The following is a 69,055-nucleotide window of genomic DNA, read 5'->3' as shown; positions in this document are numbered from 1 at the left end:
CTAGCTTTCTATTGACTCATTCTCGTGTCTCATCTATCAGAACAATATCATCCGCAAACATCATGCACCAAGGAATACTCTCTTGTATATGTTTGTTCATCTAAAACTAATGTAAAAAGGTAAGGGCTTATGGTGATCCTTGGTGTAATCCAATTGAGATCGGAAAATCTCTTGTGTCCCCTCTCATGCGCACAATAGTAGTTGCTCCTTCATACATATCTTTCAATACTTGTATATACCTAATAGATACCCTCTTTTGTTCTAACGCATTCCATAAGACCTCTCTTGGAACACTATCATAAGCCTTCTCCAAATCAATAAAAACCATGTGTAGATCTTTCTTCCCATCTCTATATTTCTCCATCAAGCTTCTAATGAGAAAGATCGCTTCCATAGTTGAACGACCAGGCATGAAACCAAATTGATTGAGAGAGATAGAAGTATCATGACGTAGTCGATGCTCCACAACTCTCCCCTACAACTTCATAGCATGGCTCATGAGTTTAATTCCCCTGTAGTTTGAGCAACTCTGTATGTCTCCCTTATTTTTAAAAATAGGTACTAAAATACTCTTCCTCCATTCATCAGGCATTTTCTTTGAGTTTAGAATCTTATTAAATAATTTAGTTAACCATGCCACTCCCATATCTCCCAAATACTTCCACACTTCAATTGGTATTTCATCGGGTCCACAGGCTTTACCTACTTTCATTCTCTTAAGTGCTTCCATTACTTCTAAAGATCTAATCCTTCTAGTATAATTTACATTCTTTTCTATTGTTCTATAATCTATATTCACGCTATTTCCATTTTGACTATTATTAAAGAGATCATTAAAATAATTTCTCCATCTTTCTTTAATGTCCTCATCTTTCACCAACACTTTTCCTTCTTTATCCTTAATGCACCTAACTTGATTGAGATCTTGACATTTCCTTTCTCTACTCCTTGCTAATCTATAAATATCTTTCTCCCCTTCTTTAGTTCCAAGTTTCTTATATAACTTTTCAAAGGCTGTGCTCTTGCTTGGCTAATCGCCTTTTGCCTCTTTCTTTGCTATCTTGTACTGTTCATATGCCTCATTATTATCACATTTAGGTAATTTCTTATACCATTCCCTTTTTCTCTTCAACGCCTTATGTACTTCCTCATTCCACCACCAACACTCTTTAGAGGGTCGTCCATGTCCTTAAGACTCACCCAGTACTTTTCTAGCTACTTCTCTAATCTTTGATGCCATCTGTATCCACATATCATTGGCCTCCATATCTAGCTTCCATACTTCGGACTCAAGGAGCTCATTTTTGAACTTCACTTGCTTTACTCCTTTGAACTCCCACCACTTTGTTCGAGCTACACTATTTCTTCTGACCTTACTTGAATTGTTCCTAAACTTGACATCCAAGACCACCAACCTATGTTGACTTGTTAAAGCTTCTCCTGTAATGACCTTGCAATCCTTGCATAGAGCTCTATTTGTCTTCCTGGTTAAGAGGAAGTCGATTTGGCTTCTATGTTGCCCACTTTTGAAAGTCACTAAATGTGACTCTCTTTTTATAAAGTAGGTATTTGCTAGTATTAGGTCGTATGCCATAGCAAAATCCATGATGCTTTTTCCCTCCTCATTTCGCCTGCCAAAACCAAAACCTCCATGAACATTCTCATAACCTTGCCTATCACTTCCTACATGTCCATTCAAATCTCCACCAATGAAAACATTCTCTTCATTCGGTATGCTTTGCATTAAATCATCCATATCTTCCCAAAACCTTTGTTTACTCTCACTGTCTAGTCCTATTTGTCAAAAACCTATTTAAATTAAAATAGAAAATTATGAATTGATTAGATTAAAAATTTAAAAATTTGACTTATTTAGACATGAACTAAAAATTAAGGAGTAAAATTTGCTTCACTTTTGCCTCTCAAAGTGTGGAGCTCGGCTTTGAAGCTGTGAGCTCCATTTATCTTCAGAGTTTCCAATCTAGCCGTTGAAGAATAGGTAAGGAACATGGATGAGCCTTTCTTCCTCTCCTCGCAATATGCCCGAAGAGTTAAACTAGGTCACGTGAGAATTATATCGGAGTAAGACAATCTTAGGATTTTTTTTTTTTAATGAAAATAACAATAGATTTCTTTAAAATAAAAGATTATTCAAATTTCAATATTTATAAAAAAAAAGTCGTAATAAATGTAAATAAAAGTAATTTTTCACCCAATAGCTAGCATAAGATAGGAATGGTAATAGAGTAGATTAGGGGCAACGATTTTTCCCCTTTTTGTCTCATCGGAGTTTGGGTCGGGACCAGGATTTCCCGTCGGCGAGTGGGCCAGTTTCTAGTAAAAACTTTTCTTTTAATTTTTTATATTTTAATTTATTATTATATAATATAAATTTATTTATTAAAAAATAAATTTTACATATCAAACTCAATAAGAATGTCTGTGTGGTAGATTTGAACGGATAAATTTCAATAACTGTCCCTGAATTTATATAGTTATAACACTACAGTCTTTTAATTTTAAAATGTAACATAAAATCTCCTAAACTTTAAAATTTTACACAGTAAAATCCCTCTAACTTTCAATTACTGATCTTTCAATTAGAAACGGATGTGAATAGTTACTGCATGACACTTAGTTAACATTTCTCTCTTCTCTCTTACGCAAAGTATAAAATTATTCTCTTTACACATGAAAAATTATTCTGTTTATAGAAAGAATAAAGACTCAATTTATATATAGCTTGAGAGAGAAAAGAAAAATACTGACTAAGCTCCATGCTGGAACTGTCCAGGTCAGCGTCTAACTAAAAAACTAGTAATTGGAAGTTAGATGAATTTTACTGCACAAAATTTGAAAGTTGATGGGATTTTATATTACAGTTTAAAAATGAGGGACTGTAATGTTACAATTAGATAAGTTCAGTGACAATTGTCAAAATTTTTCCAGATCTAAACCAATGAACTTGGTCCACACTGTGTAATTGGGAAAGCACTGAATACCAATGGGCCGTTTTGAGATAAGGCTAGTCTTGAAGACTTTGCCATCTGCAGCTTTGAAACATTCTAAATGAGGAATCCATTCTTCTGAGGGTAGGATGACTGGATTCATCATACTTTTGTGTGCTCGAGTATCAAGAAACCCGAAAACTGAGATGAGCCTTGAATACCTTTCTGGAAGGATGGATAATGAGACTAGAGAGACAGGGATGGCTTGTTGTACTTCTTGTTGAATTTGGGCCTATTGGGCTAGGTGGAGAACATGATATGGGTCATCATTAGATTCTGAGTCTAATTCTGAAATGGAGGTTGAGTCTTCCATATTAAGGTTGTGACTATTTCATCATTGGGCTCTCATTGTTCTGAAAACAAACAATGATTCAACATTATGACCATCATCATCAAATGGACAGATGTGTTGAATGTGCTGAATAAGTTTAGCAGCCTTATTTGGGTTTTTTGAGCAATTCTTAGCATAGTGGCCTTTCTTACCACATATACAATAGCGATCAGACTTATGAACGGCTTTCCCTCGCTTTCTTCTTTTAAAATATCAGACCGATCGTTTGCCCTTCTGTATTGAGAAAGACTTGGAAAGATGATACTGCTTCTTGTAATATGAGAAGAAGGAGATTAAAAATCTAAATGAGAAATCACATTGATTTGAAAATGTTATAATAGGAATTTATTAAATTAAATTGTATTTAATTTTAAAATAATAACTATCAATCAAGTTTTAATTTATAAAATATAAAAATTTAAATAATCAAATTTTAATTAATTTTTTATTTTTTTAATTTCAATTTAATATTTAAATTCAAGAATTTATAGCTTTAATAACGATTGAATATTACTAAATTAAAACTCATTAGTAATTTTTATATTTATCTTATGACAATAAACTTTTAATGTTTCAACTTAAAATATAATAAAAAAATTATAATAAGTAAATTATAAACTATTAAAGGATATTAGAAAATACGAGAGTCAGTAAAAAAAAAAAAAAGGAAATTTACTATCCCTCCTCCCTCCATTTCTATATATATATATATATATATATATATATATATATATATATATATATATATATATATATATTTTACAAGTGTTTGGATAACAAGAATCTCCATTGTCTCCATTCATTATTATCAAATTTCTTTCTGAGTTATTCAATTGAGGAGCTTAGTCTTCTTAACTTTTTCTGATATAAATAATATATATATATATTTTAAATTTATCTTACCATAATTTTTTATTTACAGTAAAAAAAAATTCAAATTTATATATTTTAATTAATACATTTTCCAAAACACACTTCATGTTTAGTTTATAAAATACAAAAATTACTTCCGTGAAGTGGAGGATAAGTCATTTATAATAGGAAGGAAAAACAAAACAATTAGAAAAGAAAAATGTAAAAATTGAATATGAAGAGAAAACCTAATTAAGGCAAATTACCAACAAAGTCTTACCCATAAACCTAAACTTTACAAGAAATAAAGAATTTCAAAATAAAAAGCAATCCAACATTGATAGGTACACATCCCACTCTTTATCTTATCAAATTATCAAATCTTCTATCTTTTAGAAAATAATAATAATAATAATAATAATAATAATAATAATAATAATAATAATTTTAGCTAATTACCCACAAGCCTATAACATTTAATTTTTTTTTTTAATCTTGCATCAAATCCTTAACAGTGCATTCTCTCACTAGAAGATATTTAATAGCTAAAATCTACTAGAAAAGTGACTATAAATGTCTTTTTTTATATTTGATTTGCAAGTGAATGCTATATTTCTAGAAAAGTTGAACTCATATATATGATTAATTTCTAAATTTTGATTTTCTCATACTTTTTGTGTTCTTTCATTTATTTTTTGTCAATTTTTTCCATTAATAATAATTTTTTTTCTGAATTATTATTATTATAAATATTTTTGTCCATAAATTTATTATTATAAACACTTTTATCCTTTGTTGATAACCATTTAATTTCTTGACTAAAGGTTAAATTGACAAAAATTGATAGAGAGACTAAATAGTTAATGAAATCAAATGTGAGGAGCTAAGTTGTATAATTTTAAAAATATAAGGATCAAGTCATTAAATTTATCTCAATCATGAGATTAGATAATAATTTATATAAATTTTTATTGAAAAGAAGTTTCTGGTAATAAATAGGCTATAAAAGATTCTAATTTCTTAGTTAATTTTTAATAATTGATTTCATTTTTTAATTTTTATTTTAGTTTTAACTATTATCATATATTAATATGGACATTAATTTTTCATTTATAATAATATTTTAAAAAATAATTATATAAATGTCCCTAAAATTTATTGGCAAGAAATTTCGGATAATGAATAGTCTACAAAAGATTTGAATTTCGTATTTAATTTTAATTTTAGTTTTTCTCGTATATTCTTATATTATAAAGAAAAGTATAATATTTTTTAAAATTTTTGAATAACAATTATATTTATGTCAGTGTAACGATTATGATACATTTTGTTGTGTAATGTATATATATTTGTATATTCATAAGATATTTAAATTAAGAATATTATAATAATTTATTTCATTTTCTCATTATCTAATTAAACATAAAACTTACTTATATATATATATATATATATATATATATATATATATATATATATATATATATATATATATATTATTTTATGATGACACTTAATTTATATATGTGTGAAATAAAATAATTATTTAAATTATAAATAAATGTGTTCGTTAGTAAGTAGATGTGTCTGTTAATAAATAGACATATCCATTACATACAAACAGTCACAACTGTTTGGAAATGTATTACAACAGATGTGTCTGTTAATAAACAGACAAGTCTATTATACATAAGTGTTTGTTAGCAAGTAGATATGTCTGTTAATAAATAGACATATCTATTATATACAAAAAGTTACAACTGTTTGGAAAGGTATTATAACAGATGTGTCTGTTAATAAATAGACAAGTCTATACACATAACAAGTTACATCTATTAGAAAATGTGTCAATTTAAAATAAATAGTTGTATCAGTTGGAAATAGATAGATGTGTCTGTTTAGAAATGTGTCATGACTTTTCATTTTAATAAATATGGATGAGTTGTTTAAATTATATACACTACTTTTATTTCTTCTTCTCATTTTTCTCTTCTAATCTGTCTAAAAATCTGTTAGTACAAAAAATTCTTAAGGAAATCTTTATAGGTTGTTGTCTGTAAATTTCAGATTTTATTATATTCTAAAAATATATTGCTATAACCTTATAATAATCTAGTAAGGGTAATTAATACTTTAAAAATAATAATTTATTATATCTTAAAATCTATTTTACACCTACCGTCATAATGTATTTTTAATAGCACTTTCTTCAAATAAAAATATTAAATTTCAATAACCAAACACTCCCTAAACCACATCTTTACCAGTAGGGTTATGAATGTGATCCATAGTACAGCTTGACTTAGCAATAGGGTTATGATTGTGATCCACAAAATTGAGATGATTTTCCTCCTCATTTGTTGGATATCACACTGTTAAAACGGTTCATTTTGTTTTGTCTTTTTGTTTTTTTTTTTTTCAAATAATTAAATTAATTGAAAATTGAATTTAAATGTTGAAAATGAGCCTAACACTTATGAATTAAGAGGAAATGGGTCATGACTAACCTCATCCTAAGAGTTAGCGAAGAGAATATTTGTTCACTCTTACATGTGGCATAAATATTTTATCTCAAATTAATGTGATACAATATACTTACCTTACGTTTAAGGTGGTTCAATATTGAAGTAAGATAGATTTTGATAAAATGTAGAGAAAATTAATTGTATCTAATTTCACCTTAAAAGTTAGTTCAATAAGAGAAGATTTGTTTAAATCTTATATTAACATAAATACCTTATCCCAAACTAATATTGAATAACAGATTGATTATTTCATATCCTTTTTTTTTAATTAAAATTTTACTAATAAAATCTAAGAAAAACTTAATAAATCAAGTCCATTACTACACCCAATGTCAGTATATTTTTCAAATACACCTAGTTTAGGACTCAAATTATTAAATAAAAAAACTTGAAACAACATCAGAAAAAAGAATAGAAATAATAGGGCTTGAAGACTCGAACCATAACATAGGACTAACATATAATATAGTCACCCTAGATAAAAAGAAATGAGTTGCTACATTAGCTTGCTGCCGAATCAAACCAAAGTCCAATTCAACAACTTGTGAGAGTTGTTTCACGTCCCTTTTAACTACTAACCAATGGAGAAAAAAAATTGCCAACCTAATTGGTCAATAGATTTTGTTATTACCTTGTCAATTAAACAGGTTTTCTTCTTATCTCTATATCCAAATTATGAACGAAAAATTTCTTTGAAAATTTCTTAATTATATTTTACATTAATGATTTATTTGACCAAATCAGTAGATGAATTTCTTATTCTAGTGCTGAAAGTTGCCTTCTAACCACTTAATAATTGAAAAAAATGGCAATTGAAATGATATGAAGGATGCCGCAGTCTATAAATTAACAAATGAGCACAACGCATGCTCATAAAAACCATTATAAATCAAAATCTTCAACGTAGAAGCATTAAGGATGGCAGGTGGATTAGGTGTAATTAGCAGAAAGTAGTTAATTACTAAGCTCAATTTTATTTATTTGAACGACTTGGGCAGACTGAGTCACAGAGCTGTTGAATTTTTCTATTTGCATAATCCGTTTACATACGTAATCCTAATCAAGGATAAAATCATTAATGTCACAATAAATGATGACCTTTAGCATACACTCTAGGATAAAATTAATGCATTTCTCTACCAAATCTTGAACTAGTCTCACCTTGTATTTGTCACACAACTCAATATTTACATTTGAATCTATCAAATTTAATGTCTGTTTGACATTAAATTTAGAGAGTTAAAATTATTTTTTTGAATAAAAGTATCAGTATAAAAAAAATGGTTTAAAAAATATTATTTTATTATTTTACTATTATTATAATTAAAATTTAAATTTAATTTTAAATTATTTTTAATACCCTCTTATCAATATATTTAAAAAATAATAATTTTCTTCATAATCTATACTTAAATCTTTATAATTAAATTTTTAATTGAATTAACATCATAAATTTAAATATTCATTATATATATACTAAAAGAACATTGTCGGCCCAAACTTAATCTAGTAGTCAAGACATCGCTCACCCAAGATAATACTACGGGTTCGACCTCCCCTCAACAAACGGGTTTGACATCCCCCCAACAAAAATATGTACCTCTGACAAAAAAAAAATTTAAAAATAAAAAATAATGTGGAATCCAGAAAATGTATGCCACATCAGGAAATTAAATCAATATTTAATATCATATGAAATTCAATAACAAAAGAATAAATAAGAAATTAAAAAATAATCATATTTATATATCATTAATTGTATCCCTCAATTTTTTTTCTATGTAACAACTGACATGTATCCCACTACTGGTTATGGTCTTAGTCTTTTAAAACAAAAATTGTAAAAAATAAAAAAAAAAGTAAAAAAGATATTCCTCCTCCTTCCTACCACAGGTCAACCCCATAATCACAATCCTTGGACACAATTTTTGCGTTTGCCGTCAACTTATCCACCGTTACATCACAGTTAACTTTAACGGTAATCGTCCACGTCTTAACTGACCCCACCTTGATCTTTACAGGCGCCCTCAATTTCAAACTAAACGGCAGCGTTCCCTTATTTTCTCCGTCAATCAACGCCTTATGTACTGCACTCGTTAACTCAATCCCCGACCCCTTCAACGATGTCACAAACACAGTCACGTTATTGCTCGGCTGGTAAAATACCGGCAGCTTACCATTACAGAGCCTAACGTCATTGTAATATATATTAACTGAGCTTCCTGACCGGTAATCAATCCCGATCTTTTTGTTAGGGTTGTCGGCTCTAACAGTGACGTCAAATTCCGGCGAGAGAGAAGCTGATGAAGACAGATTGAAACCTTTAACGGATATAGAATCAATCGAGTACTTAGGAGCTTTAGGCCGGAATACAAGGTACAAGACACCAGCGGCGATGCCGGCGAGGATAATAAGGGTAAGAATGAGGCCAAGGAACCAGCAAAAACAGCAGCGGCAGGTGCTGCGACTAGGCTTCTTGCGAGAGAGTTTCTCGTAGCGCTTGGCATTTTCTGGAGGAGGGACACGATAGACCTGGTCCTTTGGGATCTTGATGACATAGGTTCCAGGTGGGGGAATAGGTTTCTCAGGCAAAGGAGCTGGAGGTTTCATGGGAGACTGTGGGTGGTGCTCCGAAGAGGATGGTGGCGTCGGCTTATACTCTGTAGATGATGGAGGCGAGTCACGGGGGTGGACTCTATCGGCCATTGTAAAGGAAAGCAGAACCTGCAAGAGGAAATGGAAGTGAGAAACACGGGCTAAGTAGGGAATGGGGATTGAGGGTTTTAAGTAGATAGCGTCCGCGTGAAACCGCGTAAGAGACTTCTCACACGACTCAGGGGCAAATATGGAATTATATATATATTTGTATTTAGTGAAAATTAAAGTACATAACGGGCAGAAGAAAAATTAGAGGCACATATGCTTTGCGTCTAATAAAGTATAAAAATCCAATAAAAAGAACAAAAATCATGGGCGGATCTTTTTAGGAAGAACTTAGTTACAAAAAATACATCATAAATTATGAAAATTTTCATTAAAAGATTACTAATAACCCACTCAAAATTAATCGTAAGAAATAATAATTCAGGTTTTTTTTTAAATGCAAAAATTAAAAAAAAATTAAATCAATTGATATAAAAAAAAACCTCCCAATGATTTATTTTTATTTATTATTTTATAAAATTATTTCCCTTTACTTTTTATTTTATTCTTTTTATTTATATAAAATTTATGTTCATTATTATATTTTGATAATTTATTATTTTATATGTTATATATTTTTTCCATATAATTTGAGTAGAAATTTTTTTTTAATCTCACTAATTTAATTATTAAGTTTGGCAAATTATATATATATTTAAAGTTTGATCGGAAATCATACTCAATGATAAATTTTTTATATTTAATTTATTATGAATTTAAAATATAATATATAATAAAATTTATATATTTATATTTTAAAAAATAAATTATAAATAAAATTCACTTACATCTTTTTCCGTATTTAATAAATTAAACGCGTAAAAAATGCTGACGTTCTAATGACAGCTAAGACTCAGTCAGCAAAGCAAAGTATTTGCAGGGAAAAGGACAAGACAGTGGGGTTAAGATGGTCTTCGTCCTTTCCTGGTTGGAAAAATTAGCTGAAAGCTAATTTAATCAAGAAATTAAGATTTAAAAAAAAAAATTACCATAAACCATAACAAGAAGATCAATGTGTGTGCAGTAAATTTGATGCATGCTTAATTACTAAAACAACAGAAAGTAATATCACAAATTTAAAATGTATTTAATTACAATTCAAAATTCAATTCATTTAATCGAATTTAAAAAATAATTTTTATTCATTGATTATTATGAGAAATATGGAGAAGATTAATTATTAAAATTAAAATTATAATTAAAAATAGCTAATTTGATGAAAGATTTTATAAGAAAACGAAGCTTCAAAGAGAGCATATTCATAAGAGAGAGTGCGAGAGATGATCATACCTGAAAAAGATGAAGAACTTGTAACTTAGGAGAATAGCAATGAAAGAGAGGGAACAAATAGAAAGAAGAGAGAAAGGAGGAGAGTATATTTATAGTTTGCAAAGGGGGGAGGAGTGGAAGAAGTAAAAGAATGGAGTACAGATCATTATTTGATGTCTCAATTAATAATATTTAATGAGATAACACACAAACGCTTGATTGCCTGCCTTGAGAAGTGGAAACAGTCAAACCTAATGAATCAATCAACCAATGTTGTCTTCCTGGTGGCTTCAATAGTTTTATAGAGAGGGACACTCCATTCTATACGAAATTACCATATTAGCCCTTTTCTTTATTTACAGTCATACTGCTTTTCGGCCTGTCAAATATTTTTATACCATCGAATTTATAATCCATCAATGCCAATCTCCACCTTCAAAATGTAGGATAGGAGACGGCAAAATTTTGAATTTGAATATTTTTATTTATTTATTTTAAAATTATTTATTTTTAAAATAAATAAATAAAAATATATCCCTCACTTTATATTCCAATTATATTGGGCTCATTTATACTTGTAATGAATAAAAAAGTTTATAATCCATAAATGAATTATTTAGCAATTTTGATTAATTAAGAAAAATGGCATTTTTGTGAATGTAGAGGTATCATAATGAGAAAAGAATTTCTTAATCATTTGTACCGCGTCCTTATCCTTACTTTACAAAAGCAACCAAACAACTCAACTTTGTAATCATTAGAGGCATGTACACACATTACACACGTTTCTCATCTTAGCAAAAAATTATTATTTAGCCGCTTTATGTTGACAAAATTAATTATTTATTTAAAGATATATTAATTATTTTTTGTTTTTAATTTATTTATTTTTAAATATTATTTAATGTAAATAAATTCTATAAAATTGTATAGAATTTGTTTATAAATTTAAAATTTAAACATTTAATTTAAATAAAAATTAATTTAAAATTTTTAATAATTAATTTTATAAAATTTATTATAATTAAATTAAATTTTATCAAAATTAAATTAAATTTTATCAAAATTGATAAAATTTTTAAATAAATTTAAAATTTAAAATTATATATATATATATATATATATATATATATATATATATATATATATGTGTGTGTGTGTGTGTGTGTATATTATATATATATATGTGTGTGTGTGTGTGTGTATTAAGTGACAAAATCATTGTATCTTATCAAATACCATTTTATTTTATTTTCTCTTCTCATTTATGTTTTCTCATTTTGTCAATATGATAAATATACAAACTTACATAGATACATACATGAATATAGGCATTAATAGAAAACAAACATTGACACATATAAACTCAGGCACAAACATAAACAGACACACGAACACAGACAAATACAAAAACATATGCAGACATACACAGATATACAAATAGATACAAACTTAGATAAAAATGGACATATACAAACGTAAACAAAAGAATACAAATATAAATACAGACACAAATATATAAAGATGTAGATAGATAGATACACACATAAATATAGATAGACACAGACATATATAAATGTAGACATACAAACACAAGCACAAATATAAAAATAGATATGGACACAAATATTTGTAGACATAGATAGATATCAAGATACAAATATATACAGAAATGGACAGACAGACATAAACACATACACATTATAGATGTAGACAAACAGACACAGATATAAATATGATATAGATATAGACATATAAGAATATAAATAGACAGACACAAATATAAATATAGACACAAACATAGATAAACAGATACAAATATAGACACAAGTAGATAGCCAGACACAAACATAAATATAGACATAAATCGCAAATACAAACATAGACATATACATATGTAGATAGACAAATATAGACATATATATGAGTATAGACATTTATAAACATAGACAATCAGACACAACACAAATATAGACACAGATGAACACAAACACATATATAGATAGACAAACACAAACACAAACAAACGACATTATAATGATTTTAAATGTTCATACTTTTAATTAAAAAAAGAAAAATACAAAAAAAAAACCTTGTGTTTTGCACATATGAAGGACTGTAATTTAATTTTTGTCAATTTAATACTTTGTGTTTTTTTTCGGTTAATAAATGTGGTATAAACCATTAAATATCATTAAATGATACTGACCTGGTGAACATGTAATACTAACATAGCAACACATGGTAGACATGGCGCTTACGTGGTGCTAATAAGGTACTTATATAACGCCCTGCACAAACCATTAGAGGAATTGTTTGCTTTGGCTCACCCTATTTGAGCCTCACGGTTTTATCCCATAGGTAAAATGAAAAATTTTCGAGGAGGTCACTCATCCTAAGATTTATCTCAAGAGAGCACCTTTAACCCCGGAGTTCTTCCAACTCTCCGGGCCATTCCACCATAAGGCACCTATAGTTATTTTAGTTTTCCCCATTTTAATGTATGATTCAGTTCATTCCTAGCCCACATTTAGTCAAGGTCTCAAGCGAGGCCCCGCTTCTAGCCATAGATTATTTTTCCTTACCGCACGGGATGTTACAGTTTACGTGGCGAATACATACGCTAACGTATGAATAATATATTATATAATTAATATTTTCATAAATATATTTAAAATAATATAAAACTAAATATATACCATTAATTAATAAATTTTAAATACTATATATATAATTTATTGAACTAATTTATTTAAACTTCTATTAACATTAAATTATTAAATTAATATTTAATTAACTTAAAATTAATTGAACTAAAATTTTTAAATTAAATGAGGCGGTAAAAAAAAACCAATAATGCTATGTGACCTATCAGTTTTTGTCTCAACTATTGTCCACCTGATATGGCAAATGAAACATAAAATTCGTGAATTAAGGGAAAGATGTAGGACATCATCCAAGTGGCATTTTTCATTTAATAAGAGATAATGACACTCATTTGCCACATCAAGTGGGTAATAATTGGAACAAAAACCAATGAGTCACATAGCAATACTGAAAAAAACTACACACATTCTCACACGTATATATAATCTAAGATATTAAATTAATTGGAATGTATATTTGTTTCTTTAAAATAATAACAAAAGCCAACTTTTATATCAACACAATTTTAAATTAATGAAAATTTTTGGTGAAGATGAAATTAAAATTTCAGTTTGGTGAAACAATTCTAGCATGGATGGCCGGTCAAATTACAGCTTCGATGCAGCTAATTATTAGAGGAAGGTGGCCATGGCTTCCTAAAAGGACCAACTGGGCAGCCAAACATGCGTTTTTGGACTGGCTTTGGCAAACTCTATATAGACAGGACCGGTTCCTTCTGGCTCATTAATCATTGCAAAAGCAACAACACCCCAAATGGAAATTACTCATTATTTGAAAATCCACCAAACTAGCCGCCTTTACTTTCCATTCATTCAAAATCCATGTCAGTCTTAGAAAACTTGTGGGTGTCCCTAAAATCTCTTTTCTTTCTTGACCCACATATTCCTACTTAATTTCATAAATTGATTCTATCTTTGACGGTATTATAAATTATCTAAATTAATATGGATAATTTTAATAATTCATTCTGAACTTATATGATTATAATATTATAATCTCTCAACTTAAAAATATAATAGAAGACTTTTTTAACTTTTAAATTTTACACAATAAAACCCTTTTGACTTTCAATTATCAATTTCCCAGTTAAATACTGATATGAATAAATTCAATGTGTCATTTAGTAAGTATTTTTCTCTCATATCTCATACCACGTGTAATGAGACTATCTTTCAACTTTACTAGTTGTATCTGCATTATCTTTTAAATTTATCATTTGTTATATTATTGTCACACAATTACTTCAGTGTAACACCATTATTATTTAAAACTACATTCTCATAATCCCGTTATATATATATATATACACACACACATATACACACACCATAGAGTTTTTAATCTTAATTTATCTATTCAACAATATAATTTTTTTTAATATTTTTTAAAATTTTTGTTAGTATATGTAATTTTTTTTATATTTTATTGTTAAAAAAATAAAAATATAGTTTCTTTAATTTTTTTTAAACAATATGCTATTTATAATTAATAAATATAAAAAAATTAAATCTATTAATAATAGTTTGAAAAATATTTAAAAAATTTATATTCCTGAATAGATAAATTAAGATTAAAAATTGTAGCTATGGTATATCTATATTATGGAATCATGAGAATGCGGTTTTAAATTACAGTGGTGTTACATTGATTATTTTATTATATTCATGTAAAGATGTGGAATAATAATGTTACAAATGATAAAATTGAAGGATAATAGTGTTACAAATGATAAAGTCGAAGGACAAAAGTATTACAACTAGTAAAGTTAAAAGATAATTTTATTATACGTGGAAAGAGAGATAATAGATAAATGCTGACTAAGTATTACGTTGAATTTATCTATATCAGTGTTTCATTGAGAAATTGATAATTTGAAATTAGAGGGATTTTGTTATGTAAAATTTAAAAGTTAAATGAGTTTTACGTTATAATTTTTTTTAAGTTGAAAAACCGTTTTATTACAATCACATAAGTTTAGATCTATTGTTGAAATTTATCCTTAAACCTACTACTACTATTATTATTATTAGAATAATACCCAAATCTATTTAAAACATATATATATATATATATATCAGAGTTGCTTTAAAGGTGGCAGAATGCAAGTGCAATCTGGGGGTGTTCTCCTGCATCTCGCTTAAGCCCTTTTTGCATGGGAGGCTCACAACTGGTTAAAAGTTAATGGATACTCTCGTATTCTACTTGAAATTGATTCTTTAATGCTTATTCAAGCTTATTGTTAGTATCACTGTGGATAGATCGTATTATCATACTGTAAAGTTTCGTTTTCGAGTCTTAGTAAGTGTCATTTATACTAAAAAAAAAAAAAAAAAAAAAACAAATATTCTTGCTCAAAGACAGAAAACACCAAAGGTTTGAATATGCAAATGAATTTGAATGGTGAAATAACATTAATAGAGATTAAATCACATTCACTAGATAGGGTTAAAAAGAATGAATTAACCCACCAACCTGAGGGGACAAATAACCTTGTTTCCTTTCCTGCATATAACAATACCTATCTATCAAATGCCATTATACACATCACAGGAACATCTGCAGCTTCAAAACACTAAAAGGTAAACAGACTAATTACAAGCAGTATCCCCCCAAAAAATAAAAAGAGAAAAAAAAAGGGGGGGGTCAGTGACATAGGCTAGAGTTAAAGCTTCTGCTCAATTTGAGAGACCTTTCATAATACTAACATTGAGAGATCTTCAGAAACTGAATTCATGTCAGGCCTCTCAGATGCTGGTAGGATACATCTTAGTCCCACTTGCAGCATTTCACCAAGAATCCTGGGTCCCTCCACATCTGGCCCATCTACAAGCAGTTTATCAAAGCACTCGCTGTATCGGTTTTCTTCAGCTAATAACCTCACCCAGTCTGTCAGATCAACTACTCCTGGGTCAACGGAAACAATCTCCCCAGAACTTTTTCCAGTTATGAGCTCCAACAAGATAACCCCAAATGCATAGACATCACTCTTTAATGATGGGCAGGGTTTACTTGAGCTAGCAAATTCAGGAGGCCTATAGCCAAGAGCACCAGCATTCAAAACTTGTTCTGCTGTGCCAGCTGATGTCAATATTCGGTGGAGACTGTAATCTGTGAGCAGTGGATTCATGTTTGGAGGCTCTAATAAAATGTTTGTGGATTTGAGGTTGCCATGGGGTATTGCTCTCTCATTGTGTAAGTAGTTCAGACATCGAGCAACATTAACAGCAATCCTGAGCCGATCATTAAGAGATAAAGATGGGAGTTTTCTTGGCTCTTTATCTGCACAAGCAATAACTGAGTTTTAAAAATAAATAAATAAATAAATAAATAAGATAAACTCCTGCACATAGGGGGAAAAAGTAAGACAGGGAAAACAAAATATCCACATTGGAGGTATGTGTTCTATAAATCTATTCCCATTGTCAAATGCGTGGGAATTCTTTTCTAGCCATCAGGATGTAGGATTACAGTTCAATCACAAAATAAAAGCCATTAGTTGTAAATAATTAGTGCAAACACAAGACTACGCCTATGCTATAGATATATCTTGGGTACACCAATGAGCTATATAAAATATGTTCATCATTCATCAAGGCAAATATACAAGCACAAAGAACTGCTAAAATCACTTACACAAACCCACCCCCACATTTATGAACTATCAATGATCATCAGGTATTGGCTTCAGGGAAGTGTTCAAATAGACTGAGGAAATATTCATCTTGCTGAGGAGAAGCAAAGAATATACACAGTTGAGATAAGGAGATCACATGAAGACAGACAAAGTAAAATTTCCACTTATCAAATGTAAATCAACTGAAGACAAACCATGGATGCAATCTGCAAATTCATGTGTGTTGCAAATCTAATCTCCCTGCTACTTCTTTCATGAGTTTATTGGGCTCTCCTACCTTTGTCTTAACTAATACAAAACCTTCCCACAAAATACTCTCTCCTCTTCTTCTCCCAAACCATAAATCCCAGTGGAAACTCACTCCAAACCAACCTGCAGTATTCATCTAGAGTTCCCAACATCCCTGCTCTATTCATACTAATAAAATACCACTATAACTCTTCAGATGCATGAAATTTATTTCTGGTTTATATTTCTACCACTCAAATATTAAATATATCTACGGATCAATTATTTGGAGAAGCAACCCAAACATGCAGCTTGGACTGCTGAACATACGGATCAAGCTGTGCAGGAAATTAATTCTAAAATTAGTGCCAGGAATTTAGGACTAATTTCATATTAATGAGAAAATTGGAGAGTTTTGGCTAGGCGGTCTCTAAGTGGAGCTCAATAATTTCTTCATGGACCTAGATGTCAATCATGTTTTCTTTTGGACACATCATTTTCCTGCTTGCTGTCAACCAAAAAAATTTTTGGATTTCATCTTATTAGATCATATCATCATATAGTCCTTTCCCTTATCACAATAAATACCCTTCTCATACACTTGGGGATTTTTGGTTCTCACTCTTCCCAATTGAGCCACTTCCCCTCTCACTCATTTCTTCTCTTTGTACTCTCTCTATGCACTACATTATCTTAACCTCCACTTCTTGTTGATGATACTTTGACAAACATTTAGGTACATACTAAAGTTGTTTCATTTACATTCCTTGCTATGGATTCTATTCTAAGCCCAGTAGCCCACTCACTCAATCCTCAGTCCTCACACACTTCAAATTCTTTGTTGAGCATTACCTGCGTGCAACACTGCCTCTGTATAATTACTCAAAGAACCACATCCTCAACAAGAAACAACGAAGGATCTGCTGCTAATAGGTCTAACTATAAGACATGAAGGTGCAGAAATTTATGTCCCCTTCACCAAATTTGGCTTCCTTTACTGATACACATATTTCAACACTGACCAATTAGTTTTGTCATTTAATCCCTTGATATTATGAGATAAAACTGTAAACTTCAGAACCACATCATCTGCAAATAAGGATCTCTCCATACTCTTCCCCCCAACCTAAGATTCATGGACCACAAAGCTTAAACCTTAAAACATATGGGCAGAAAACATATTGATGAAAAAGAACTCTCTTTCCAACTCTGTTTTTCTTCCTACTTGGTGCACCAATATTTTATGGATCCCAAATAAACAATCCAAATCACACTATTAGTCAGTTCAAGAGTTGCAATTAAAACTCTGCCACTATCAAGCATCTATCTCATTCTCCAAACTAAGGTTTCAAATTAAAGCTTCCCCTCCCCTTTAACCAAAAGATTACATCAGAAATTATCAAATAGAATAAATGTTTTGAGACATCTCAAAATGAAAAAGTGGACAAGGAAACAGTTTTTCTTTGTTACGAATCACAATCAACTTAGACATGTAAGTAATACAGTTTTTTACATGGTTCTGTTGCTATTTTGTGTTCATCACATTTTCATAAATTGATCATTGAATTTATTACTCCATTAATGCAGATCATGCATGCCAATTTTCAACTCAACCTGATATTTTCACAAATTGAACATGAATTTACTGTATTGTGAGCAAAATTCGTATATTACAAATGAAATGCTCAATCATATCCAATTGATTGTAAAAGGCTTATTGATTTTTCATACATGAAACTTGGATTCCTACCCTTTTTTTTTACAGATTCAATTAGTTGGGGGTAAACTGGATATGTGAGTGTGTATGGAATCCCTTCCCATTTTTTATAATTAAGAGCGAAATGATCAATAAGTGCATGAAACAAATAGATCTAACTGGTTGGGGATAAACTGATATCAGTCTAAACCATCTAAGAAATTGAACATTTCAGGATACTCACGTACAAAAGCACATTCCATCCATACATACACATCCCAAAAATGGTTTCTTACCTAAAAAAGTAAAAGAGAAAAAAATGGTATCTTACCTTGCAGATAGAAGGCCAAACATTGGGCATTAACATAGTTAGATAATATCATCTTCTCATGGTCCTTTGGGCCCCAGTAGTAACCCTGAACAGAAACTAAATTTGGATGTCTGATGTTCCCGAGTTTCTTTACTTCCCTTGCAAATTCCTTCCGCCCTTTTGCTATTCCCTCTTTTAACCATTTTACGGCCAGTACAACACCAGAGTCAAGTGTGGCTTTATATAGAGTACCATGGCAACTCCTCCCAATAACTTCTGCTGGAGCATGTGAAAGTTCTTCTGCTGTGAACACTAGGGAGCCATCAAACAGATGTAAATCTCCTGCCAATTTTTCTGGAGAATATACTTGGACACCTGGATGCTCTGAGGAAAGTTGGCTTTTAGAAGGTGAAGGATTTGAAGATGACAAATGAGACAAGGAAGGATATAATCCTTCATTTTTTCTTATTGATTCAGGATGATCAGTAGACTTCTGTAGAGCTGATGATGTGTCCCCAGGATGATATGCAGAGCCTAACTGTGATGATGGATGAAGACTTTGATGAAAACTAAATGATGATAATGACCTGTCCAAACTTTTGTTAATTGCTGAGGAATGAGAAACGGAAGAACGCTCTTGTGGGACACCTTCCTGTCCTTCATCCCCTTTTAAACTTCTCCTACCATGATTCTGCCAATGGGTCCTGTAGTAAATGGCCATGCACAAAATAGCGATTACAGTTGCAGTACCAACCATAGCAGTTATCAAGAAAACTTTCATAGAAGGTTTCATGTGAGATCTATGCTTCCTTAAAGTCAGCTCTGTAGGACCTTCTGGTGACAATGGCGATTTAAGAAAAATCAAGAAGGGATTTCCAGGATGGAAAGCTGAATCAGGAAACTGCCTCAAGTTATCAGGTACCACACCAGAGAGATTGTTATAAGACACATTAAATCCTTTCAACCCATCTGGAAGGTCCCCTGGAATGGTGCCTTTGAGTTTGTTGTTGGATAGGTTAAGAAAAACCAAGTTATGGAACTGACCGACTTCAGGGGGCAAAAAGCCATCTAAGGAATTATATGATAAATCAAGAGACATCAAGCTCAAATTTTGGGAGGAGCCTTGTATTTCCTGAACAGGGATTGAGCCAGTGAAATTGTTGGCTGACAGGTTGAGATCAGTCAATGTTGTTGAGTTGAAGAGGTTTGGAAGGAGGAACCCACTGAGAAAATTAAGGCTAAGATCAATCACTTTTAGTTGTGAGTACGTACCCAAAACTGTTGGAAGTTCACCATTTAATGAGTTTTTTGATATCTTGAGTGAAGTCAACCTCAAGAATTGAGAAGTTTGGTTTGGCAAACTCCCTGTCAATGAATTATTACTCAACTGAATATGTTCCGCATAATTTCCCCAGTTCTGAATTCTTGATATATCTCCTGAGAGCATATTATTACTTAGATCTATAATGGCACAGTGTCCTACAGTGGCAGGTAAGAAGCCTGTCAATTTATTTGAAGACAAATTTAGCTTCTTGAGAGTTGCAGAGGTGATACTTCTAACTGGACCTGCCAAAGATGTTAATCTTTAAAATTACAGGTAAAGAGATTATGGGAATGAGAATCTAAAATTCAAAGAAGATGCAACTTTTAGGAGCTAATAACTAAATCAATCAAAATAGAAAATCTGCACAGCAGCAAGGACAAAGAGAATTCATTATATCTTGAATAGGTTTGAAATTTCTGACAGCATAAAGACCTATTTTATACGATAATGCTTTTCATAATACTGTGGAAATTGCATTAAGCGTTATTTGTAGATCTATTGTAATGTTGAAGAGAAGAAAATATGGCCTGCTTTTTGTTCATTTCACATGTTCAAACACAAAAAGCAGGCCATATGTTCTTCTCTTCAACATTACCAGAGCTTCTAAAAATTATAATTAATGGTAATACAATTGAATAATAATTGAAGTATTGCAGCAATATATCACGCAAAGAAGTTTGACATTCACTCACCTATATATCTATATCTATGTAATTATCATTAAGCGGTGCTATGAAAAAGGTTTAATAAAAGTTGCCAAGTGGCATTTTCTTTCAAATAATGTGATTTTTTTTTTCTTCTTCCATGTGGCACCTCAAAACTTTCATATGCATTAAAGTAATTTAATAGTTTCTTTTATTTTTTACTCTATCTATACCAAGTTTCATTATTTCCATCACCTTTAGTAATGTTAATATAAATATAAATTATTGAAAACTCTTGAATTGCATGTCTACTCATTTTTCCTATTTCCATTAATAAACAGAGCAATTCAATTAAGCATCAATAGACTAATTTAATTTTATTGTTACTGATATAGCTCGCCCAAGACCGAGTCAAATGATCAAAAGGCTTGGTCAAAGAGTCAATTGGTCGGAGGGCTCGGTCAAAGAGTCAGCACAACGGCCAAAGAATTGAGAGGTTAAAAGAGACTCAGGTCGAGCATCAAATGGCTTGGACATTAAGATTAGGAGTCTCGAGCATTTGATGGCTTGAAAGATCAGTCAAAAGATCCGAGCAATGGCGAACTGAGCATTAGCTAAAGTTGGCTCAAGGAATAGGTTTAAAAGGAACGTGCACCTGATAATTGTTATGTCTGCCGAGAATTTCGAGAGCACAATTGAACAATTCGAGATTCCAAGAACTGCCTCTAATGGCTCTCAAACCTCCAGTCTATAAATATCAGAATGATAAACAAATCAAGTATGCTTACTCTACTAAAATTATTACTGCTCACTGCTTTCATTGCTCTCTAAACACCCTAGAAAGTTTTCTAACTTAAGCATTGGAGTGGCTGGCTAATAGGCCATTGACCTCACCTGTTTTCTTGTGTTACAGGTTTGCATCACTATCAAATTGGTCAAAGGAGACTCACAGCAGCATCAGTTATTTACAAAATGATTTTTGAAATTCAAGGATTAATTTTATAGACCATATAAAAAGGAGGCCTTCGCATATTTATTTCCATGCAAGGCACTTATAGATGTTGAATTAGTTTGGCCATTGTTATTTAAATATGATGCTCTTCAAAGAAAGATGGGATTCAATCACACAACCAAAATAAAAAAAAAAAAAGAGAAAGAAATGTAGTGTTATCTCTATTTACTATACTTTTGAACTTCTGATACATATATGTAGTTCAAATATTTGATGAATATTAAAAGCAGTGGTCTCTAAGTTAAATCATTTTTCTTTGTATACTTCTTTGTTACTAGGAATATTGCACTAGTTCTACTTCTGTTCCCCACAGCTATGAGATATAATAGAGGAGTCAGGGGGAAAAGTTAAAAAAGAAAAGGGAAACATAATGCAATTAAAAAAAAAAGTATTGGAATTAAAATACCTGTCAGTTGATTAAGGCTAAGATCCAGTTCAGTCAATAGCATTGATTTGTCTTCCAAAAGAGCCTCTGGTAGAGACCCTGACATCTGGTTACTTCTGAGCCTAAGAATCTGAAGAGAGACAACAAATTGAAATGGAGGTATATTACCATCTAACTGATTATTACTAGCATCAAAGACCTCTAAACTGTCAAAATATGGCACTCCATCATGAGCAAAGAGCTGTCCAACCAAGGCATTATGGCTTATATTCAAATATTGAATTGATGAAACAAAACTGGCATTCCCAAGTCCCAAATCCAATGAGCCAGATAACTGATTGCTGCTTAGGTCAACATGAACCACACTGCCCAACTGGGAAAGAAGTTTCATTATATCTCCAGAAAAGCTATTAGCCCTTAAATCTAAATATTTCAACCTCTCAAGACTGCCAAAACCAGAGGGAATCATGCCTTGAAAATTGTTTGAAGAAAGATTCAAAAGCACTAAATTCCTTAAATTGACTATGCCAGAGGGTAGAAACCCATGAAACAAATTGCACGAAATATCCAAGTACTCAAGGGACTCGATGGAACCAACATTTGAGATAGTTCCCATTAAATGGTTATTGGAAATTGACAGGTTTCGAAGCATTTTAAGGCCAGTAAGGACTGGGAAACTAAAGTTCCCAACAAGGCCCGCGTCATTTAGAGTAATGGAATCTACATTGCCATCAATGCAGACAACTCCATACCAGTTCTGGGGGCATCCATCAGAGGCCAAGGAATTAGAATCCCATGAAACAAGAACTTTCCCAGATGGGTCTTTCTCAATGCCTTTCTTGAGCTCCAAGAGTGCTTCAAAATCTGATTGTCCAAAAGCATTTACTAGCAGCAACAATAACACCAAATAGATTATAGGCATTGCTTCAGTACTTGTCCCAAGTCACAAACTTCAAAGAGAGGGGCAAAGGGAGTAGAAATTGGATAAAATGAACCAATTTGAATGAGAGATGAAGAGAAATTAAACCACTTTCTCAAAAGCAACTATTATAAATGGAAAGAAATCAACAATGTAATCGTAATCTATGCTAATTTACATGAAAATACAAATGCATTGGTCAAAAAATCAGGATAATTGGAAGACTACATCGAACCAAAGACCACAATAAAAGAAACATATAAAAATTAAGCTTCACAGCTCAAGACTTGACAAAATTATGAACCCATTTTCTCAGAAATGGAAAAAATAAATTCACCAAAACTTTTTGCACCACAAAACGAAGAAAGAGCAGAAACCCAATTGCGAATATCAAGAACAAAAGCGAATAACCAAATCAACAAAAAATAAAGCAGTAAAACATGACAAAAATCTACATCTTTTTATCAGTTAAAAGCAGCTCAACAAGGATGGGAGTTTCTGTAAGCAATGTGCACAATAACAAGTAAAAGAAACAACAATGCTTAAACAGAGAAACAAATGTTCACAGAAATACAATAAAGTTGTTGAAATAAAACGAGGAGAAGCTAAAGAACCTGACCAGAGATTCGCAACTAAGAAAAGACAATGTGGAGATATAAATGGAGGTCAGGTGGGTAGTGGGTACTGAAAAAAATAAAGAACAGTGAATTGACGAATAAGAGACCCAACAAACGTGCCAAAAATAGAAAACACATCAAGCGACCGAGACTCAGAGACTGAGAGTGAGAGTACAGCAAAAACCAGAGAGAGAGAGAGATGGAGAGGGTAGCAGTAGGTGGGTGCTAGCACCATTTTACATTATTATTTGCCAAATTGCAATAAGCAATAACTCCTAAGAAAGGGACAGATTCACTACTGGGTAAGTGTTGCATGCAAATGATAAAAATAATGATTTTGAGTTAGCTAAGCTTTAGCTGGTGAATTTGACTCGTAATTTTTTTCCCCTCTTGTCTCTTGTAGAGTTACAACATCGTACTGAACCCAATGCGTTGGTGATTGGTTTCTGTTATTAATTTCAATTGTTCCATAGCCAAACCGGATCTTATCAAGATTTTAAAGGATTTGGGTACTAGTGGTTAAATTTTACAGGTTGTCTCTGAAATTTAAGTGTCACAATAAACCTAATTTTGTATATAAACCTCATTTCGTAAAATAAAATTTTCAATATTAATTTTTGTGCACTTACTTTTAATTTTTTTTTTATTTTTAATTTTTTTTACTTAAAATATATTTTTAACTTGTAGATTAATTCAAAAATAATAAAGTATTTGATACGAAATTAATAAGATAATTACTCTTATAACTTTTAATTTTTTAATAACATTAACTATGGAAGACTAAGTTAACAAATCTTAACAAATGAAATAACACATATTTTCTTTTTAAATTTTTATATTAACCTCCTACCAAGCACACCGATAATTATTACATCATTAATTATTTTTTAATCCCTTAATGATTATTCATTTAAAATTTACATGAGTCAACCTTTGAATTTACCATGTGCTTCTTAAATAGTTAACTATTTGATAAAATTATTTAAAAGTAACGATTTAAATATTTCGTCATAAATTGTTTAAAAGTAACTTTATTCGATAAAATGATAAAAAAGATATGTAAATGAATATTGTGATTGTTAACGTATGACAAAGTTAATATTTTTTAAAATTATTAGGATAATATAATTTTTTTACTTTGTCAAAGAATAATTTTTAAATAAATAGACATACTTATGGCATATTTTAAGTAGTTATTTAACTTATAAATTAAATCAAATACTAATCTATTTATAATATTTTTTACTTATAAATAATTTGACTAACTTATAAGAAAAACTAAACACACTCTAATTTTTTACATATTAAATTCTTTCTTATTTATAATAGTTAATTTATTGCTTGTAAATTGATGTGGCTTGTCTGATTAGATAATTTGGTTTGATTTGGTTTTAATTTTTTAAAAAATCAAGTTAATCAGTTCAATTTTTAAAGGAAAGAAAAAAACTTAGAACTGAATCGAAGTAAACATAAATTAAAATAAAAGTAAATATGTTTGACACTTAAGAGGCTCTCTTAATTGTTGGAGGTCATGTGCTCGATCTAGAGTGCCACCATTGTTCTTTTTTCCCTTTTATCTTTAACTCCTCATTAAATCTCAATAATTTATTTTAAGATAATCTAGCCGTTGAAATCATCAGCCTTCCTGAAAAAACAGAAAAGAAGAAAAAAAAAAAAAAAAAAAATTAGCCTTCCTTCCTTTACTCTGCGTCTTTGCCCATTACTTCAGCTAGTTCCCCTATTTTTTTCTTCCTAAGTTGAATAAGAAGTTCAAATTGAACCAAACCCCACTTAATGGCAGCTGCTGCTGGTTCTTCACTCTCTGTTTCCCTTCGCTCTACCTCTCAAGTCGAATGACACTCTATATTTGACTATTTCCCTTCACTTTGCCTCATCATACCTCTCATAGCAGCCATTGCTGGTTATTCGATTTATCTTGTCTTGATTCTGGATTCTTCGTTGAGTTCTGGATACTCATTCTTTTTTTTTTTTTAATTTGTATTCATAGTTTTTCCTTTTGGGTTTGTATGGTGATTTTCTTTATAGGTATTGATTTTTATGGCTATTTTATTGACTTATTGATTTATTCGAGTTTCAATTCAATTTGTAATTTTTTTAATAATGTAATAATATGGGTGCAGATTTCCTTTTTCATGAGTTTTGGATTAAAACATATGAGTATTGATTTTATTGAATGTATATATTTCATTTTTTTTCCAATGAGAATTTGATTCAAACATGAAAGAGCTTGAAACCAAATTATTGAACAAAACTGAATTGAATATTTTGGTTTGCTTCGGTTTAGCTCTTTTAATAAGATCAAATTGGTTTGATTTTGAAAATTCATGAAATTCGATTTTCGATCAAGGTCAATTTGAAACTGATTTGATTGATTGCTCATCCCTCTCCAATATGACTATCACATTCTTTCTCCTCTCCTCTCTCCTTTATATTTATAATCATTTTCTTCCTTCTCATCTAGACTCAGCCATGGGCTGGTTAAAATTGTGAATTAGAACAAGATCGACCTGAGTCAACTTGGGGATTAGATCGAGTCAACAGTTCTAGTTCATGAATTAGCCTGAAACTGTTATATAGGAGGTTAATTACGGGCCCTCCCCCCTTGAACTAGGATTGGAATTATCCTAAAACTAGACCGATTCAATTGATGATTTTCTTTTCTTTCTTTCTTTTTTTTTATTTTTATTTTTCTAAATATTAGGTTTATATTTAGGTCCTTTTAATTTTTCAATTAGAAACTTAATAAATGATGACTATAAATTTATTTTAAGTTGATAATATCTAAGACCGAAACATAACCGTCTCATAATTGCTTCGAATTGTGAGATTGGCCAAACTGGTGGTTTTGGCTAGGAACAAAACCTAATGCAACTCGTGGCCAGGTCTATTTTATCCTTTCCAAATTATATATTTATATTCTCTCTCTTTCTCTCTCTCTCTCTCTCTTTCTCTCTCTTTGGGGCATAAACGAATCAAGTTGGTCACGAGCTGTTTGAGGTTCGACTTGATAAAAGTTCAGTTTAGTTCGGTTCAGCAGCATTCAATTCGAGTTTGGCTTGTTAAACATGTTCATGAGCTGATTCGTTGAATACGCTTGCGATTTGGCTTACTGAATAAGTTCATGAGCAAGCTCGTTGAAAAGACTTGTGAGCAGGCTCTTTAATCATGCTTGTGAATAAACTCATGAATAATTTCATTTTTAGGCTCGTTTATAAAAATATTTATATTAATTATTTTATTTCATAATTTTGTACATACAATTATTTATTTATAATTGTTCTAAAACTAATATATTAATTAAAAACATGATATAATCAATGTATAAAATAGATCTAAAAAATATAGTTATTTATCTTTAAATTTTAAATTAAATTAATTTTTATAATCAAAATAAAATTAGAACACTAAATAATAAATATCTGCTCTCAATATAAAATAATATATTATTATTTTATATTATGATATAATCAAAATAAAAATTGCATTTATAAAATATAGTTATTTATTATTGGAGCTATTTTATACATATTAAATTAATAAATAAACCAAAATTACGTAGTTTTGGTGTTTTTGTGATATGAAACATGAACAATCTCTCTCATTCTCTTTTGCTTCTCTCTAAGTTTTCAACTTTTAAAAGTTTATGTTTCAAATCAAATCAACTCTAATATAACTAACTATTATCATTACTTTCTCTCTATTTGTAGTCTCTCTCCCTCTCCCTCCCTATCTCTTTGACTAATTCTCTCTCAAATGAAATTTAAACCTTTTTAAAAGACTAATATTCAATTTCAACATTAAGCTACCCATCTATTATTACTCTCTCTCTCTCTCTTCCAGTCTCTACCTCTCTAAAAACTGCATCGATATGTGCTTTCATGATTATTTTCTACTTAATATTGTCTATTTATTCCATAAAAATTAAATTGTTCATATATTAAATTTGAATCATAATAATGATGAGTGTAGTTAAGAGTAATAAAATTAGATAAAGTGTGTGTGTGTGTGTATGTATATATAATAAAATTTTCTTTCATTATAGTTTATATAATAATTTTATATAATAATTAAATGTTCTAATTAGCATTTGATTGAAAGTTATAGTTAATTACTAAAAGAAAATAAAAAATAAAGAAAACAAATACAAAAGGGAGGAGAATTAAAAAAAAAATATAAAATGCAAAAGAAAAAAAAAATGCTTCTTCACGAAACTAGGAATCAAACCCATGCCAAGTTAAAAAATACTTGGTGCACTTCTACCATTGGACAATAGCAGTATAATGGTTCAATGTTAAACATAGTTATTTATATATGCACTTGTTGACTGAATGAGAATTATATCATCTTTGTTCCACATTAAAAACTTTGGTGAGTGGAGAGTGTAAGATTTTATTCGGTAATTAATATTACTATATGGGCCAAAATCAATTCCTTTAATGTGGCTTAATATTAATTGATATTTACTTTAATTAATACAAATCCTAATTATACAAGGATTACTTTAATTGAAGTAAATCATAATTCTAATTGTATAAGGATACTTGATAGACGTATCAGATTAGGTCTTGGATATATATATATATATATATATATATATATATATATATATATATATATGAGCTGGTCCTCTCTCTATATATAAGGTTACACACATTCTCTTTCATAAAGTCAGAGATATTAGGGTCATCTCAAGAAAGTCTTCAATCGCTAAAGTCTTGTGTATAAATAAAAAAAGGTCAAGAGGGAGAAATCAGTTTATTGAATCAAAGGGTCTCTCTAAACTACTGCCATGACTCAAGTAAAACTCCGCATCAGGTACGCTTTCTAGATTTGTAAGAATTTATTTGTTTAAGATCCATTATTAGGGTGAAAGTTGAATCTTACGTTTATGATTCACATTATGTTTATGATTATTATGATCTATTAAGATTTATTTTACATGTGGTATCAGAGCTCTAGGTTTTGAATAATTAAATTTCTTCATCAAATTTATGATGATGAACATAATGTTAAAGTTCTTACTTGTTATTAGATATGGGTAGAATTAAAGTGTAGATCGTGAAAGTTCTATGATTAATGTTAATGATTAAAATAATTATAATAATATTATTATTAAAATTTGACCCAATTAAGTTTTGGGCATGAGGATTTTTAACACGATGACAAATCTTGTTATAAAGATATTTAAGTTTGGGATCATATTTTCTCAAAAGAAAGAAATTAAAAGAAAAAAAAATATATTTTCTACCCAATCTAATTAAGATTTGTAATTAAATCTAATAAATGAACGAATATTCGATTTATTAAGATACATAATTTATATGCATGCCTTATGATATTTGTTTTAATTTGCTAGTCACCAAAGTGGCCAAATTAAAATAAAATAAAAATAATAGTTTGTTAGTTACCAAAGTGGCCGGACTATGAATGATGTTTACATGCATATAAAAATTATCAATTATCCATGCTAATAGATGCTTATGATGAAAAATGGATTAATTGATATCCATTAGTCATTAGAACTTAAGAATTTTACCCAAAGGTAAATCAATTATTCTATGATAATGAGAATTATGAGGACAATAATATTTTATCAAATATATATTGGATGTCCAAAGACAACATGTATATTTGATGTAAGTTAATTATTTTTCAATCAAGTTTAAAGGCATTTAATTTAAGATAGTATATTACAGTATCTACCCAAAGGAGAACTATAATATACTCTAATTATTAAAGTTATCTGAATCTATTTTGAGCATGTAAAAATAATATTGCAACTTTTCTCTTCATTCGCAAGCTTAATATGTTATTGTTTTAATGGGTTGAACTTCTTTGAATAATGTGAGCAAGTCAAGTTCCATTTAGGTGTTTTGGACCTTGACTTCGCATTATTAGAAAGTTAACTCACTACTATTATGGATACAAGTAGTGAGGAATAGAAGTTATACCATAAGCAATAAAAATTGGTAAACAAATTGAGCCTTATGTTTTTGCGAATGACTATTGCCAATGACATTAAGACTACAACTCCACAAATTGAAAATGCAAAAGAATACCTTAAATTTATGAAAGATATGTTCTATTCTGAAGCTAAGTCACTCACTGGTACTCTAATGGCATAACTTATGACAATAAAGTATGATGGATCAAAGAGTATAGAGCACATTATTGAAATGAGTGATATTGCAGTAAGGCTAAAGACTTTAAGGATGACGGTTTATGATTCCCACTTGGTGTAGTTCATTATGAATTCATTACCTCTTGAATATGGGCCATTTCAAATTAACTATAAATGGTAATGAATTGGTCAATAAGCTAGTTTAGGAGGAACTAAGGTTGAAAAATCAAGGGACTCATTCTGTCAATATTCTGGGTCAAGAAGCTAATAAGGGACTTAAGTTAAAGCTTACAAGTTTAAGAAGAAAAAGAAAGGATCTTCAATTGTTACTTAAGCTAAGGAAAGGAATAAATGGTAGTATGACACTATCAAAAAGATTGCCTGAAAAATAAAGCTTGATTTGAAAAGAAAAGTAATCTTTATGCTTATGTATGTTTCAAATCAATCTTATTTGAAGTTCCTAATAATACTTGATGGCTTGATTTTGATGCTACTATTTATGTCTCCAATGTGATGAAAGAATTCCTTATGGTCTAAACAGAAAACCCAACTAAGAGTTCCTATTTATGGGGAACCATATGAAGGCTCTAATTGAAGGCATAGAGACTTACCGTTTGGTCTAAGATAATGGCTATTAACTAGACCTATTAAAAACCTTATATGTGCTTTCAATTTCTAGGAATGTCATTTTTGTTTTAAAACTTGATGAATTTGGGTTCAATGTTAAGTTTGGGCATGGATGTTTTAGTTTATTTAATAATAATGATAATTCCATTATTGTTTTTGGAATTCTTACTGATTATCTATATATACTGAAACTTGGTGATAATTCTGTTGAATCCTTGCTTGTCACTTTTAGCAATATTGGAATTAAGCCTAATAGACTAAATGAGAATTCTGATTCTTGTGGCATAAGCGTTTGGGTCACATATCCAAAGAAAGATTAGAAAGGTCAATAAAGAATGGGATTCTACCGAGTTTAGATATTATTGATCTTGATGTGTGGATTGCATTAAGAGAAAGCAAATCAAACACAATAAGAAAGAAGCCACAAGAAGCAACAAGCTTCTTGAAATTATATACACTGATATATGTAGGCCTTTTAATACTCCATCTTTTGGTGAAAAAAAATATTTTATTACCTTTATTGATGATTTTTATGTTATGAACATATTTATTTGCTTAATAAAAAATCTCAATCAATAAATGCACTTGAAGTGTACATAAATGAGGTTGAGAGGCAATTAGATAGAAAAGTAAAAATAGTAAGGTCAGATAGAGGTAGTGAATACCATGGAAAACACACTGAAATGAGACAATGTCATAGTCTATTTGTAAAGTTCTTATAAAGTTATGGCATATGTGCACAATATACTATGCCAAGTACTCCTTAATAAAATGAGGTGGCAGAATGGCAAAATCAGACTTTAATGAATATGGTTAGGAGTTTGATGAGTAACTCTTTTTTACCTATATCTTTGTGGATATATACACTTAAAACTGCTATATACTTGTTAAATAGGATTCCTAGTAAGGTAGTCTCAAAAACACCTTATAAATTATGGACTGAAAGAAAACCTAGTTTAAGGCACTACATGTTTGGGGTTGTCGAGTGAAAGCAAGAATTTATAATCCACATGAAAAGAAATTAGATTCTCGAACGATAAGTGGATACTCTATTGGTTATCCAGAGAAATCAAAAGGATATAGATTTTATGTTCCAAACCATAGTCCAAGAATTATGGAAACTGGTAATGTAAGATTCCTTGAGAATGGTGAAGTTAGTGGGAGTGTTGAGAGACAGGATGTGGATATACAAGAAAATAAAGTTGATTTTCATGTGCCTATTAAAGTTCCAATATCCACTCCTGCTCCACATGTTGTTCCAGCAGTTGTTGAAGGACCTAATAATGCTACACAACATAATGATGAAACACATCCTGAAGAAGCTAACCCACAAAGAGCTAATGAAGGTGAATCACAAGAAATGCCATTAAGAAGATCTCAAAGAGAAAGGAGATTGGCAATTGCTAATGATTACGTGGTTCACTTGCAAAAGTTAGATTTTGACATAGGAATTAATAAAGATCCAGTTTCCTTTTCACAAGCTATAGAAAGTAATGAGTCTGATAAGTGGTTAGATGCCATGAAAGATGAGTTAAAATCTATGGAAGAAAACAAAGTATGGGATTTCATCGAATTGCCTAAAGGATTTAAATGAGTTGGGTACAAATGGCAAAGTCGAATGGTATAAAATCAAACTTATTACCAAAGTTTATACTCAAAGATATGGTGTTGACTATAAGGAGACTTTCTCACCAGTTTTAAAGAATTAGACTCATTAAGAATTATTATAGCATTTGTGGCTCATTATGATTTAGAGTTACAGCAAATTGATATGAAAATAGCTTTTTTAAATCTAGAACTTAAAAGAGGAAGTTTATATGGACCAATCTAAAGGTTTCTCAGTTGAAGGAAAAGGCCATATGCTGTCTAAATTTAAGAAATCAATATATAGATTTAAGTAATCTTTCCACCAGTGGTATGTTAAGTTTAATAATACCATAAAGTCTTTTGATTTAAAGAAAAAGTCATTAATCGATGTATATATATCTTAAGATCAGTGGGAGTATGTTTATTTTCTTAATTCTATATGTTGATGATATCTTGTTTGCTGTAAATGATTTGGGCATATTACGTGAGACTAATGATTTTCTCTCAATGAATTTTGAAATGAAAGATATGGGAGAGGCATTCTTTGTGATTAAAATAGAAATATTCCGTAATAGATCACAAGGACTGTTGGAATTGTCTCAGAAAGCCTATATTGATAGAATTCTAGAGAGATTTAATATGCATAAATATTCAGTAGGAATTGTTCCCATACAAAAATGGGACAAATTCAGTCTCAATCAATGTCCAAAGAATAATGTGGAACGTAAAGAAATGGAATCAATTCCTTATGCTTCAATTGTAGAAAATTTGATGTATGCTTAAACCTGTACAATTCTTTATACTGGAATTGATAACTAGAAAGTTGCAAAGAAGTTTTATGGTACCTGCAATGAACTAAAGATTCCATGCTCACTTACAGGATATCTAATCATTTAGAAGTGATTGGATATTCAGATTCATATTTAGCTGGATGTGTTGAAAATAAAAGTTTATTTTGGCTACTTGTTCTTATTAGTTGAAGGAACAGTATTATGAAAAAATGCCAAAAAATAGTCTGTCATTATTTCATCCATTATGAAAGCAAAATTTATGGCATGTTTTCAAGTTATATGGATGTGGAATTTATCTCAGGACTTGAGGTAGTCGACACCATTAGCAAGCCGCTGAGAATTCATTCTGATAATTACGTAATAGTATTTTCTCTATAAACGACAACTTTGCCAAAGGTACCAAGCATATGAAATTAAAGTATTTTGTTGTTAAGGAGAAAATTCAGAAATAAAGAGTGTCTATTGAGCATAATAGTATTGATCTCATGATAGCAGATCCGTTGCATAATGGGTTCACAACCTAAGACATTTAAAGAATATTTTCTTATAATGAGTCTTGATTGTATTAATGTATAATGTTTTGGCTTTGACACTCTGAGCTCATTGATGTATTTCTGATATACATTGAAGTGTTTCTTGTTTCTCATGATTGTGTACACATAATATTTTGAGTGAATGATAACAGGAAAAGTCTTTGGAGACATTATTGTGGACCATGATGTGATAAACATATATCAATTATGTACCTACTATGGTAAGTTGCTAGTATTGTGGTATACGGAAGAAAGTATGTGATTAAATAATGTACAACCGCCATAACCCATACTTAATAATTTATTATAGGAAAGTAATTATGAAATACATTATAGAAATGATTTATTTATTTTATGCGCGCCTAATATTTATGTTATTAAAGTTTATATCACCTAATTATTGTGCCAAGTGGGAGAATGTAAGATTTTGTCCGGTAATTAATATTACTATATGGGCTAAAATCAATTCCTTTAATGTGGCCCAATATTAATTGATATTTACTTTAATTAATACAAATTCTAATTATACAAGGATTACTTTAATTGAAGTAAATCCTAATTCTAATTGTATAAGGATACTTGATGGACATATCAGATTAAGTCTTAGATATATATATATATATATATATATATATATATATATATATATATATATATATATATATATATATATGAGCTGGTCCTCTCCTTATCTATAAGGTTACACACATTCTCTTTTATAAAGTCTGAGATATTAGGGTCATCTCAAGAAAGTCTTCCACAGCTAAAGTCTTGTGTGTAAATCAAGAAGGATCAAGAGGGAGAAATCAGTTTATTGAACCAAAGGGTTTCTCTAAATTACTGCCATGACTCAAGTAAAACTCCGCATCGGGTATGCTTTCTAGATTTGTGAGAATTTATTTGTTCAAGATCCATTATTAGGGTGATAGTTGAATCTTACGTTTATGATTCACATTATATTTATGATTGTTATGATCTATTAAGATTTATTTTATAGAGGGGTTGACTTCTTTATAAAAGGAAAACCCTCCTTACTTTTTTATATAGATTAGAATAAAATAATTAATTTTGATGAAATTTTAATTAAAATTTTATTTAAGTCCTTTTAATGACTTATTTAGTATTTTAAAACTTTTTTAAATATTGGCTTAATCTTTATAATTTAAATGAATCAAGCTTTAGCTTGGCTTATAAACAAGTCGAGCTCGAGCTTGGTTTGTTCATATTTTAGACGAGCTTTGCTCGTTTATAATTTGAACCAGCTAATGATGAGCTGAACTCTAGTTGAGCTTGAGTTTAATATATTTTAGATGAGTTGAGCCCGAGTCGTGATATTAAAGCTTCAACTAAGATTGAACATGAAAAAATTATAAACAAGTAGAGCATGAACAATTCAAAGCATGGCTCGGCTCTACTCGTTTACACCTTTACTCTCTCTCTCTTCAATCTTCTTTATCCTCTTTATTCCTTTTCATCTTTAACAATCCATTCCCTTTCTTCTCCTCTCCCTTCCATATTCTTTATCTTCTATTTATGTCTCCTTTATCCTCTTAATCCCTCAACCTTGAGGTTTCATGTAACTTAATCATGTATTTCCATTAATTGCTAATAATGAAAGAGATAACATTTCACACTTGAAGGAGCTAAAGATGTCACAATTTATGAGTAAAAAGCTTTCAATAAATGGGATTTCCACTATGTCAATGTGACAACAAAGTAAAACTAAAACATAATGGATTAATACTCACCTTGAAAGGAGATTCTATGGATGCAATAAATTTTGGGTAAGTTAAAACCATTGGATTCTTTAGGTTATGTGGGTTGATTAGCTTCTTTGGATTTTCTAGGCTCTTTGAGCTACATATTTGTATTAATTTATGTAACAAAATGTTGGCATTTTGCTAAATTGGATAAATAGAATGGAGCATGAAATGGAAGCAGAAAGGAAGAGGATAGAATAAAGGAGGTAGCATTTAGAAATGGTTATTTGTATGTTTGCTTGTCATTTTTGTGGTTTAGAATGTGTTGGCTTGATGTTAGAAATTGGGAGTAGTTTCTCGCCAAAATGTGGTAGATGTTTATGAGAAGGATTTTATATATGTATATGGGAATCTATGGTAGTTTTGGAATTTAGTTTGGATTCAATATTTTGTTTTGTACTAGAAATTGGAGAAGGTTATAGTTTGATATCAATGAACATAAAGTTTATCTTAAATCAATGAACATAAAGTTTATCTTAAGCTAATCTATTTTTCAAACCTTTTTAATATGTAATTAGTTTACACAAAGTGCATATATTCATAAATATAAATAAAAACAAGCAAGCATTTACTATCGTACATCATGTTAACTTATAATGAAATGACAAATTGAACACAAATTTGATATCATAAATCATGTTAACTAGAATGAAATGACAAATTTAATGATTAATATATATGAATGTGTAGACACATATTTTTGCAATAGATGCATTTGCATGTGTAGACCCTTATTTATATGACCTTGTGGGCATGTGCATTGAGGTCTTGGGAAACCCAATGATGAAAAAATTATATAACTGTGAGATATATTTAGAAGCATTAAAAAGGATAATCATATGTATGGCATGATTATTGGAGAAAATAATTTTGAAGAGCAAAAAATAATTAATTAAATTTAAATAAAGTTTATTTTGTTTAAATTTAATTTTAGGAATAACTAAGCCTAATTGAGCTCTGTGGGTCCAATGAAGTCTAGTAAGAAATTTTGATTAAATAAATAAAAGTACACCATTCTTTTTATTTTATTAAAGGAAAATAAAAATTAAATAGAAAGTTTTTTTTTCTTCAAGACTTATTAAACCTTTTTATTTTGGGATTACATAAACTTTTTATATAATTTTTTGACTTAAAAACCTTCCTATTTTGGAATTACATAAAATTTATATATAATTTTTTGACCTAAACCCTATAAATAGCTCACAAAAGGGGAAGAGAAGAACATACTCACCTGGCACATAAAAGAAGAGACTCTCTCTCATCCTGCCCTCTTCACTCCTCTCTTTGCTTTGAAAGTATTTAAGATTTGATTAAATGCGAGTGTCACTAAGTGATAAATATTCAAGAAACATGCCATATATTATATTTTCATGATTATATGCTTCTAATTTATCTCATATATTCATAACATATATGTTTATGTCGTGAATTTGAGGGAAATCAACAACTCTACACATATCTCTTTTCTAGGTTTATGTTTTTATTAATTTTCATGATTTATATTTTGGAAAAAATTATAAAAAAAATTATATTTGTGTTCTTCATGAAATTATAATAATTTTAGGCTTAAGAATCACAAAAAAAGCTTCCAATTTAAGTTAGTTATGACTATTCAAATTTAAGGTGTCTACAAAATCTAATATGCAGAATAGCCATCATTCAAGACCTATATTTCCCCGATTTTTATTTTTATTTTTTTCTGCGTTTCTTGATTCTTAAAATAATTTTAGGATCTTAGTTAAATTTTAGGATATTAGCTAACTTTTTCCATTGGTTTCATATCAATACCTTTTGTGATTTGTGAGATATGTCGATTTTAAAAAAGTAGTACAAATTTATCTTTGATGTGAAATAGTAGAGAAACCCGATTCTTGTAAATTATTGGGTGACTTTTTCATTAGTTATTAATTTTATAATTTTTTATGATATGTTGGCATGCTTCTGAAATATTTGTATAATTTTTGTATATGTTTTGATGATTTTAAAAATTTAAATCTCAAAGTACTATAAATCTGCCCAGATTTGAAAATATCATATTGGTTTATAATTTTTTGTTTTCAAGTTTTAAATTATATTTTGATCTAATTTTAATATTGTATATGATATGATTTGTTGTTATGAAGTGTTAAAATTTGATTAGAAAACCCTGTACTATTAGGTAGTTTTAGCTAAATATAAGTCTAAATTAATTAGGATATAAGCGTTAGATTTTAATACAAATTGTTATTAGTTTATTTCATGTTATAAATAAAATTGGTAAATAATATTAAGATAAGTACCAAAAAGGGCAATAACTGCGTGGAGCTTAATGGGAGCAAGATAGGGATAAAATGTCATACTAGAAGAGAAGACCATTTTTCAAGAGTACCTTGCTCCAATGACAACTTCTATTATTTTGCATACAATATGTCATAATAATAGGATTTTATTGGATAAATAATAAAAATTAATTTTTCTTGCATTGTTAACCCACCTTTGTATAAAATTGAATTAAATAAGTATTTGGTAAATTAAAAATTATTTTTATTTGTAAAAGAACTAATTTTGGCATGTAAATAAATTAAATTAAATTAAATATTTGGTAAATTATAAAATAAATTGGCATGTTAGAAATAAATTATTTTAGTTTGTAATTATTTTGGCCATATGTTTTTTTTAGAATAAAATACACATGTGTATAATATGATTATTTTAATTATCTTTAGGGTAATTTGATAAATTAATAAATTAATTAATTAAATAGAAACTTAGGGTTGTTTATAAATTAAATTGTCAATAATTAATTAGTTTTAGTCACTTAATTAAATTTAGCAATCCCATAAATAGGGAATATTTTGTGCATGAAAAATGTTTGTAAACAATAACCCTTATTTGAATTATTTGCATGTGTAGGTTTAGAAATTGCATATTTAGGTAAGAAGTTTGATAAAAGAATAATAAATAAGATTTTTTGAAACATTAGTAGAGGACTAACACTCAATTTAACTAGGTTAGACCAACCATAAGGGGTGCTTAACACCTTCCTCTTACATACCCACTATCCCAAACCTAGACATTGGGCTATGGTGATAACGGTTGTGAAACCTTTACAAGGAGTAAGTTGCCATCCACGACCTTATTGAAAAATTGAATGTATCAATCAACTCCCTTTGGTTGTCCCTTCGGAAATTGATGCCTCAATAAGATGTCCATCTGAAGAAACAATGAATGTGTCCCAGTTATTACTTGTGTGGCAACTCTTGTCTATCTATGCCTTTGTAACATAAATTCTTAGTGTCGTGGTAGTGTTATGGGAAGATAGTACTTACCAGTAGACTCCATTCTATTAAGATTATATAAATTACATGTCTAGGAAATGTTGTCTAAGGAGGTGGTACTTAAGTGAGACTGATATGACTCCACTATCTTTTCTAAGTATTAACTAGTGCCTTTATGTGATCCCAATAGATAATCTTTTGCTTCACGCCTTTGACTCCACAACATGATTGTTTATGGAAGCCTGGTGTAGAAAATCTATAATTGACATGGATGGTGTGAAGCCTGATTAATAACTAACCTAAAAGAATTCTAGTGGTTTAAAAGGGAAGTTTAAAGTTAGAAAGATTAAAAGAGCAATAAGAAGGATAGGCCCATTAGAATTTTGACCTAGGTTGGCTTAGTCCACACTTATCCTAAAAGGGCCATAAGCTTAGCCAAAGCCCATTAAAGGATATGGATTTCAAAAAAAAAAAAAAGCCTTGAAATATTAGGGTGTTTTATTACTAAACTAAGATTTAAAGATGTTTAGTTACAAGATAAGAGGTGCTCTATTACTAAACCAGGATTAGAGTATTTGGTTACAAGGTTAGGATATGTTATGAACAAACTAAGGTTAAGATATATTTGGTGACTAAATTAAAGGGCAATTTGCTATACGAGTAAAGTACTTAATCCCATAGAGATTAGATATTCAAAAAATTGAGAAATTATGTTTATTCTTATACGTCGCTTGTATAAAACTCATATATTACATGCTACCTACATCAGTAGTCATAATATCAAATGTTGGTTTTCTCAAGTATATTTTATTTTGGCTTTTCTTGAGTAATTGGTTAGGTAAATGGGATCATAATTCTCATTAAAAATGTCCCATAAGTGAGTAGAATTCAGTTCAAACAAAAAAAAATGATTGAACTAATTTAATTTGAAAATTTAGTTCAGTTCAGTTTTTAAGAGAAAAAATTTCATATAATTGAACCTAACCAATATATATACATATACACACACACACACACTAAAATTATTTGTAGCTTAGTGGTATACAACTTAGAATGTAGATTCATGTCAAGTGTTCAATTCTCACTCCCAACACATTTTCTTTTCAATTTTTTACATCTTAAACCATCTTACCCATTCATTTCTAACTAATCATAGCCATCTATCACACCCGATATAAGCTTTTCACAAACCCATAAACCTAAGTCCCTAAGTCTCTAACCCCATGACTTCACTGGAGTCCAATCCTCTCTTTTCATTCTTTCCCCTCTTTGACTTCTGTTCTCTTCCATCCTTGCAGTCCACATCCTTTCTTTGCCTTACCCTACTCCTCCCCCCCGCCCCCCTAGATGAATTGATGATGAAGTGTCCATAGGGAAAGGTTTTTTTTATTTTTTTTATTTTTATAATTTAATTCATTAGTTCATTGAAAAATTAATTTCAATTTGGTTTTACCGAAAAGCCATCAAAGGTCAAGTCTTAATCGACTTCTTGGTCAACCATACTTGCATTGATCTGCCTATAGCTAAAATAGAGATTGGTTATGTGTTTGGTTGATCTTGACATGCATGGTTCAATGATTGACATACAAATTATAGTGCAAGAGATGGAATAATACTTATCTCGTAAGATGGAATTAAAACTTAGCAAGCATACATCCTAGACTTTCCATGTATTGATAATTAAGCGGAGTAAAAGACATTCATAATAGCATTAGAATGTGGATGAACTCAAGGGATAAGACGTGGAAATATGAGGACATTCTTAGTTAGTAATTCATCAAATCATCAATGCTTACAAATGCTAGTCAATGCTTCTTTAGCCATATTGTTATAAAATAGTTAGTTCAAGGCTTCAAGCGCTTGTAAATTGAATTCATGGAAAGACAAACCAACTTTAAAGCTAACCTAATGGTACAATATGCTTTTGGCTTTGCCAAAGTCCTTAACTACATTGGTTATATTTATTAGTTACATTAGCCTAAGTAGTTTAAGCAATTGAGAATGATAACTTTAGAATCTTGGATTTCTTGGTTATTTATCAAGTTACAACCTTGTAGTTAGCCACAGATTGGAGATAAGAATATGTCACTTTCCTTAACAATCTTGGGCAAAAAAAAAAAAAAGGGACACAAATGGTATCCATACTTAAGTTTACGATCATCACAAGTTAATTATATTGCAGGGGGAACAGGTGAACTTTTGAGGTTCTTATCACTTCGAGAGCCACTACTTGTATTGACAAGAGTTTATAAAGGATTTTATGGTTTTCATTAATTGAATGATCACATGAGATGGTTATTTTATTGTTATGACTATTATTAGTTGACCATCTATCAAGATTGTGTCAATTACGCAAAGGAATATAAGGATTGTCAAAAGCACTAACCATTTTAATATGTCTTGATTGTCGAATTTCACCCAATAGTGAAAGCATGGCCATTATATGGATGTGCTATGGATATAATCAGTAAGATATACCCATTTCCCCCCTATGCACTTTCATCTTGGTAGCAACTGATTATTTCACTAGTTAGGTAGAGGCTAAAACTTATAGAATTTGATGTCCCAAATATGTCCAAGAGAGGGTGAATTGGACTAATGCAATTTTTCAGTTCTTACTCAAAACCTTTAAAAATTTGTGGCTTGGTTCAACAAAGAGCTCTAATATGAAGTGTGATTGCAATAGCTCAAACAAATAATTGATTCACATTTAACTTAAAGTATATTTAGTATACTGATGAAATAGAATATATCAGTACTCAGTAAATAGAGCAGTAAACTGATTATATCAATCTTCAGCAAATATAGTAGTAAACTAGTTTAAATCATAGCACAATAAAATTAACTTAACTAGAAAATAAAAAGCATGAATTTAAAGAACAAGGGTTAAGAATATTAAACACTGAATTTTTATAGTGGTTCGACCTAAATAGCCTACATCTACTCTCAAAGATGCCACTTTGAGTCTTCACTCCATTATTCTTCTCTTTTAAAGGCAAGAGACAAAAGCCCTTTAAAAATCTTCAATCTTCTCTTTTAAAGGCAAAAGACAAAAGCCCTTTACAAATCTTCAACCCAAAGCTTTTATAAAGTAGCTTCTAACTTCTACCAAGTAGTATCCCAAACACTTTACACCATCAAGCTTCAATAGGTGCTTGGCAGACCTCTCATAGATGCTAATAAGATGTTTAAAATTCACTCTTACTCATTACAACAGAATCTAGAAAGAAGAGATAAGTAGATATGCCAATGATGAGCAATGAAAAAAAGTGGAGCACTTTGAATGAAAGCCTTAAATGACTTTAAAGAGTTAGGATACTATAGCAACTTTCATTTAGTGCAAAATGGCCAAAAGTAAGTGTTATTTATATTCCCAAACTATTTTTGACCATTTGAGAACTCATTTGAACATTATAATTCCAAATTTCAAGAAAATAGCCATTATTTTATAATTTTCTGTGATGTTGTGTAGAGTTGAGTCAATTGGCAAACCAGTTAGCATACCAAGAAAAGTAGCAAACCAGTTAGTATACCTGGAAAACTTTTCTGTTTAACTTCAAAAAATTAAAACTTCGCACCAAATCACATAAAATACTTTTAGGCCATTCAACAATTAAAAACAAGTTCTGAAAACTTAGGATAAAAAATTTAAGGAAATAAAAATTAATTTCATGGGCTCTACTCCTCAATTCTTTTCACAAATAATCCTAAAATGTTTAAACTATACTCTAACAATGTACCTTTAATTTGATCTTTAATATAACTTCTTGGTTTTTCATTCCTTTTTAGCAGATTTTTTTTTCTCTTTAGTAGCAGGGGCAGTTGGAGCAGGAGTGTGTGGTTCCTTGACAACATCAAAACTACACTCACTCATTGCATTTCCATTTCCTTCTTTATTGCCACATTGAGAACCATCATCATTATTAGAACTAGTTTTTCCTTCATCAGATTTTTCTTCCTCTTTTTTTTGTTTCAATTTCTTCCTCTTCTTCACTTCCAACTCTTTTCTTTTTCTTCCTGTTCTTCTTCTTCCTCTTCTTCTTTTTCTTAAGAATCTACAGCACCTACCTTATTGGTTTCTCCAGTTTCCTTAACTGTAAGGCCCAGATAAACTTTGATTTTGGTTAGTTCATTAACAATGTTATACATCATCATTAACACACCATCAATTTTAAAGTCAACAACATTCATGAGAGCACCTTGGAATGAGCAAAACTGCTTTAGCTCTTTAAACTATAGTTCAAAAAATTACCTTAAATTGTTAATTTCTTCCAAAATCTCTTCCACATCATAGACAACACTTGTACTATCTTTAGAGGTAACTCCTTTTTCAAATCTCATTTTTATGCCATTATCATCCTTCTATAGGCTTGTAATTGGGATCATATTAGTTTTGAGTTTTTCATTTTCTAGAGGTATCTCGAAGTCCCTAAACAAACCATTAAGGAGATGGGCATTGGGAATTTTGTAAGGAGGTTTCCCCATCATGATTTGTTTCAACATGAAATAGGCAAGATTAAATTCAATCTCATTCACAATATGCCAGATTATGCAAAGATCAAGACTGCTTAAATAGTTGGGATTGCCTATTCTGGGGTTAAGTACATAGATGATAAAACTATTTAAGATTTTGATATGTTGGTGAGAATGGGTAATGCTATTTTTGTCCTTAACCTCTCCCTTAAACACTTCATCTTCAAAATCTCTTTTATTAAAACCTCCTACAAAAAATACTTCCTTGTGAGAACTGACTCTGTTGCCACTGTTTGGGATTCCTAAGGCTCTAGCTACCCAATCCACAGACACTTCATAAACTTTTCCCTTTATTTTCACTTTAAAGAAATCATCATTTTTTGCATTTTCAACTCTCAAATTTCTAAAGAATTCTTAAACTAAATCCACATAAATTCCTTTAGTACTAGAGCACAACTTATCTCATTTTTGGTATTCAAACAGAGACTATAAAGGAATTGAAACTTCACTAAAACAAGCCAATGTATGTACCTTGGTTCATGAAAAGCCCTTTCCATAGGCACAATAGGGGCTTTGGAAATTTTTCCCTTTTTAGTACTCTTCTTGTAGATAGGTTCACTAGCCCTTTTCTTAGACTATGCATTTGCTTTTCCAATGACCAGAGGTTTCTCTTTCTATGCAGGAGGAGGAGATGGAGGACCACTATCATTATCAGAATTTGAAGAAAAATAATAATGGGAAATTTTAGCATTCCTTTTTGATTTAGCCATGACCAAACCAGGAATTATTAGGCAATAGGGATGGATACTGCTAGGATAAAAAAATATGCAATGTGAGCACCCAACAAAGATATGAAGAAAATCATATATAATGCAGGTTAAAAATCATATACCCATTTGAAAAATACGCAATGTGAGCACCCAACAAAGATATGAAGATAATCATATATAATACAAGTTAAAAATCATATACCCATTTGAAAATTAGAAAAACAACATGTATTTAACAAAGTTTTTGAAATGTTATCATGGATCATTCAAATTTGCAGGACAAACAATAAAGAAAAATTAGGGTTTTCGAAATTCATCAACAACAGATTCAAAATTTTAACATATAGCGCATATTGTTGTCATGAGAATACTCAAGATAAGGAAACCCATCAACTAATTTCAAGAAGAACAAAAAATATATCATGTAAATCAAGAAAATTTGTAAAAGTCACAACAATTTCATGGAACCAAATACCTGTAACTTCTGAATAGAAGAAAATAGAGAAAGGGTAACGAGAAACTTGAGTAAGAATTTTCACTTGAGAGGTTTCGTTTGGTAAAGAACTTTCCAAAAAAAAATTGTGACACAGGGAAGAAAGATTTGGGAATTTTACTTTTTGTAAGATGCAAAAATGTGGGTTTGTTGCAAAAGAAATGGATTTCGATTATTTTAAGAAAGATAAAGAGTGGTGATGGTTGAAAGAGTTGTGAATGAATCGGGTTAAGAGAGAAAAACAGGCTAAGGTTTTATTTTAATCCTCTTGAGCAATTTTTAAGAGGAGATGTGTCGGTTTAAAAAAAAAATATTGAAATTCAAACTTAAGAAGATTGAAATGGAAGTTTTGTTGAGCGATGGGTTAAGTGAATCAGTGAAGAAGCTGAAAAGAATAATGGTTCTGCAACTTTTTAAGTCCCGTGCTAGAGGTCATATCAAATAATATACAAAATGACTATTTTGCCCTTAAAAAAATGAAGCATTGTTTTAAACAAAAAAGGGGCATTTTTGTAATATGGCTCTTAAAAATACAGTGAAGGTGCTCAAGAGAAATAGAAAATAATTTCTGAATTTTAAGCACAATCAAAGTTGAGTACCAATTTGCCAACATAAAATTAGGAGCAGTGGTAAAGTGCTTAGCAAACAATTAAATTGGCAAATAGATTAGTATGCCATTGTGATTAAATTCTGCAGAACACTGTTTACATTAGATCAGACCCAGAAATTTTTAAATTGCACTAGAAACTTTAGAACACATTATTAGAAACTCAAATCAACATATATAACCCAATTAACATACAAACACATATAAATACATCAAATATCAAGTAAGAATATCAGTCATACCAATTTCTCTTGTTATTCTACAAAAAGTTTCCTCATTGAGTGACTTTGTAAAAATATCAGTAAGCTATTTTTCTGAAGGGACAAATTCAATTTGAATATCACCATTTTGAATATGATCCCTTATAAAATGATGTCTTATCTCAATATGCTTACTTCTAGAGTGTTGGACAAGATTTTTTAACAAATTTATAGCATTTGTGTTATCACATCTTATGGGAATGTGATCAAATTTGATTTCAAAATCCTTAAGATGTTGTTTCATCCATAAAATCTAAGCAACACAACTTCTAGCTGTAATATATTCAGTTTCTGCTATAGAAAGTGCAACAAAAGTATGCTTTTTTATTATGCCATGAGACTAATGCATGTCCAAGAAATTGATAAGTTTTAGAAGTGCTTTTTCCATCCATCCTACTACCAGCAAAATCAGAATCACTATAACTAACAAGGTCAAATGATTCACATTTTGGATACCATAAGCCAATTTTGTGTGTGCCAATGAGGTATTTGAAAATTCTTTTAACAGTTACAAAATGAGATTTTTTTGGACATGATTGAAATCTTACACATAAACATACACTAAAATGAATATCTAGTCTATATGCACTCAAGGAGAGTAGAAAGCCAATCATACCTCTATAAAGCTTTTGATCTACCTCTTTCCCTTTTTCATTTTTTTCCAATTTGATTGTTGAGCTCATGGGAGTTCTAATACTTTTCATATCTTTCATTTTGAATTTCTTTAGCATGTCTTTGATGTACTTGAATTGATTTATAAAAATTCAATCTTTCATTTGCTTAATTTGCAATCCAAGGAAGAAGGTAAGTTCACCCATCATACTAATTTCAAATTCACTTTTCATCATGTTGGAAAATTTATTGCAAAAAGATGCATCACAAATAATATCATCCACATAAATTTGTACAATAAGCATGTGTTTTCCTTGTTTCTTAATAAAAAGAGTAGTATCCACTTTTCCTCTTTTAAAATCATTTTGAAGTAAAAGTTTACTAAGTCTCTTATACTATGCTCTAGGAGCTTGCTTTAAACCATAGAGAGCTTTAGTAAGTTTATAAATATGATTTGGAAAATGTGGATCTTCAAAACTAGGGGGTTAAGCAACATACTTCTTCATCAATAAATCCATTCAAGAAGGAATTTTTAATCCATTTGATAAAGCATGAAATTTTTAAAGCATGCAAATGCATATAACATTCTAATAGCTTCAATTCTAGTAACAGGAGCAAAGGTTTCATCAAAATCAATACCTTCTTCTTGGTTGTACTTTTGAGCTACAAGTTTAGCTTTGTTTCTAATTACATGCCCTTTTCATCCATCTTATTCCTAAATACCCATTTAGTTTCAATGATAGAATGCCTTTTAGGTTTAGAAACAAGTGTCCATACTTTGTTTCTCTCAAATTGATTGAGTTCCTCTTGTATAGCAAGAACCCAACTCTTATCATTTTGAGCATCATCATATGTTTTAGGTTTAAATTGACAGATAAAAGCAACATTACCAAAAATATCTTCTAAGTTGAGCTTTTGTCATCATCTTTTGTGATGGACTATCAAGGATGTCATCTTTAGAATGATTTCTATGGTATCTCTATTATTGTGGAATGTTTTTGTCACACCTTACCCCTCTGTAAGGCATAACATGATCCCGTAGAATACCTAATGACCTACCAAACTCCACCTACCGATAACTCATTAAGTATCCTACAAGGGATTTTAAAACCATTTTCTTACATTTTGGAAGTGGTGAGCATTTTAGTAGGAATTAAAAACATTTAATTGAAGTTTCAAAACTAGTAAAAATTTTTGTCCATTTTTATTTGTCCGCAAATTTTGAAAAAATTTCGACAGAGTGCTATTTGCATTTTGAGAAAACAGTTCTTCAAAAACCTGTAAAAACACTTCTAATAATTGTTTCCACAACTCTCAACCACCAAAATGACTCAAGTCAACACAATTCAATTTAAGTTCACAATTCAACCAAAGTTTGTCATCTTAAAATACTTCATAAATTCATTCACATTGCCTATAGTACTTAATTTATAAATACAGATCTTAATTTACAAAAAGAAAATTCAAAATAACATTATTACAAATTACTATACAATTGCTCAACTTTATATTAATACATATGATATTACAATATTTACATCAAATAACTGCAAGGGTATAAACAAATACCCTTACAAAAAGATCAGTGAAGTCCTTGTCAATTCAGCAGCTCACCCTGCTTCTTTCTCCTTGCCCTTATCTACGACAGCAAAATAAGCTATCGCTAAGTATAAAAATACTCAGTGGTGCACAATAAAAATTTGAAATGCAGTACATATAACATTCATTGATAAATCACAATTTAAATATCAAAACTCATTATAGCACAATTTTGGTCAAACAATTTAATAAATATAGTGTTGCCAATTCATACACAACTTAAGCCATGACACAAAATTTCCAATCAATGCCGCGTTGTACACCACGACAAAGCAATCTACAACCCCACTAATCGAAATCAATGAGGAAGGTGGCTAGCTAGCTAATGAGTACTCATCTGATCTACAACCTCAACTGGTAAACCAGAGAGGGAGGAAAATAATCGATCTCAACCCCATAAATGGAGGAGGAATAATAAGGCACTGTCATGCTAAGTGTGAATCAGAAATCAATTTCAAACATTTTATTCAAATAATTCATTAGAAATCCGATAAATTTCCAAAGTTATAGTTTCATTCACAAAGTGGCAACACAATTCATGATTAACATCAAATTTTCATAAATTATACCCAATCAAATCGGTAATAAGAAAATGATAAAATAAGATTTATTATGCACAAACCTGATGTGAGTCGCCTTTAGGCCCTGACTCAGTCTCCTAGACCTTCCAGGTCTTTTTCAACTGAAACATGAAATTTATAGTGTCTCAGTATCTTTTCCTCATAATAATTCCAGTAATTAATTTATATATGTTCAATTCTAACTCCAATATGCTTAAACTTACATTCTTGAAAAATTTCATGTTGAGGTTACTATTCATAAACTATTCAAGTCAAAATATTGACTTTCTTATGCTTAATAGGTATGGGAAATCCAATTATATTCACATACCACATTTTGGTTACCTAACTTATTGGTTTTGGTCATTTTCTCCAATCTTAAGTCTTTTAGGCACAATTTTCAAATTTTTAATTTTGGTATCCTATTTAACACTGTTCCATTGGTCATGTTGCTATTAGAATTTGGCTAAGTTTTCTTCATAGAAGTTGTTCCTTATTGTCTTAACATTATTTCCCTTTTTGAATCACTCCATTTGGAGTTTTTTAGCTCAAGTTATAGCCATTTGAACATGGCTGACAGTTTTAGGTCACTAAATTTGGGTGGCTAAATGACTTGGTTAAGGGAACAATTTGGGTTTGTGCTCTTCATGAAAGTTGTAGGACCATCTCTCAGATTTCTACTGGTAAAATTTTAGGTCATTTAGACTTTCATAGACCAAGTTATGGTCAAATGAACAAACACTGTTCATTTGGTCATTTTTGTATAGGGCAGAACACCCAATTCTAGATTTGGCCTATTTGTTTACTATGCTATGATCACTTTCTGGGCATGATCCCTAAATGTAAAATGTGCCATTTTGTGTCTAGTTTCATTCTCAATTGGCCTCATACCAATTGGGTTGGTAAATTTTCGGTTTTGGTCCCTGAAAGGGACCTTGGTCATGCTGCCTGCAGAATGACCATATCCAATCTGAATTTCAATTTTTTTCTAACACTTCCTACACATCACAATTGGTCATACATGACCATTTTTCAAATTAGGTAAGGTCAAACACATCATTTGACCAATTCTCAAAATTTTATCTCCCAAACCCTAGGTCCAAAACCCTAACTTCCATGTTTAGCTCATTTGTTGTATTCTAAATGCATATTTAGTATTTATACACTCATCCACACTTAACTACTTCATAATTTGCATCAAAATCATTCATTCTCAAACCTAAACCCTAGCTGGCCGAAATTCACTATTGGTCATCCAAAGATGTTTTCTTTTGATTTTTAAGTTGAGTTCTAGGTTAGTTAAGCTACAACACAACTAATAAACTAAAATTTTCAAGTTAGATTGCTTACCTCCACTTGGATTTGAATTCTCCAATTTCTTCAATTCTCTTCTTTTTTTCCTTTTCTTTGCTTCTTCAATCTTCTTTTCAAAGCTCAAATACAAGGTTTAACTAAGGAGTTTACACTTTCTATGGTTGAATATATGGTTTCTTCAAGCTCAAAATGAGCTTTAATTGAGGTGAAGTGAGGGAGAGAGGAGTGGGGTAGCAACCTAGGAAGAAGAAGACTTCTTTTTTTCTTTTTTTTTTTTTAATTTCTGTTAGATATTTATCCATAAAAGTGATTTAATTAAATAATAATTATATTTGTTTTTATGGTGTCACGCTTACCTCACTAGGATGATGTCATAATTTTCCATCTCTTTTCCTTTTTCTTTTTAATTTATTTTTCTTTAGTTCTTTAATTTAATTCTTGATCCCAAAATTATATTTTCTCCGATTTTATTGGACAGTTAGGTTAGGAGTCAGCTCTAGGGGTAAATTGACCAAATTGCCCCTCACCGGTTCGATCCGATTTGCAAATAATTCAATATTTCTTCCGGATCCCTAACCTAATTATTTAACCTGCTTAATAATTCTTTTTCGTGATATTCTCTTTTCCATTGTGTTCGCAATAGTCCTAAGGACCACGGCGTCACATTTTATGGTTCGAAATTTGAGTTTAAATTGATCTCGCAGTCCTTCCTGAGAAGGTCACCCATCGCTGTGACTCTCGGCTCATTTAACTTCTTGTGTTCTGTTTTTCTTATTTATACTTAACTAATTGACAATTACTAATTATTTGTGTTCAGGTCTTATCTAGTTGTCTTAGGTGTGGTTCTAATCCCCTTAATCATCCGGACCGACACCGGTCACCGAAAGAGTGAAATATACCAGGCTATGCGAATAGAGGTGTTACAGTTTTATTGTTGAGGTTCCTCAATTTGTAGTTCTTCTGCATTTGATAGGGACTCTTCCTGAATTTCAACATTTGTAGAATGAGGAAGTTTTTCTTCTTTGTCATTTTGATCACCCTCTACTAATTGTTTTGGTTCATTCTCATCTTCACTTGAATTAATGGTGTCAAAAATCTGCACAATTTCATCATCACAAGAATCTTTCCTTCGTAAGGACGGGTTAGCATCATAAAAAAGTACATGCTTAGATTCTTCCATGGTCAAGGTTTTCTTATTGAAAATTCTATATGCCTTGCTATTTGTAGAATAACCAAGAAAGATACCTTCACAAGATTTGGCATCAAATTTCTTAAGGTTACATCTTTGTTATTCAAAATGTAACATTTGTAATAAAAAACATGAAAATATGCAATATTAGGTTTTCTTCCTTTAAAATTGCTCTTATGGGAACTCTGTTTAGAATATAACAAGTTGTCTTTATAGCTTCTGCCCAGAAACATTTTGGCAAACTGTTATTATTCAACATTGTTCTTGCCATTTCTTATAAAGATTGGTTTTTCCTCTCTACAACTCTATTTTGTTGTGGAGTTCTAGGAGCTGAACAAGGATGATAAATACCATTTTGAGAACAAAAATTTTCAAACAAATTATTTTCAAATTCCTTTCCATTATCACTTCTCAAAGAGCTAATACAATATACTATTTCATTTTGAATGCATTTGCAAAAAGTTTCAAACACATCAAAAGTTTCATCTTTATGAGTAAGGAAAAAAGTCCATGTAAATCTTGAAAAATCATCAACAATGTCCATGTAAATCTTGAAAAATCATCAACAATCACAAATGTATATGCTTTACCTCCTAGACTACTAAGTGTGATTGGACCAAAAAGATCAAGATGTAACAACTCCAATGGTCTAGATGTAGTAACAATATTTTTAGGTTTAAAAGATGATTTTATATGCTTACCAAGTGCACATGCTTTGCATTGAAATTCTTTTTCAAAATTTAGCTTTGGAAGCCCTCTAATGAGATCTCTTCTAGAAAGTTTAGCAAGTGCTCATGCTAGCATGTCCCAACTTTCTATGTCATAACCATGCACTATCATCAAAATTCATAAAATATATTTCACAATTTTCTTCAAGACTCTTTAAATCAAGTAAATAAATGTTGTTTACTCTAGCACCAACAAACATAATATTTTTTCCATGAATCTCACAATGTGTAGGAGTAAAAATAACTTTAAAACCATTATCACAAAGTTGACTAACGCTCAAAAGATTATATTTCAAACATTGTACTAATGCAACTTTCTCAATGCAAGGATCTTTGCCAATAGTTCCATATCTAATAATTTTAGCTTTACTTTTGTCACCAAAGTTGACCTATCTTTCTTCTTTCAAGGTAAGCGATGAGAATTTGCTTTTATTCCCCGTCACGTGCCTAGAGCAGCCACTATCTATGTACCAATGTTTTGTTTCCAGCATGCTTCCTAGGCAAACCTGAAATCAGCTAACTGTTTTTAGGTACCCAAGCAACTTTGGGTCCTTGGGTATTAGTGATATTAGGTACGGTTCCTTTAGGCACCCAAACGTTCTTTGCCTTAAAGGTTCCTTTCCTAATAGGAGAAGCATTAACCATATGACCTTTAAGATTACAATAAAAACTTGTAATACTTGTTTGAGAAGAAGATGATGTGTCACACCTTACCCCTCCGTAAGGCATAACATGATCCCGTAGTATATCTAATGGATTACCGAACTTCGCCTGCCGTTAACCCATTAAATATACTACAAGGGATTTTAAAACCTTTTTCATTCATTTTAAATTGTAAAGTGATGTGAAAGTATTATTTAAAAATCTTTAGTTGGAGTTTATGTCATAAAATAAGATTTTCGATAATTTCTTTTCTGCAAATTTTATAAAAATTTCGGCAGAGTGCCGGCTATATTTTGAGAAAACAGTTCTTCAAAAACCTGTAAAAACACTCCCAATATATTTAATTCAACCCCAAACTCCAATATAGTTTCAATTCAACTCAATTTCAACAATATAATCTCCACAATTTTCAAGTAACTCATAACGAAAAATAAAATTATAAAAGAACTCAATCATTTCATTATCGAGGAATAGTAAGTTCACAAATATTTGCATAGGTCAAAACAAAATTTCAAATTTTAATATACAATGTTTATACAACTGCTCAAGTCCAAAAGTAAATACATACATAGTTGTATCTGTACATTACAATAATATTTACAAGGATATAATCTGTATACCCGGTAGTGACTCTCAAAAAGCTGAACAATCTAATTCACAAGCAGTCTACTCTTCTGCTTTCTCTACCTCTCTACCTGCGATAGCAACAAAGAGCTATCGCTGAGCCAAAGACTCAGTGGTGCACAGCGTAAAGAAAATAATAATTGAAACAACAATTAAGTCATAAGTAAATCAATTGATATGTTAACACATAAAACCCTACTTTATTTCTGAAGTCAGAAGATTTCTTAAAGAAATCAATTTTCATTTCATATTTCACCAATTAATATTTTTAATGAGTCACACAGCTTAATCATGACACCAATGTTCAATTCATCTCAATAGCCAAAGGCTAATGAGGAATACCATAGCTAGCTAGCAAAATATATGAGTATTCATCCTATTAGTCCTTAACTGGTACACACCTTGACACTTCAACCAAAGAGGGAATTCAAAACTATTTTGTCCCACTAGGCAAGCTAGTGAGGAATTCAATCAATTAATCATGTTTGCTATGGTTTCAAACTATTTTGCAAGTTTTCCAAGCATCAAAATATCCCTCAAATTGCATTCAAACTAATTTCTCAAGAATTAAATCGCTAGCATACAAATTGTATCATTCAACATTTTTGATATAAGAAACCATAAATTTATTTCACAATTTAATCCACATCAAAATTCAAATTGAAAATCAAAGGAAAACAATGGTTGTGCGCAAACCTCTTATGAGTCGCCTCTTGGCCTTGACTCACTTTCTTTTTATCTTTACCAGTATTTTTTTCTATTGAAACACACAATTTAAAGTGTTTCAGTACTCCATTTAAATCACTTCTAATAAGAAATTCTAACAATTAAATTTTTGCAGACTTAATCTACCCAACACAGTTTATAAAGTTTAGGTCCTTTACTTTTTTGCTATGGTAGTACTATTCATTACACTATTCAAGTCAAAAAGTTGACTTTTACATCTTTAGTGGGCATGTTAATTTTAAATGCACTCACATATCACATTTTTTGTCATAATTATGTTGGCATTAATTGCAAATCTAAATTCAAAGCTTATTGGGAGAAATTTCAAAAATTCAGATATGGTCTCCTAAGTTTACTATTCCATTGGGCTTTTTTTACAGTGGGAATTTGTAACACCCTCCCGGTAGCAACTCCGTACATTCTACTGTTCCGGTGACCGGTGTCGGTCCGGACAGCTAGAACGTTCGGAAAAATATTTAAACTAAAGTCAGGAACCATAATTAACTCAAATATTAATAAGAAAAATTTAGCAAAAATTTTCGAAATAAAATACAACCCAGTTAAACGAGCCGGTGCCTAAGCGATGGGTAACCAGAGGGAAGTTGCGGTTTTCGCAACGAGGAGCCCTAGACCCGGGGAAAAATTCATAAAATAATTTTTGGGACTCCAGAGAAGGGTCATTGAGGTTCCTATGACATTAGAATGCCAAGAAAATATTTAGAAAAATTTTTCAATCAGTACAGACAATTTTGACCCGCTAAGCCAAATGGAGGGCATTTTGGTCATTTCGCCTTCAGAGACGATTTTTGGCTGACTTGTCCAGTTGAGTAAATAATTATTATGACATAAAATATGAATAAACATTACTAAAAATTGAATTGAAAATGAGTAGAAAAAAGAAGAAAAGAAAATGGAAGAAAATACCAATTATGACATCATATGATGTCATTAAACACTTACCCACCAATCACATTTAATCAACACTTAAATTAACCAATAAAATATGGATGAGAATACAGCAAAAGCTCCTAAAAATTCCATCAGCCATCACTTTCACAAAACCCACCCGTAGCTCTCAAATTCCATAACCATTCCACCATGAAAGCTCACTAAAGCTCCCAAACCTCACCTAATTTCACCTCAAAACCTTATCCTCTCTTCACTAAAAATTATACCCACACCAAGGAGGAGTGTTTGGCAGCCTAGAAAAGGAAAGAAAGTGAAGATTTAACTTGGGAAAAATCTGCCACTTAAAGGTTAGTGCATCTATACACCTAAAACTCCTTACTTTCATGATTATGGACTTGAATTTAGTGAGAAATTGTAGTTTAAATGAATAAAAGTTGTGTGTATGGCCACCATAAATTTCGGCTGTCCTATTGAAGGAATAGAAATGGAGTGTTTTGATGGACTTAAGGTGGATTATAGGTTATGTTTAAACCATTTATGCATGTGGTTAGTGAATGGGTTAGTAATTAAGGTGTGTTGTGAAAACCTATAATGGGAACTAGGGTTTTAAGGGTGAAAATTGGACTTGGCATTTGAATTGATTAATGGACCTTCTAATGGTCAATTAGTGACCAATTAAGGCAAGTTAATCATAATTTGAAGTGAGTTAATGCATGGCAAAACTGAAATGGAAGGCTACCTAAAGACAGCAGAAATGAGGCTGAGATTCTAGCCCACTTAAACAGCTATAACTTTGGCTGTGTAGGTCCAATTGGTGTTTGGCCAATTGAACATGAAACTAGACTTATAATGGCACATTTTTGCTGAAGAAACCATGCCCAAAAGACCAAAGCAAGTGGACCAAAAGTTGGCCCCAATCCGGATACCCTGCAACAGCACCTGCAGAAATGACCAAATGAATAGTAACTGTTCATTTGGCCATATCGCACTGTAGAAATGGTCAATTGACCTGAAATTTTTACAGAAACAAGTTAAGACATAGACCAAAAACTTTCATGAAGAAACCTACCCCAAATTATGACCAGAACCTAACGCAAATGGCAGTCATAGTCACTATTCATGGTACTGTAGATTTGGTAATTCTGCAGTTTTGGCAATCCGGCCAGTTGTGGTTTTTGGACCATATCTGGAGCTACAAAACTCCAAATGGAGTGATTCAAAAAAATAAATTTAACTAGACAAAATAAGGAACAACTTTCATGTTTACCATTTCCTCAAATTCTCACTACAATAGTGCTCAATGAAACAGTAAAGTCAGGCTTCAAAATCTGAAAATTCTGCCCTTTTGATTTAAGCCTAGAAATGGTAATGGTAATCAATTCCAACAAGTTTTAAATGGAAAATGTGGTATGTTGGAAGTGTCAAAACCAATGTACCTATTTTCTATCCAAAAGTCAACATTTTTGTTGACCAATGAGGTGAATAGTGACACCAAAACTTGAAATTCACAAAGTGAAGAATTTAAAAGTTTCAAATGCCCTAGTATACCTAACAAGATTGGTTTGGATAGTTTGGCATGCCAATAGGGTTTAGTTAGCAGTACTGCACATGGCAATATGCCATTTTGTGATTTATGGCTTTTAGCCATTCTGACCTTGTATTGAAATTTGGCCTTGTGCCTGATGTATTTGACTAGTTACCGAGAGATGCATATGTGACCGATGGTGTGCCCGAGGTACTAGATACGTGCGGTTTACCCGTTTATCCGATTCGTCTAGTGTAGGTTACTTGGGGCAACCAAATTAATAAAAGTGGACAAAGTTAATGATATATAAATTCAAAACAAATAAAACATATACATTCACTACATATTTATTTTCTTGCTATTTCTTTTATTTTATTATTGCACCACTAAGCATTATTGCTTAGCGCGTTGCTTTTGCCTTTGGAGATACAGATCGTGAGCCCTTGGTGGGTGAGTCCATCTGCAGCTACGCACGATGTCCGTGTCACCTCAACTTCTGCAGTGCATTGGTAGGACACTAGGTGTCATTTTGTCATTTTGTAACTAAATTTTTATTTTCTCATATGTATTTGGATTTATGTAATGTATTTTGATGTTCATGTAATTAATGAAAGTTATGGCTATGAATGCAAAATTTTAGCATTTATTTATTGTTTGTATATGGGTATTATGAGAAATGGATGTTTGAGAAATGAAAAGGTTGTTGAGAACTGAAATTGAAAATTGTTGAGATTTTGATATTGGAGGTTAAGAATGAGGAGATATGATTATTGGAAGTGTTTTTAACAGGTTTCGAAGAACGGTTTTCTCCATTTTTAGCCGGTACTCTGTTGGATTTTCTATAAAATTTTCGGAACCTCAAATAAATTATAATTTCAATAAATAACTTAAATAAATTATATTTCATAAGTTATATTCAAAATTATGATGAAAATTAATTAAGATAAAATAGAGTGTCTTGCAGTGTGACATAGCTTGCTCGGCTACAGAGCGGGTAAGGGTGTCACATTTAGTGGTATCAGAGCACGGTTTAGGCATTTCTGGGCCTAGATTGAGTCCATACCATGCATTGCATTTGTAAGAGTCGAGGTGACACTAATGCAGATCTGTTTGTCTTTGTTAAATACGATATGGACCCTTCATCTCAAAGAGCAGTCGAGGAGGAAGTGGAGAGTCATGCTCCATCTGCAGCAGCTGAGACTGGGGCATGGGAGAACTCGCTCCGCTCAAGCAGAGCCTGCTCAGCCTCCACAGGCCATGTTCCAGCAAATGGCCAATTTCTTTAGACAAATGGCTGGGGTAATGCCAGCAGCACCACCACCTCCACATCCACAGCAGAAATCACACCTGGAAAGGCTAAGAAAGTTTGGAGCAGTGGACTTTTTTGGTAAGAGAGAAGATGACTCTGTTGCAGCCAAGAATTGGTTGAACAGGCAGGCAGAGTTCTAAAACAACTCCACCGCACCCGGACCAAAACCTAGAAGTCGCCATATCCTGTTGCAAGATGATGCCTACGAATGGTGGGATCAAGCTATAACTTAGGACTTCTTTCTCTCGAATTTAAGAAGAAATATATGGTATACGGAAGAGAGAAGAAGAGAGTTCATTAACTGAGGCAGAAAGCTATCGGGCCGAGTATGAGAAGGAATTCGTCCGATTAAGCCGCTATGGAAGGGAGATAGTCCCTAATGAAGCTGAAAGATGTAAGAGATTTGAAGAGGGACTAAATGACAACATAAAGATCCAGCTCACTGCCTTGGGAATCACAGAATTTAGTAAGTTAGTGGAAGCTGCAATAAGGGTTGAAAAAGTGAGAATCGGTGAGCGGACTAAGGGATAAGAAGAGGGGTCTAGCTCATCTCTGCACTGGGAAGAAGTTCAGAGGTCTATCCGCACAAAGTTCGAGTCGGCTACAAGGTCGTGGTCGGGCCCAGGCCACGTCACCCCTAGGAGAGGTCACCCACACCATCGGGCGCTCTCGAGGATGGGGTTCAGGGACCAGCCCCAACATCTGCATGTCCGCATTGCACGAAATGGCACAAGGGGGAATGTTGGAGAGTAATGGTGCTCGCTAAGATGTGGGTCGTGAGCATCGATAAGGAACCGCCCACATAGAACTACTACAATGCTCCAACACAAGAGACGCCTCCTGCACTACTGCAGAGGGTAGAAAATCGCAAGTCCGAGCGAGGGTCCATCACGAGGCCTACATCCGAGCCAGAGAGAGGCCGGATAACGCACCACTGCGAGCTTATGCCACGAGAGCTCGGGAGGAGCAAGATGCCGGACGTCATCGAGTGCGTTCTCCTCTACAATACACCTGTGTATGCATTGGTGGATCCAGGATCCACTCATTCATATATCTGCATCAACCTACCCGTAGAAAGGGGGATACTAGCAGGGGAGAGTGACCAAGACATTCTGGTCACTAATCCATTGGGCCACATTGTAGTGGTGAACAAAGTATATAAGGGTTGCCCGTTAAGGATTCAGGGGTATGAATTCTTGGCAGACCTGATTGAGTTGCCCTTCCACGAGTTTGACGTGATTTTGGGAATGGATTGGTTATCACGTCATCAGGCAATAGTTGATTGCAAATTGAAGAGAATTTCTCTAAAAACTTCAGAGGGTAATGAGATCACAGTTGTGGGGGAAAGGACAGATTTCTTGTCCAATGTCATCTCAGCCACAGTTGCAAGAAGAATGATGAGAAAATTTGTGAAGCCTACCTAGCACATGTTGTGGATACTAGGCAGGCTAAACCAAACTTGAGTGATATACCCACAGTAAGAGACTTCCCAGAGGTATTTCCTGAAGAATTGCCTGGTTTGTCACCAGAAAGGGAAGTTGAATTTGCTATTGAGACACTGCCGGGTACAACACCCATTTCCATTGCTCCTTATAGGATGGCACCCATTGAATTGAGGGAGTTAAAAACTCAGTTGCAAGAGTTGCTTGATAAGGGGTTCATACGCCCCAGTGTGTCACCGTGGGGAGCTCCAGTGCTGTTTGTGAAGAAAAAGGATGGGACTAAGATGCTATGCATCGATACTGTGATTGAATAAAGTTGAAGAACAAATATCCGTTGCCTAGAATTGATGATCTGCTTGATCGGTTGAAGGGAGCAGGAGTATTTTCTAAGATTGATCTCGGATCGTGGTATCATCGATTGAGGGTGAAGGATGTAGATTTGCCAAAGACTGCATTCAGGACCCGATATGGGCATTATGAGTTTCTGGTGATGCCCTTTGGCCTAACAAATGCACCAGCAGCATTCATGAACCTTGTGAACCGTATCTTCCATCCACACTTAGATCGGTTCGTAGTGGTCTTTATTGATGATATTTTGGTGTATTCCAAGACCAGGGAAGAACATGATGAGCATTTGAGGATTGTTCTGCAAACCCTGAGAGAAAATAAGCTGTATGCTAAGTTGTCCAAGTGTGACTTCTGATTGAATGAGATTGCATTCCTTGGACACATAGTGTCATTGATGGGATTAGGTGGATCCCAAGAAAATAGAAGCGATGATGGAATGGAAGCCTCCCAGAATACAATCGAGGTCGAAGCTTCTTGGGGCTATTGGGTATTACAGGAGATTTGTAAAGGGATTTTCCTTAATTTTGCTCCAATGACTAAGTTGTTACACAAGAATGTCGATTTGATGGAATGACAAATGTCCAGTTTGAGAAGTTGAAAGCTATGTTAACAGAGGCACCAATGTTAACACAGCCAGTGTCATGAAAGGACTTTGTGGTCTACAGTGATGCCTCACATAATGGGTTAGGGTGTGTATTGATGCAAGAGGGGAAGGTGGTCGCTTATGCTTCCAGGCAGCTAAGACCACATGAACAAAATTACCCTACCCATTATCTAGAGCTTGCAGCAATTATCTTCGCACTGAAGATATGGAGGCATTACTTGTATGGTGAAAAGTGCCTACATTTACACGGACCACAAAAGCCTAAAATACTTGCCAACCCAGAAGGAGCTCAATCTTAGACAGAGGCGATGGATTGAGTTCCTGAAGGACTACGATTGTGTAATTGACTACCATCCTGGGAAGGCAAATGTAGTTGCTGATGCTTTGAGCAGAAAATCCATGACAGCCTTGAGATCATTGAATGCCCGTCTAACTTTGATTCGAGATGGAGCTATTTTGGCTGAGTTACAAGTGAGGCCAAACCTACTACAGCAGATTTTAGATGGGCAAAAGGCAGATGAGAAGCTAATGGTTATTATGAGCAAAATCTCTGAGGGAAAAGCAACTGACTATGGGATGAAAGCAGATGGGTGTCTGTATTACAAAGGAAGACTGTGTGTACCGGATGATGGGGAATTAAAGGCCAGTATTCTGAAAGAGGCACATACCAGTGTTTATGCTATGCACCAAGGAAGTACAAAGATGTACCATGATCTGAAGCTTTAGTATTGGTGGCCTGGTATGAAGAAGGACATAGCTGACTATGTGACTAAATGCTTGACATGTCAGCAAGTCAAGGCAGAACATCAAGTTCCATCGGGTTTGCTACAGCCTATACACATACCTGAATGGAAATGGGATCGGGTCACCATGGATTTTGTAAGTGGTCTACCTCTCACCCAGAAGAAACATGATGCAGCATGGGTGATAGTGGATAGATTGTGAAGTCAAGACACTTTCGCCGATTAGGACTACTCACTGGAGAAGTTAGCAGAATTGTATATCAGTGAGATAGTTAGACTGCATGGAATTCCACTTTCCATCATATCTGATCGAGACCCAAGGTTTACATCGAGATTTTGGAAAAAGTTGCATGAGTCCTTGGGTACACAACTCCACTTCAGCACAGCTTTCCATCCCCAGACGGATGGGCAATCCGAAAGAGTAATCCAGGTAAATAATTGAAACCAATGGAATTGATACAAATATTGAATTAAAATGATAATAATAACATGAAATATATGTCAGGTCCTTGAGGATATGCTGAGGAGTTGTGTCATTGAATTTGAGGAAGTTGGGATAGACACCTCCCGAATTTGCATACAATAATAGCTACCAAGCTAGCATCCAAATGGCCCCATATGAAGCCTTTGTATGGGAGAAAATGTAGAACTCTGAATTGGGTGAAGACAAACTGGTAGGGCCAAACACGTGAAACAGACTGAGGAGAAAGTAAAACTAATCAAAGCCAATCTGAAGGTTGCCTCAGACAGACAGAAATCTTATGCCGACCTGAAGAGAAAAGAAATAGAATATGCGGTTGGCAACAAAGTGTTCCTCAAGGTGTCACCGTGGAAGAAGGTATTTTGGTTTGGAAAAAATGGTTAGTTAAGCCGTAGTTTCATTGGCCCATATGAAGTCATTGTACGTGTGGGTCCATTGGCCTATAGGCTAGGTTTACCACCAGTGCTGGACAAGAGCCCCAATGTGTGCCACGTGTCCATGCTAAGAAGATAGATCCTTCACATGTCATCTCCAGAGAAGAAATTGAAATACAACCGATTTGACATATGAAGAAGAACCTCTACGGATCTGGCTGGGAAGTAAAAGAATTGAGGAACAAGCAGATTCCATCGTGAAAGTGCTTTGGAGGCACCACAACACCGAGGAGGCAACTTGGGAAAGTGAAGAGACGATGAGGCAACAGTTTGCATCAGTAAATTTCAAGGACGAAATTTAAATTAGAAGGGAAGAGTTGTAACACCCTCCTCGTAGCAACTCAGTACATTCTTTCTATTTGCCTGACCGGTGGTCGTCGGACAATAGAACGCTGAGAAAAATATTTAAACTAAAGTCAGAACCATAATTAACTCAAATATTAATAAGAAAAATTTAGCAAAAATTGTCGAAATAAAATACAACCAAGTTAAAGGTGCCCAAGCGATGGGGAACTGAGGGAAGTTGCGGTGCAACGAGGAGCCCTAGACTGGGAAAATTCATAAAATAATTTTTGGGACTCCAGAGAAGGGTCATTGAGGTTCCTATGGCATTAGAATGCCAAGAAAATATTTAGAAAAATTTTTCAATCAGTATAGACAATTTTGACCCGCTAAGCCAAACGGAGGGCATTTTGGTCATTTCGCCTTCAGAGACGATTTTTGGCTGACTTGTCCAGTTGAGTAAATAATTATTATGACATAAAATATGAATAAACATTACTAAAAATTGAATTGAAAATGAGTAGAGAAAAGAAGAAAAGAAAATGGAAGAAAATACCAATTATGACATCATATGATGTCATTAAACACTTACCCACCAATCACATTTAATCAACACTTAAATTAATCAATAAAATATGGATGAGAATACAGCAAAAGCTCCTAAAAATTCCAGCAGCCATCACTTTCACAAAACCCACCCGTAGCTCTCAAATTCCATAACCATTCCACCACGAAAGCTCACTAAAGCTCCCAAACCTCACCTTATTTCACCTCAAAACCTTATCCTCTCTTCACTAAAAATTATACCCACACTAAGGAGGAGTGTTTGGCAACCTAGAAAAGGAAAGAAAGTGAAGATTTAACTTGGGAAAAATCTACCACTTAAAGGTTAGTGCATCTATACACCTAAAACTCCTTACTTTCATGATTAAGGACTTGAATTTAGTGAGAAATTGTAGTTTAAATGAATAAAAGTTGTGTGTATGGCCACCATAAATTTCGGCTGTCCTATTGAAGGAATAGAAATGGAGTGTTTTGATGGACTTAATGTGGATTAGAGGTTATGTTTAAACCATTTATGCATGTGGTTAGTGAATGGGTTAGTAATTAAGGTGTGTTGTGAAAACCTATAATGGGAACTAGGGTTTTAAGGGTGAAAATTGGACTTGGCATTTGAATTGATTAATGGACCTTCTAATGGTCAATTAGTGACCAATTAAGGCAAGTTAATCATAATTTGAAGTGAGTTAATGCATGGCAAAACTGAAATGGAAGGCTGCCTAAAGACAGCAGAAATGAGGCTGAGATTCCAGCCCACTTAGACAGCCATAACTTTGGCTGTGTAGGTCCAATTGGACATGAAACTAGACTTATAATGGCACATTTTTGCTGAAGAAACCATGCCCAAAAGACCAAAGCAAGTGGACCAAAAGTTGGCCCCAATCCGGATACCCTACAAAATGACCAAATGAAGGCCATATCTCACTGTAGAAATGGTCAATTGACCTGAAATTTTTACAGCAACAAGTTAAGACATAGACAAACAACTTTCATGAAGAAACCTACCCCAAATTATTACCAGAACCTAACCCAAATGGCAGTCACAATCACTGTTTATGGTACTATAGATTTGGTAATTCTGCAGTTTTGGCAATCCGGCCAGCTGTGGTTTTTGGACCATATCTGGAGCTACAAAACTCCAAATGGAGTGATTCAAAAAAATAAATTTAACTAGAAAAAATAAGGAACAACTTTCATGTTTACCATTTCCTCAAATTCTCACTCAATGAAACAGTAAAATCAGGCTTCAAAATCTGAAAATTCTGCCCTTTTGATTTAAGCCTAGAAATGGTAATGGTAATCAATTCCAACAAGTTTTAAATGGAAAATGTGGTATGTTGGAAGTGTCAAAACCAATGTACCTATTTTCTATCCAAAAGTCAACATTTTTGTTGACCAATGAGGTGAATAGTGACACCAAAACTTGAAATTCACAAAGTGAAGAATTTAAAAGTTTCAAATGCCCTAGTATACATAACAAGATTGGTTTGGTTAGTGTGGCATGCCAATAGGGTTCAGATTAGCGATCGCACATGGCAATATGCCATTCGTGATTTATGGCTTTTAGCCATTCGACCTTGTATTGAAATTTGGCCTTGTGCTCGATGTATTCTGACTAGTTAACCGGCTTCATGCACACCCGAGATGCATATGTGACCGATGGTGTAGGCCCGAGGTACTAGATACTGCGGTTTACTCGTTTATCCAGTCCAGTCGTCTAGTGTAGGTTACTTGGGGCAACCAAATGAATAAAAGTGGACAAAGTTAATGATATATAAATTCAAAACAAATAAAACATATACATTCACTACATATTTATTTTCTTGCTATTTCTTTTATTTTATTATTGCACCACTAAGCATTATTGCTTAGCGCGTTGCTTTTACCACGCGTCCGGAGATACAGATCGTGAGCCCAGATGGGTGAGTCCATCCTGCGACGGTGTCCGTGTCACCTCAACTTCATTGCATTGGTAGGACACTAGGTGTCATTTTGTCATTTTGTAAATTAATTTTTCTTTTCTCATATGTATGTGGATTTATGTAATGTATTTTGATGTTCATATAATTAATGAAAGTTATGGCTATGAATGCAAAATTTGAGCATTTATTTATTGTTTGTATATGGGTATTATGAGAAATGGATGTTTGAGAAATGAAAAAGTTGTTTAGAACTGAAATTGAAAATTGTTGAGATTTTGATATTGGAGGTTAAGAATGAGGAGATATGATTATTGGAAGTGTTTTTAGAGTTCAAGAAGCAGTTTCTCCATTTTTGATTTTCTATAAAATTTTGAACCTCAAATAAATTATAAATTCAATAAATGACTTAAATAAATTATATTTCACAAGTTATATTCAAAATTATGATGAAAATTAATTAAGATAAAATAGAGTGTGCCGGTACACCGTGTGGCATAGCTTGCTCGGCTACACTGTAGACGGGTAAGGGGTGTCACAGAATTTGGCTAAATTTCCTTCATTAAAGTTGTTTCTTAGTGTGTCTAGTTTATTTTCCCTTTTGAATCTCTCCATTTGGAGTTTTGTAGCTCAAGTTATGGCCGTTTAACCATAACTGGTCAAATTGAGCAGAATCCAGAATTCTAGGTAACATTTGGTTTTGGCAGATTTGAGGACCTGAATTTGGGTGGAAAATTGACTAGGTTATGGCCAGAATTTGGGTTTGTGTTCTTCATAAAAGTTGTTCTACTATGTCATATATTTCTAATGCCACAAAAATCAGGTCATTGGGACCTTTCTACACCAAGTTATGACCATTTGAATAAGTACTATTGATATGGTCAATTCTGTACAGGGGCAGGGTACCTAATCTAGATTGAATCAATTTTTAGACCAACTTGTGGTTAATTTTAGGGCAGGGTTTCTCCATGAAGATTGTAGCTCTGGGTCTTAATTTTCACTCCAATTGTCCTCACACCAATTGCAGGAACAGAATTTCAATTATGGTCCTTTAAGTGGACCATGGTCAGGTTATCCAGATTGGACATTATACATTCACCATACAATTTCAATTTCAAGCATTCACTCACATTTCAATTCATGCCAATTGACCAATTTAAGCCTCAATTAGGTCAATTTGTATCAATTTTGAAAACTCACAAAATTTTCCCCAATTTGCAACTTGTCAAGAACCCTACTTTCTCTAAATTGCACAATTTATGAATTTCAAATATACCATACATATTTACATACTCAATTGAGTTCACATATTCACTTAATTCCAAAATTTTTCATCAAATCCAATATCTCCCTAGCCTGATCGAATTCCCTATGGTCCATTTTCTTGTCATTTAGTTTCAATTTTCAATAATTTTTAACTTAGTTGATTTGCCTAAACATAAATATAAGGAGAGAAATTGAAGAATCACTAACCTCTTGTGAAGTTTCTCAAAGTTCCAATTCCCTTCAATTTTCTTCAAAATTCCTTCTTCCAATCTTTCTCTTGAAACTCAATTTGAAGTTTTCTACAATTTTTCTAAAGGATTGAGGGTGCAAATTTAAGGATTAAGAAGCTTTCAAGGGAGCTTCAATGGAGGAATTGAAAAATTTTGAGAGAGAGGAGGGAGAAGTATTCGGCCAAGGGAAGAAGAAGACTAAAACTAATTTTTTTTTTCCTTTTGTGTTTTTAAGTCATTAATTATCTCTTAATTTCAAAAATTAAAAATTATTATTATTATTATGTCATGCTTGCATCACTTAAGTGATGTCATAAAGATTGATTTTAATTTCTTTTCTTTTCTTTTCCTACACCTTTCTACTTTTATTCTATATTTCAAAATATTAATTTCCTATATTTTATTGGACATTTAGACCATGAGTCACCTCTAAGTGTGAATTGACCAAATTGCCCCTTACCGGTCTGATCTGATTTGCCAATAACACTGTATTACTTCATGAACCCTGGTTCAATTATTTGACCATGTTCTTAACTCTTTTCTATGGTTTTTACAATTCCCCTAGCTTCACAATTATTCTTAGGCCTGGGTTGTCATAGTGTCCCACTCGAAAATAGGGCAGCGACTGATCTCGCAGTCACTTCTCAGTACGGCACCCATCGCTGTGACCCCGGCTCATTTAACTTTTATGCTTTATTTTTCTTATTTGTATTTTAACTTTAGGTAATTGCTATTAATTTTTATTAAGAGCTTTTCTAGATGATACAAACATATGTCTAGGCATCCTGACTGTCCGGACAGACACTAGTCACCGGAACATTAGAATGTTATAGACTTCTTAATATAGGGGTGTTACAATTCTCCCTTAAAAGAATTTTGTCTTGAAATTTTACCTAATTTTAGTCTCTGAATAGTTGTGGGTGCTGCCTTCTCATATCCTCTTCACGTTCCCAAGTGGCTTCTTGGCCTGAATGACGATTCCACATCACTTTCACCAATGGTATCTGCTTGTTCCTCAGCTACTTCACCTCATATGTTAGAATCTCAATAGGCTCTTCCTCATAAGTAAGGTCTGAATTCACTTCAATCTCTTCTACTGGTAGAATATGAGATGGGTCTGATCTATACCTCCTCAACATAGATACATGAAAGACATTATGTATCTTTTCCAACTTTGGAGGTAGTGCCAATCGGTATGCCAAAGGACCCATTTTTTCCAGAATCTCATATGGCCCAATGAAACGAGGATTTAGTTTCTCCTTTCTGCCAAATCTCATAATTTTCTTCTAAGAGAAAACTTTAAGAAATACTTTATCACCCACTACATACTCAATATCTCTTTGTTTTAAATCGTTGTAGTACTTCTGTCGGTCTGATGCAGCCTTAAGTCGATCTCTGATAAGCTTAATCTTCTCCTTGGTCTGCTGAACAATTTCTGGGCCAATCAGTTTTCTTTCACCCACTTCATCCCAACACAAAGGAGTTCTACACTTCCTGCCATAGAAAGCTTCATATGGAGGCATCCCTATGTTTGATTGATAGCTGTTGTTGTAAGCAAACTCAATTAAAGGCAAGTGTGTATCCCAACTACCTTCAAATTCAATAACATAAGCCCGTAGCATATCCTCCAGTATTTGAATTACCCTCTTAGATTGGCTATCTATCTGCGGGTGGAATGCCGTACTAAAGTTCAATCTAGTTCCTAGGGCTTTTTGCAAACTACCCTAGAATATAGAAGTGAACCTTGGATCTCTGTCTGACACAATCGATATTGGCACCCCATGAAGTCTCACAATCTCATTAATATATAGTTTAGCCAATCTGTCCAGACTGTAGTCCATCCTCACTGGCAAGAATTGAGCAGACTTGGTTAATCTGTCCACTATGACCCACACTGCATCATGATTCTTCTGTGTTCTTGGAAGTGCCATCACAAAGTCCATTGTTTTTCTTTCCCATTTCCACTCAGGCACTGGCAATGGATGTAGCAACCCTGCTGGCACTTGGTGTTCTACCTTTACTTGCTGACAAGTTAGGCATTTGGATATAAAATCAACTATGTCTCTTTTCATACCCATCCTTCAATAATGCTCTTTAACAGTTTTGTACATCTTGGCTCCACCAGGGTGCATAGCAAAAGGAGACTCATGTGTTTCCTTCATAATGATTTGTCTTAATTCCACATCATTAAGAACGCACACTCTGCCCTGGTGTAGTAGTAGGCCATCATCATTTACTGAAAATCCAGGCTTCTTGCCATGCTGAGCTTCCCCCATCAATTTTTGATACTTTTCATCATTCTGTGCAGTTATCTTTATCTAATTAGTCAACACTGGCTGTACATTCCATGCAGCTACCATCTGTCCCTCACCATTAACCTCCAAACTAGCATGTAATGCTTTCAACTCATGTACCATGGATAAAGGAGAAATTCTCAAACTAGCCATGGTTTTATAGCTCAAAGCATCAATGACCACATTTGTCTTCCCTGGTTGGTAGTCTATCAGATAATCGTAGTCTTTTATCAGCTCTAACCACCTCCTTTGTCTCAAATTCAGCTCTTTCTATGTGCCCAAATACTTCAAGCTCTTGTGATCTATGTAGATGTAACACTTCTCCTCATACAAATAATGTCTCCAGATCTTCAGAGCAAATACAATAGCTCCAAGTCATGTGTAGGGTAGTTTCTCTCATGAGGTTTCAGCTGACGAGATGCATAAGCAATAACATTTTGGTCTTGCATCAGTACACAGCCTAACCCATTATGAGATGCATCGCTATAAACAGTGTATTCTTTACCCGAAGTAGGTAAAGTTAGAACTGGAGCTTTAGTCAAACATCTCTTTAATTCATCAAAACTCTGCTGACATTTGTTACTCTACTGAAATTTTACATTCTTCCAGAGCAGCTTGGTCAGTGGAGATGCCAACATAGAAAATCCCTTAACAAAACGGTGGTAGTATCCAGCTAAACCCAGAAAACTGTGAACTTCTATAACATTCCTAGGCGGCTTCCAATTAAGGATAGCTTCTACCTTGCTAGGATCTATCTTAATGCTTTCAGCTGATACAATGTGGCCCAAGAAAGAGATTTCTTCCAAACAAAATTCGCACTTTGATAACTTGGCATACAGTTGTTTCTCCCTTAAGGTCTGTAGCACAATTCACAGATGTCTATCATGCTCCTCTACACTCTTCAAATACACTAATTTGTCATCAATAAACACAACAACAAAGTGATCGAGGTATGGCCTGAAGATAGTATTCATCAGGTCTATAAAAGCAGCTGGAGCATTGGTTAACCCAAATGGCATAACCAAAAACTCATAATGGCCATATCTAGTTCTAAAAGCAGTTTTTGGAATACTCTGCTCTTGCATCCTCAATTGATAATAGCCAGATCTCAAATCAATTTTAGAGAACACGGCTGCACCCTTCAACTGATCAAATAAATCATCTATGCGGGGCAATGGATATTTGTTCTTTATTGTCACATTATTCAACTACCGATAGTCGATACACAAATGAAGAGTGCCATCTTTCTTTTTAACAAATAACACTAGC

The 69,055-nt window shown here is 32.2% G+C and overlaps 2 protein-coding genes across 2 annotated transcripts; both read right to left on the bottom strand.

The window, feature by feature from the left end:
• Positions 1 to 8,441: 8,441 nt before the first annotated feature.
• LOC131178703 (NDR1/HIN1-like protein 13) lies at positions 8,442 to 10,861 on the bottom strand. Its single transcript, XM_058144127.1, has 2 exons — positions 10,710 to 10,861; positions 8,442 to 9,440 (listed from the first exon to the last, which is right to left on the bottom strand). Exon 2 carries the CDS (start codon positions 9,420 to 9,422, stop codon positions 8,601 to 8,603), a length of 822 nt encoding a protein of 273 aa, XP_058000110.1. The 5' UTR covers positions 9,423 to 9,440; positions 10,710 to 10,861; the 3' UTR covers positions 8,442 to 8,600.
• A 4,882-nt stretch (positions 10,862 to 15,743) lies between these two features.
• LOC110652265 (probable inactive receptor kinase At5g10020) lies at positions 15,744 to 24,381 on the bottom strand. Its single transcript, XM_058144118.1, has 3 exons — positions 22,610 to 24,381; positions 19,245 to 20,789; positions 15,744 to 16,634 (listed from the first exon to the last, which is right to left on the bottom strand). Exons 1-3 carry the CDS (start codon positions 23,508 to 23,510, stop codon positions 16,048 to 16,050), a joined length of 3,033 nt encoding a protein of 1,010 aa, XP_058000101.1. The 5' UTR covers positions 23,511 to 24,381; the 3' UTR covers positions 15,744 to 16,047.
• Positions 24,382 to 69,055: the final 44,674 nt, after the last annotated feature.

The sequence above is a fragment of the Hevea brasiliensis genome, chromosome 1 (genome assembly GCF_030052815.1).
Source record: "Hevea brasiliensis isolate MT/VB/25A 57/8 chromosome 1, ASM3005281v1, whole genome shotgun sequence".
NCBI lineage: Eukaryota > Viridiplantae > Streptophyta > Magnoliopsida > Malpighiales > Euphorbiaceae > Hevea > Hevea brasiliensis.
Note: the sequence above shows the minus strand (reverse complement) of the source record. Positions and strands in the feature narration are given on the sequence as shown.

What these genes read in the sequence shown, in the direction of transcription:
- LOC131178703 (XM_058144127.1), bottom strand. Translation starts at nt 9,422, where the DNA reads ATGGCCGATAGAGTCCACCCCCGTGACTCGCCTCCATCATCTACAGAG.
- LOC110652265 (XM_058144118.1), bottom strand. Translation starts at nt 23,510, where the DNA reads ATGCCTATAATCTATTTGGTGTTATTGTTGCTGCTAGTAAATGCTTTT. An exon ending in TAGCCTTAATCAACTGACAG is followed by an intron (nt 20,790 to 22,609) that starts GTATTTTAATTC and finishes CATCTTTGGCAG; the next exon opens with GTCCAGTTAGAAGTATCACC. An exon ending in TTTGGCCTTCTATCTGCAAG is followed by an intron (nt 16,635 to 19,244) that starts GTAAGATACCAT and finishes TTGCTTGTGCAG; the next exon opens with ATAAAGAGCCAAGAAAACTC.